At 44.9% G+C, this 72,089-nt stretch overlaps 1 protein-coding gene and 1 pseudogene across 1 annotated transcript; both read right to left on the reverse strand.

Annotated features, from left to right (window-relative positions):
• Positions 1 to 34,558: 34,558 nt before the first annotated feature.
• LOC148507913 (calcium homeostasis modulator protein 3-like) lies at positions 34,559 to 42,890 on the reverse strand. Its single transcript, XM_088445421.1, has 3 exons — positions 42,405 to 42,890; positions 39,745 to 40,000; positions 34,559 to 35,019 (listed from the first exon to the last, which is right to left on the reverse strand). Exons 1-3 carry the CDS (start codon positions 42,689 to 42,691, stop codon positions 34,591 to 34,593), a joined length of 972 nt encoding a protein of 323 aa, XP_088301547.1. The 5' UTR covers positions 42,692 to 42,890; the 3' UTR covers positions 34,559 to 34,590.
• Positions 42,891 to 48,766: 5,876 nt separating this feature from the next.
• Positions 48,767 to 59,866, reverse strand: LOC148507914 (calcium homeostasis modulator protein 3 pseudogene; annotated as a pseudogene).
• Positions 59,867 to 72,089: the final 12,223 nt, after the last annotated feature.

Here is a 72,089-nt window from a genome sequence, read left to right on the forward strand (position 1 = left end):
TGCATGCAGATCTGCTGCGAAAATATGCTAATGATTGCAATCGCAATGCTGTCGCACTGCCAGCATAGAGATGCCCACTGCCTCCCACTACCACTATCTCACATCCATAATACTTTGCAACTCCTCATAAACATCGGTAACATCGAGTACCATCGGTCCCTCATGCAGAATTACAACCGCCCTGACCTTACTTAAAAATTGCCAACTTCATTGCACGCAGTGAGTACTCAAGCTGCGTATGCAATCGCAATGGCTAATTTTTTCATGCCCATGCAACGGCGTTCAAATGGTCAGGCATGCCTGCGTTTTTCCAACCAGCCCCCATCACCACCCCCAAATGGTCACTGCCTGTCAATCACTCTGCAATAGCTCTGCGTGGTCTCTGTGATTGCAGTGATGATTTTGTGCACGTGCACTGCGATACATATGCATGCGCAGAACGCAACAGTCAACTGCGTACGCATTAGCAATAGCGATCTTTGCTGAATCAGGCCCATGGTCTTCAATGTTGGTCTGCAGAGTGATTCAGGGGGTGATTCAGCTACAGAAGCAAAGGCAGGGATCACGCAATTATCGGGAATCTGTGCATGCACCCGACCCGTATTGGGAATGTGCAGTATGGGTCTGCGATCCCGCATGCAGTCCGACGGAAGACTGTCAGTGATTGACAGTTTGTTGCCGCTTCTGGCTGGGAGGCGCGTCGTGCTGTTGGAGGGGAGTGGAGAGGCCAGAATCTCCATCGGCTTACGAAGATTTCCTGGCCTCTATTACTCCTTTGAGGCAGCTGGCTTGCATGATTCCATGGTCATTCAGCCGGCTGCAGGAATTGCAGATGATCCAATAGCTCGGATCAGTAATGCATTCAGGAGGTGTAACGCCTCCTGCTGTATTATCATATTACAGCTATCGCAGCTGCTAACATGATAGCAGCTGTGATAGCATATTCGTCCGCAGCTGAATTACCCCCTCTGTTCTGCAGACTGTAAGTGATTTTGGAAGCTACACTGATTTCTGCTCTGTAACTCAGTCTGCTCCTGATATATCACATTCTAAACAATATGAGAATATACCTGCCTCACTGTCATTTACTTCTAATTTGCACAGTTTTTCAGGTTATAGGCGAGGACAATGTAAAAAAAGGAAGGCTACAGATGTACTTCAGGGTCCAGTCTTCTACCCAGGCAACGCCGGGTATCACAGCTAGTTGTATATGTTTCTGGGCACATGTAAAGACAAAAACAGTCTCCTGTGTCTTTAAGAAGAGATAAAAGGACGTTTGTATATTCAATGACTCGAATAGACTAGAGCCAACTATGTTTCTACAGTAGTATGTATGCGGTTATATTACAAATGTAGAGCACCTGTAGAGAGCAGCCATTAATGTTATGGTGAGAGCTGGAAATGGTCGTACATTTAGTGGGACTGCATTAAAATAGCTTCCCTCTGAGAGAATATACAGTAGAATATACATTTCTGATTCTCTCTCATATTCCTTGGCCAAGTTTGCTTAAGCAGACACAGAATTGATTGTTTCAAAATGGTAAATAGCTGTGCATTGAACCCAAATAGAGCCAGGCTCCCTCATGTTAGTTATCAGTTAGGTATGGCTAGTATATAGATTGGAGTATGTCACTAACACACTACATAAGACATGAAATAGTTTCAAGAGTACTTGTCTCCCATGAGAATGCACTTTGATGCCCTTTCTACCACTCAACGCACATAGCTCATACCCCAGTATGATAAGGATGTCTTTTATATGTCAATTATATCAGGAACTTTACAGGGCCGTAACTAAGGCAGTGAGGCCGGTGCCTCCACGCAGAGCGCAGGATGACAGTCCGCCATTGCAATCTCCACTTGCCGGACACCCGCTGAACTGTTGTTACTAGCAGTGCGCCCAGCTCTTAGTCTTTCTCCCCTCACACAGCTCCAAAATCCTCCCAACATTTGCGGCACCCCTGAGCCCTACTCCACCCCAAAGGTTACCCTTTGCTGCTGTCTCTCCCCTTACACAGCTCCAAACTCCTCCCCCATTCATTGCACCCCTATCCCCGCCTCCCCCCTCACCTGTTTCCATCTCCTGCGCTATCTCCCCTCACACAGCTCCAAATCAGAGTTGCCAACGCTGAAATGAAAAACAAGCAACCCGATAAGTTAAAAATAAGCCCAAAACAAGCCCTACTGTCAGGACTGTGACTATTTCAGTACATAAAGATAGACTACTCTTGCCAAAGTTCCATTGTGGTCGTTGGAGGAGCTATCCTGCTTGCTGGCATGCTTCTCATTCAGGGGATAGAGTGTTAAAGAGATCATCTGTTTCCCAGGTGTCGTCAGGTTGTGGGATTCCTAGATTGCTCATTATTTCAAACCTGATTCCATTTGGGTCTTTGTCAGAAAGGATCTGCTTTCATCCAGGCAGTTAGTAGTGAATGGTTGGTGCTAGGGTTTGGCATATCTATGTTTGCATTTATATCAGGTATTATATATGCAGAAATCAGGAAATTAAACTTAAACACATTATTATATCAATTCTTATTTCATTATTATTTTGTGAAATAGGTGCACACATATGTACACCCATCAGGCATAACATTAAAACCACTGACAGGTGAAGTGAATAACACTGATTTTCCTGTTACAAAGGCACCTGCCAAGAGGTGGGATATATTAGACAGCAAGAAAACGCACACAGTTCTTGAAGTTGATGTGTTGGAAGCATGAAAAATGGGCAAGCGGAAGGATCTGAGCGACTTTGACAAAGGCCAAATTATGATGGCTAGATGGTTAGGTCAGTGCATCTCCAAAATGTCAGGTCTTGTGGGGTGTTTCCGGTATGCAGTGGTTAGTGCCTACCAGGGCATTTCAGAGCACAGTCCTGTGCTGTCCCAGCAACACTGGTCCAGAGGACGCTCCGAACAACACTGCACAAGTGATACTGGCTGCGGGGTGCCATTCCAGACAAAATGCTAGCCAGAAGCAAGTGGAGCATCGACGGTGCTACCCACAGAGCCCTTGCACTCCGTGTGGTGGCACCAGTTGTACACCCCTAGTTACGGCCCTGGTACCTACCAAAAGTGGTCCAAGGAAGGACAAATGTGTTTGGGGAGTGAAGGCTAGCTTGTCTGGTTCAATCCCACAGAATAACTACTGTAGCACAAATTGCTAAAAAGTTAATGCTGGGTATGATAGAAAGCTGTCAGAACAAAAAGTGCATAACAGCTTGCTGGCTGTGACAACCCTGTGTGTGTGCAGACTGCTCTCCTCCCCACACTGATTAATCACCTGGACTCTGCCCTGTGTGTGAGCATTGCTAGTCTTAATTGGAATCACAGGTGTGGTCCTGATTCTCAAGGGCTGCAGAGATGATTACTCCCTCTGCATGTTGTGCCTTGCTCCACTCTGAATGCCACTGCCAGACCACCTGTCTGTATCCACCAATCGCTGCCAGACTCTAGGTATATAGATCCTCCTCTAATAGCACTCAGTGCTTGAACATCTTGTTACGTCCTGTGGTGTACAACTTGTGCTATAGCTGTACCTCTGAGTACCAGTATGTCCCAGGCTCCTGCTGGTTCCTAGACCAGTGTTATCCGTAAGCCTGCTGCGTTAAGCTATCCACGCTACCAAGCCTCTCACCTACGGCTCCCAGGCCGCTCCAAGTAGCTTCCACACTACCAGTTTCTCCACATGGCTCCCAGGCCGCACCAAGTAGCTTCCATGCTACCATCTCTCACCTACGGATCCCAAGCCGCTCCAAGTAGCTTCCACACTACCAGCTTCTCCACACGGCTCCCAGGTCGCACCAAGTAGCTTCCACACTACCATCTCTCACCTACGTCTCCCAGGCCGCTCCAAGTAGCTTCCACGCTGCCAGCTTCTCCACACGGCTATCCTGCCGCTCCACCTAGCCACCCGGCTACCCACGGCTATCCAGACGCTCCACGTAGCCACCCAGCTACCAGCATCTACCCACGGCTATCCAGCCACTCCACGTAGCCACCCAGCTACCAGCATCTACCCACGGCTATCCAGCCGCTCCATGTAGCCACCCAGCTACCAGCGTCTACCCACGGCTATCCAGCCGCTCCGCGTAGCTACCCAGCTACCAGTGTCTACCCACGGCTTCCCAAGCCACAACAAGTAGCTTCCACGCTACCATCCATCTGCAAGCCCATCTACTAGTACCCCGACAAGCTCAGTCAGCCTACCGCCGGTCCCAGTCCGGTCTCACTCCAACGTTTCAAGTTTCCAGTTCCAGTCGCTCATCATCAAAGGCAGTTCTCACTGCTACCCAATTCCTATATTAAAAGAGCTATTCATGTTACCCATGGTTCCAGTCCAGCCGGCCTCCAGTGATTCCAGTTCATCACCTGAGACAGGTAACTCACTAGCACCAACTGTGACAGTTTTCTTGTGCTGGTGAGTGTGCTGTGGCATGTACCAACACGATTCGGCTATGTATAGCCTTTTTCAAGGGGGCTGCATTGCTGGAGCCGGTCAGTGTGCCCATGCTGATCCCTGTCCACTGCCGAAAGTGCCTACAATGGGCATGTGAGCATCAGAACTGGATCATGGAGCAATGGAAGAAGGTGGCCTGTTCTGATGAATCAGGTTTTTATTTTACATCATGTGGATGACCAGGTGCATGTGCATTGTTTACCTGGGGAAGAGATGGCACCAGGATGCATTATGGGAAGAGGGAAAGCCGGCACAGGCAGTGTGATGCTCTGGACAATGTTCTGCTGGGAAACCTTGGCTCCTGACATTCATGTGGATGTTACTTTGACACGTGCCACCTACTGTACCTAAGCATTGCTGCAGGCCAAGTACACCCCTTCATGGCAAACTGTATTCCCCAATGGCAGTGGCCTATTTCAACTGGATAATGCACCCTGCCACACTGCATAAATTGTTCAGGAATGGTTTGAGTAACATGACAATGAGTTTAAGGTGTTGACTTGGCCTCCAAATTTCCCAGATCTCAATCCAATTGAACATCTACAGCATGGGATGTGCTGGAAAAACAAATTCGAACCATGGTGGATTCACCTCGCATCTTACAGAACTTAAAGGTTCTCCTGTTAACGACTTGGTGCAGATACCACAGGATACCTTCTAGAGTCCATGGGCTAAATGGAATAGCCTCCGAACATCTGACGCTGTGGGGATTTATGCAAGTCTTCCCTTGTTTTGGAAGTGACAATCCTTTTAAAGGCTAAACCAAGCTGGTTTAGCCTTTAACAGGATTGTCACTTTAAAAATACAGGGAAAGATGCATAAATCCCTTTAGCATGGGAAGTTCGGAGGCTATTCCATTTATCCCTATACCTCGAATGGAAACCTACACGAAATTTGGCAGGTAGTTTTATTGTTATGGCTGATGGGTGTATATAGCCTTTCTGTCACCTTCTGAGCTACCAAAAGTGTGTATATAATTAACGGACGCTGCAAAATACACTGCCTACAAGCAATTACTGTATCTGCTCTCATATACATACTTATGGGCAATGATCAATTTAATGCATCTGAGGACACATATGTACCTACGTGCATGTCAGAGGAGGCCCACTCATAATTAGGGGTGTGCACCGGCCACTTTTCGTGTTTTGTGTTTTGGTTTTGGATCTGGATCTTTCTTCGTGTTTTGGATCTGGATTGGTTTTGCCAAAACCACCCTTCCGTGTTTTGGGTTCTGGGTTTTGTGTTTTGGATCTGTATTTTTTTGAAAAAAAGCATAAAAACAGCTAAAATCACAGAATTTGTAGGTTTTTCTGCTCCTATGCTATTATTAACCTCAATAACCTTAATTTCCACTCATTTCCAGTCTATTCTGAATACCTCACACCTCACAATAGTGTTTTTATGTCCAAAAGGTTGCACCGAGGTAGCTGGATGACTATGCTAAGCGACACGAGTGGGCGGCACAAACACGTGACCCATCTAGGCGTGAAACTGCAGTGGCAGACAGGATGGCATTGAAAAACTAGGCCCCAAACTGTACATAATGCAAAGAAAAAAAAGAGGTGCAAGATGGAATTGTCCTTGGGCCCTCCCACCCACCCTTATGTTGTATAAACAGGACATGCACACTTTAACAAACCAATCATTTCAGCGCCAGGGTCTGCCACACAACTGTGGCTGAAATGATTGGTTCGTTTGGGCCCCCACAAAACAAGCTGGCAATTAATCTGTCCCTGCACAAACTGGCTCTACGGAGGCAAGAAGTCGTCCTCATCCTCCTCATCCACAGATTCCTCACCCTCTTCAGTGTTATGTACATCCTCATCCTCACAGAGTATTAATTCGTCCCTGCTGGAACCACAGGTCCCTCTGTACGTTCTGGAGGCTGGTCTCCCTGGAAGAGTTGATCATTCATTTTATGAACATCATCTTCTCCACATTTTGTGGAAGCAACCTCCTACGCCTTTCGCTAACAAGGTTCCCGGCTGCACTAAACACTCTTTCGGAGTACACACTGGAGGGGGGGCAACTCAGGTAAAATAGAGCCAGTTTGTACAGGGACCTCCAAATTGCTTCTTTTTCCTGCCAGTACAGGTACGGACTGTCTGACATGCCTACTTGGATGCTGTCACCGATGTAATCCTTTAACAGACAGACGCACGCTTGTCGCTGCTGCTTTGAGGATTCAAGTGCGGCTACAGCCCACACAATTCACAAAGACAGAAAAAAAAAAAGAATATTTTTATTGTTTGTGGAGCACACTTTGAGGGTTACACCACCCTCTAACAGACAGACGCACGCTTGTCGCTGCTGCTTTGAGGATGCAAGTGCGGCTACAGCCCACACAATTCACAAAGACCGAAAAAAAAAGAACAATATTTTAATTGTTTGTGTAGCACACTTTGAGGGTGTCACCACCCTTTAACAGACAGACGCACGCTTGTCGCAGCTGCTTTAAGGATGCAGGTGCGGCTACAGCCCACACAATTCACAAAGACAGAAAAAAGAACAATATTTTAATTGTTTGTGTAGCACACTTTGAGGGTGTCACTACCCTTTAACAGACAGACGCACGCTTGTCGCTGCTGCTTTAAGGATGCAGGTGCGGCTACAGCCCACACAATTCACAAAGACAGAAAAAAGAAGAATATTTTTATTGTTTGTGTAGCACACTTTGAGGGTGTCACCACCCTTTAACAGACAGACGCACGCTTGTCGCTGCTGCTTTGAGGATGCAAGTGCGGCTACATCGCACACAAGTCACAAACACATTAAAAAAATAGTTTTTTATTTTTTGGAGCACTTCGTGAGTTACACCACCCTTTAACAGACAGACGCACGCTTGTCGCTGCTGCTTTAAGGATGCAGGTGCGGCTACAGCCCACACAATTCACAAAGACAGAAAAAAGAAGAAGAATATTTTTATTGTTTGCGTAGCACACTTTGAGGGTGTCACCACCCTTTAACAGACAGACGCACGCTTGTCGCTGCTGCTTTGAGGATGCAAGTGTGGCTACATCGCACACAAGTCACAAACACATTAAAAAAACATTTTTGATTTTTTTGGAGCACTTTGAGAGTTACAACACCCTTTAACAGACAGACGCACGCTTGTCGCTGCTGCTTTGAGGATGCAAGTGCGGCTACAGCCCACACAATTCACAAAGACAGAAAAAAAAAGAACAATATTTTAATTGTTTGTGTAGCACACTTTGAGGGTGTCACCACCCTTTAACAGACAGACGCACGCTTGTCACTGCTGCTTTAAGGATGCAGGTGCGGCTACAGCCCACACATTTCACAAAGACAGAAAAAAAAGAACAATATTTTAATTGTTTGTGTAGCACACTTTGAGGGTGTCACCACCCTTTAACAGACAGACGCACGCTTGTGGCTGCTGCTTTGAGGATGCAGGTGGAATCTAGACGGGATTTGGAACCGAGGACACACTACCTCCATCAATTGTCTAAATCCCACTGCACTAATGTCGGATACCGGACGCACGTCTAACACCAACATAGCAGTCAAGGCCTCAGTTATACGTTTTGCTTCAGGATGACTGCTGTCGTACTTCATCCTCATCGCTAGGGACTGTTGGAGGGTCAATTGTTTAGTAAAAGTAGTGATGTTCCTACTTCCTCTCTGGGATGATGAACAACTCCCAGCAGCAGCAACAGCACTAGTAGGAAGTGGTTCTTGATCTTTCCCTATTTTATTTTTATCAGAGAAAGTTTGGTCCTCCATTTATGTTATATTGATATATATACGTGCGGCTAAAGCGCACACAAACACAGAAAATATTTTTTTATTTTTGCTGGAGAGTAGTGCACTTTGTGGGTTACACCACCCTTTAAGAAATGAGCCAGCCGGCTCTTTACTTATGGGACACAGGCGCACGCTTGGCGCTGCTCCTTTGTTGATGCACGTGCAGCCACAGTGCACACAAGTCACAAACACAGAAAATATATATTTTTTTGGTTTGGAGTGTACTTTGGGGGTTACAGAACCCTTTAACGGTCAAGCCAGCCGGCCCTTTACTTATGACACAGGCGCACGCTTGGCACTACTTTGTTGATGCACGTGTGGCTACTGCACACACAATTCACAAACACAGAAAATAATTTTTTTTTTGGTTTGGACTGGAGTGTACTTTCGGGGGTTACAGCACCCTTTAACGGTCAAGCCAGCTGGCCCTTTACTTAAGACACAGGCGCACACTTGGCACTACTTTGTTGATGCACGTGCGGCTACTGCGCACACAATTCACAAACACAGAAAATAATTTTTTTTCGGTTTGGACTGGAGTGTACTTTGGGGGTTACAGCACCCTTTAACGGTCAAGCCAGCCGGCCCTTTACTTATGACACAGGCGCACGCTTGGCACTACTTTGTTGATGCACGTGCGGCTACTGCGCACACAATTCACAAACACAGAAAATAATTTTTTTTTTGGTTTGGACTGGAGTGTACTTTCGGGGGTTACAGCACCCTTTAACGGTCAAGCCAGCCGGCCCTTTACTTATGACACAGGCGCACACTTGGCACTACTTTGTTGATGCACGTGCGGCTACTGCGCACACAATTCACAAACACAGAAAATAATTTTTTTTCGGTTTGGACTGGAGTGTACTTTGGGGGTTACAGCACCCTTTAACGGTCAAGCCAGCCGGCCCTTTACTTATGACACAGGCGCACGCTTGGCACTACTTTGTTGATGCACGTGCGGCTACTGCGCACACAATTCACAAACACAGAAAATAATTTTTTTTTTGGTTTGGACTGGAGTGTACTTTCGGGGGTTACAGCACCCTTTAACGGTCAAGCCAGCCGGCCCTTTACTTATGACACAGGCGCACGCTTGGCACTACTTTGTTGATGCACGTGCGGCTACTGCGCACACAATTCACAAACACAGAAAATAATTTTTTTTTTGGTTTGGACTGGAGTGTACTTTGGGGGTTACAGCACCCTTTAACGGTCAAGCCAGCTGGCCCTTTACTTATGACACAGGCGCACGCTTGGCACTACTTTGTTGATGCACATGCGGCTACTGCGCACACAATTCACAAACACAGAAAATAATTTTTTTTTTGGTTTGGACTGGAGTGTACTTTGGGGGTTACAGCACCCTTTAATGGTCAAGCCAGCCGGCCCTTTACTTATGACACAGGCGCACGCTTGGCACTACTTTGTTGATGCACGTGCGGCTACTGCGCACACAATTCACAAACACAGAAAATAATTTTTTTTTTGGTTTGGACTGGAGTGTACTTTCGGGGGTTACAGCACCCTTAACGGTCAAGCCAGCCGGCCCTTTACTTATGACACAGGCGCACGCTTGGCACTACTTTGTTGATGCACGTGCGGCTACTGCGCACACAATTCACAAACACAGAAAATAATTTTTTTTTTGGTTTGGACTGGAGTGTACTTTCGGGGGTTACAGCACCCTTAACGGTCAAGCCAGCCGGCCCTTTACTTATGACACAGGCACACGCTTGGCACTACTTTGTTGATGCACGTGCGGCTACTGCGCACACAATTCACAAACACAGAAAATAATTTTTTTTTTGGTTTGGACTGGAGTGTACTTTCGGGGGTTACAGCACCCTTAACGGTCAAGCCAGCCGGCCCTTTACTTATGACACAGGCGCACGCTTGGCACTACTTTGTTGATGCACGTGCGGCTACTGCGCACACAATTCACAAACACAGAAAATAATTTTTTTTTTGGTTTGGACTGGAGTGTACTTTCGGGGGTTACAGCACCCTTAACGGTCAAGCCAGCCGGCCCTTTACTTATGACACAGGCGCACGCTTGGCACTACTTTGTTGATGCACGTGCGGCTACTGCGCACACAATTCACAAACACAGAAAATAATTTTTTTTTTGGTTTGGACTGGAGTGTACTTTCGGGGGTTACAGCACCCTTAACGGTCAAGCCAGCCGGCCCTTTACTTATGACACAGGCGCACGCTTGGCACTACTTTGTTGATGCACGTGCGGCTACTGCGCACACAATTCACAAACACAGAAAATAATTTTTTTTTGGTTTGGACTGGAGTGTACTTTCGGGGGTTACAGCACCCTTTAACGGTCAAGCCAGCCGGCCCTTTACTTATGACACAGGCGCACGCTTGGCACTACTTTGTTGATGCACGTGCGGCTACTGCGCACACAATTCACAAACACAGAAAATATATTATATTTTTAGCACTTGGGGGGAGCACCCCTGATGGACAGAGCACCCCCTGGACAACACTACAGCACCTCTTTAGGACTGGGACACTGCACAGGACTTTGGAGTGGACACAGCCCCTATGGAGAACTGACTGCACAACACAGTCCAGCCAGCCCCTATGGACTTTGAAGTAGTGGACACAGCCCCTATTAACAACAGCAGCACAGCACAACACAGCCAGCCCCTATGGACTTTGAAGTAGTGGACAACAGCAGCACTACACTACACTACACTACACAGCCCTAACTCCCACCCTCCCTCTTCACTGTCCACAGCCGAGTGAGAAAATGGCGCCGACGTGGGTACCTTATATAGGATCCAAAACCCGCGAGACTCGGAAGGCGGGAAGATGACGTTTTGCCTCGATTTCAGAATCCGAGTCAGGCGGGAAAAGTCGAGCCTGACTCGGATCGGACTCGGATCGGGGGGGCTCGGGGGGGTTCGGATTTCAGAAATCCGAACCCGCTCACCCCTAATATATATATATATATATATACTGTATATATATATATATATATATATATATATATATAATTAGTGTAGGTGGACTGGCACTTGCAACAAATGTAAATACTGGGTGCCTTCAGTGGAGAGGTGTACGCAGAGTAGAAAGAAACTTCAGCACTCCAAGGTTCAATATATAAATACAACTTGTATTGGCATATGTAGCCGATGTTTCTGGGCCCTCACAGCCATTTTCTCAAGGCGGCCAAATACAACATAGAAAATACAATTGTATTTTCTATGTTGTATTTGGCCGCCATGAGAAAAGGGCTGTGAGGACCCTTAACCTTGGAGTGCCGCAGTTTCTTTCTACTATATATATATATATATATATATATATGTATAATATATATGTATATATATATATATATAAACAGGTTGAGTCTCCGATATCTAAAATGCCTGGGACCAGGGGTATATTGGATATCGGAATATTCCCTATTTTGGAATATTTGCATACCATAATGAGATATCTTGGGAATGGAACCCAAATATACACACATCATGCATTTATGTACTATATAAACTCCTTATACACTCACCCTGCAGGTAATTTTATACAATATTTTCAATAATTTTGTGGCTCAAACAAAGTTTGTGTGCATACATGAAATTTATTTATGTTTCATATACACCTTATTTTATACACAGAGCCTGAAGGTAATTTTATAAAATATCTTTAATAATTTGTGCCTTACACAGAGTTTGTGTACAGTAAACCATCAAAAATCAAAGGATTCATTATCTCAGTCATGCCAAAAATATTCCGTATTTCAGAATATTTCGTATTTCGGAATATTTGGATATGGGAGACTCAACCTGTATATACAAAACTGCTGGCACTCCAAACTTTGAGAACAGCTGACCCTTGCCAGTGTTAAATCATACAGACAATATTCCAAATGCAAGACACAGCACTCCAGGGCACAACCCATCATATGAAGATGCAGGTGTATTCAAGTCTACGTTTCAGGGCATCAGCCCTTTCATCAGGACACATTCTATTGGAGTGTGTCCTGACGAAAAGACGGATGCCCTAAAAATGTAGACTTGAATACACCTGCATTTTCATATGATGGGTTGTGCCCTTGGAGTGCCGTGTCTTTCTTTTGGAATATTTTATATATATATAATCTCGGTACAGCAAAATGAACTAATCCTGTTATTCAAAGCTCAAAAAATAAACATTTCTAAGTTGAAGGGACGGGTTAAAGTAGAGACAGCAATATTATAATATGGAATCCCAACAAGGGAGTTAAGATAGGCATCGAAATCTTGACGCCTATCTTAATCTTGATGCCGGAATCCAGGAGGCCGCATGCCCGAACGATGGTAATCCGGGGCATAGTGGAGGGTTAGGTTTAGGTCAGTTAGCAGGGTTAGCATTAGGTTTTGAGGGGGGAAGGATAGGGTGAGGCACCCTTAGGGGGGAGGGTTAGGGTCAGGCACCACTGGCCCTAAGGGGGGAGGGTTAGGCAGGAAGGGGTGAGACTTAGGTTTAGGAACCAATGGGGAGGGTTAGGGTGTGGGGTGGGGAGGGTTAGGGTTCGGCTACAAGAAGGGAGGGTATGGGGAGAATGGGGGAGGGTAAGTGTACTTACCCAACCCTGTCGGGATACCAACCATCAGGATACCGCTGTTGGTATTGTGACAACAGGCATTACATACCGATTCCATACAGAACAATATGTTGCCTTGGAAATTCTACAAAACACATAGGAGAGCGGGTTGTAACTCAAGGAGAATGGGGACCTCGGAAGGAGATGAATGGCATTGACAGACACGTTTCACCTCTGGACTTTGGTGGTTGCAGCCCCTGTAGTTTTGCCCTTGTACATGGTACAACTCAGATTTATACGTAGACGGTAAGTACTAGCTTGCCTTGGACATGTTAGGAAGCGCCCCCATCACCAGTGACCAGGAGGAATCTGTTGTTAGGGTAAGACCTAAATATAAAGAAAACACTGAAGGCTTTATTCAGAGTCGGTCACAAGTCTGTAGCTGTAGCTCCCTCCCCTTCTGGTACCTGGGTCTGCTCCGGACGGAATATGACTGGAGGTATGGCTTCTTTTTGTAGATTGAAAACACTAACATACTCAGTACACAATGGGAACAGACTACAAAGTGCCTTGGTGCTCTGAAATGCAAATTGAAGCAGACACAAATAGAATATCTATTTTTCTAACAACAAATTCAAATATATGTGCAGTTTTCCTCTTACCCAACTAAATGTTCAATGCAGTGTAAAGTGACTTTTAAAACACAGTTGCTGTCATTTTCCTGCGTTTACATAAAAAGAGGTATTTTAAATGCGTGCGACCAATCAGGCACAGTCATCATCATCAACTTACACCGGAGTTAGAGCACCCGCAAGTCAAACTCCTCCTGCCAGCTGCGTTTGCAACTTTTCAACAGACATTTTATCCATAATCCACACCAACACCCTTACTGTACTGTGGCCACGTCGGCATACCCGCTCCATGCGCCCTTTCCAGCCCCACTCCTGGTCCTTTAGTTGTCTGCAGTTGCAAGTCTGGTCTATACAGTAACTGCAAAAAAGTTGTGAAAAGATCTGCTGGTGGGGAAAGTAAACAGAAGAAGCCAGGAAAAGGCCCAAAAGCATACTTACCTACCTTTCCTTTCTCCTCTCCAGGAGAAGGCCTAAGAGGAGATACAGCTGACAGGGCTGGGGGTCGGGCTAAAATTATGCAATTTACATCATTTTAACCCTGACTTCTCCCTACGGTGCCGAAGTTGCTGACATTATCTCCCCATCCTGCCCCATACTTATCGACTTTATAGACAACCATTCTGGGAGAAGCCCAGAGAGCTGCCACTAGAGACCGGTTCAGGGGCGGAGTCAGATTGATGATGCAATTAGGCCCTGCGCTTTTCCAGGAAAAGTTTGTTATTTACGGACTGATGAGGAGGGGGCCGTATAGTCACCCCCTCCTCACGGACACGCAAATTCTCCATTTAATCTCCCCATCCTGTCCGTTTCACTAGGAAGTGGACAGGATATGGAAGATCTGCCTACACTTCCGAGGCTGCGTGGGGCTACCCGAAAAATCGTGAGCCTCCCGCGACTTCCGGGAGTGTAGGCAAGTTTGTCCTGCCTTCTTTATTAGGAAGTGGGTTGGAGTTGCACCCACCCTTCCGGGGATGCGGAAAGAAAAAATCAGGAGTCTCCCGCACCTTTCGGGAGAGTGGACAAGTATGCTCAAAAATTGCACAAAAAAGAATACAGCTAACAAGCAAGAAAAAACCCTAAAACAGCCTAAAAAATGTAAACACAAAATCAATGAATAAACAGTGTAAAAAAAAACATAAATAATTAAGAGAGGAGTCAATAACAACAATACTTTTAGCTAAATGCTAGCTAACTAATTTGCTATTTGATAAATAGACTAATTAATAATAAATGAAAATTATATCTAACTATTGTGCTCTACACAGATGTGAAACAACCTAGTGACAACTGAGTTAAGTTACACAGAGCCCTATTTCTCAATATTATTTTTACTAGAAAAATGTGACAAAGGGTGTTTTCACACCATTTTCACATTATATTAGTATCACTTAAATGTATTAAAGGGTAAATGAGGTAGTTTTCATGAAAAACTACTCCAACCCCTTTAATTCACATATTTTTAGTATCCAGATTGCATTTCCCATGCTTGTAATGGATAGTGCAATCTACCTGATATTTATTGAAAATCAATTGTAAAAAAAATACAGGGGAAAGCCCTATGATAATAACGCCACCTTCAGATGGCATTATCAGGGCTTTCTTTGGTTCCCCAACTCCTGCTTCACTCTGACAGGCAGAGCAGAGCCGGGAGCTGGCCCCATTGATCAGCTTTGTGGTCTAAATAGACCACAGGCTGAACACCACCAGCGCCCACTGCCCCCAGCACCACCACCACTGCCACCATCAGCTGGTGGGGAAGCGGCGGTGGAGGCAGGGAAGGCACAGTGGGGACTGGAGAGGAGACAGGGACCTTTTCCAGACAGCTGGAGGAAAATAGGCAAAAGCAGGAGGGGCGCATTTGCAGAGACACTCTCACTGTATTTTTGTAAAAAGAGTATGGCAGGTGAGGCACTGCCTCCCCTGTCTACCTCTTTCGCACATCCCAGATCAAAACACACCAAATTTCCAGCACTGTATACTAGGGATGTGCGTCGGACCATTTGCTGGATTTGGATTTGGCTCTGATTCGTTGTCCAGCTTTGGATTTGGATTTGCCAAACCGCCGTGGTTGGTTTTGGATTTGGATTTTTTTACAAAAATTAATAATATTAACCTCAATAACAATAGTTTTCAGTCATTTACAGTGAATTTAGACCACATCACAATCTTGTTTTCACCATTATTGGCCAAAGGCTGCAGTGATCTGGCTGGTTACTAAGTGACAGAGCAGCGACACAGCACATCTATGAAACATTGTCACTCACTGCCACTCACTACTGAGTCACAGTACTTGTGTGTTATGGACACAAAGGGGGCTAAGGGCCTGATTCAGACCCGGACGCTATTTGCGGACGCTCGTTCTTAAAAAGGGTCCGGATATTTAAATCGAGCGCTCGCTCATTGCGGTGTGTTGATGCCTCTATGTCTGAGCGAGCGTCTGAAAGATGCGCTCGCTATTTTGTAAAGACGCCCCTTTGCCGTTCGCATCACACGTCATCTCCGTTATTTATTAGATTAATCCGGAACATCGAAAGGCATCTGAACTGCTCGCACTGCTTGTGGTAGGATTTACTTCCCGCTATCACTGCGAGCAGTTCAGGCTAAAAGACAACCAAGTGACGTAGTCGATGACGCTCCTTTACTAATTATACAATCCCATTAAACGCCGTTTTGACAGTTAGGTACGCCTGCGTTCGGATCTCCACTACCCCGTTTTCAAGCACCTTCCCCTGTTACCACCCACAAACGGTACAATCTGTCAATCAAATTAGCAGCCCCTCATTGTTTTACGAGTGCACGATTTACGACTGCAATGACTGGTTTGCGCATGCGCATTGCGAACCATACGCATGCGCAGTTGTGCGAACATCGCTCAGAGCAAACGAGCGGCCGCTTGCGAGCGGCTCTGAATCAGACCCTAAGGCCCAAGGAATCAAAGTGCTTGTATACACAGAGGGCTAAGGCCCATGGAGTCACGGTGCTTGCATACACAGAGGGCTAAGGTCCAAGGTGTTAGGGTGCTTGTATACACAGAGGTCTACGGCCCAAGGAGTCATGGTGCATGTATACACAGAGGGCTAAGGCCCAAGGAGTCACAGAGCTTGTATACAGTTACACAGAGGGCTACGGCACAAGGAGTCACGGTGCTCATATACACAGAGGGCTAAGGGCCAAGGAGTTATGGTGTTTGTATACACAGAGGGCTAAGGCCCAAGGAGTCATAGTGCTTGTATACAGTTACAGAGAGGGCTACGACACAAGGAGTTACGGTGTTTGTATACACAGAGGGCTAAGGCCCAAGGAATTATGGTGCTTGTATACACAGTGGGCTACAGCCCAAGGAGTTACGCTGCTTGTATACACAGAGGGCTAAGGAGCTCATTCAGACCCGGATGCTAAGCTGCGCTCTCACAGCTAAAAGGGGCTGGGTATGCAAATGCAGTGATCGAACTGTCTGGTGAATGGACGCCCTCTATGCCTTAGAGAGCGATGGCAGTAAGCACACGCCGGAGTATAAATACGCCCACTTTTCTCTCTTAACACACGTCATCTCCAGGAAGTGTATGAACAATTGGAACTATCGAGAGACATCGGAGCTGCACGCAGTGCTTGAGGTAGGCATTACCCCACCGCAAGCACTGCAATCACTGTAGTCTGAAAACAACCAAGTGACGTGTACAATGATGCATCTTTGCTAATTATGCACACCCATAAAACCCTGTTTGGACGGCCACACACGCTTGCATTCGCAGCACCACTCCCCCGTTCACAAGCACCTTCCCCCTTTGCCACCCACAAACGGCGCTATCTGTCACTCAAAGTAGCGTCCAGTCTGTGTACTACGAGCGCACAATTCCCGGCCGCAGTGACTGGTTCGCGCATGCACACTTTGACGCATACGCATGCGCAAATGTGCGATAATTGCCCACAGCGTGCGTCCGCAGTTTAGCGAACAGGTCTGAATCAGGCCCTAAGGCCCGAAGGAGTCACAGTGCTTGTATACACAGTGGGGTACAGCCTACAGAGTCATGGTGTTTGTATACACAGTGGGGTACAGCAGCAAAAGAAAAAACTATATATTTTTTAAAATTTTTAAACTTTTAACTTTCTTGAAAGTTTTTTTTACTTTTTAAACTTTTTTTTGTACACACAGCCACTTGTAAGTCTGGACACAGTCACTTTAATCAGCAGAGTATAGCGCAGCATACATCAGCATGCAGTGTGCCCCCTATGCACAGTCGCTTAACAGCACAGCCACTGGAGTCTGGACACAGGCTACTACAGCCACTTTAATAGCAGAGTAGTGCAGTATACATCAGCGTGCAGTGTGCCCCTACAGTAACTTAACAGCATCAGCCACTAGTCTGGAGTACACAGCCAACTTAATCCAGAGCATTGCGCAGCGTGCGTGCCAACTAACAAATGGTGCCGAGTCCCGGTAGCAGTGCCTTATACAGAACCAAGTCTCGCGAGAATCTGACAACGGGAGGATGACGTTCGGCCTCACAGTGGAATCCGAGTCAGACGGGAACACCCGAGCAGCTGGTCAGGTGGACTCGGATTCCACATGTTCAGAGCGGTTCGGATTCCACAGAATCTGAACCGCTCATCCCTACTATATACTGCTGCACCTTTGTATAATGCCCACATGAACCCTCGGGTTCATATATATATATATATTAGGTGAGCGGGTTCGGATTTCTGAAATCTGAACCCCCCCAAGCCCACCCGATCCAAGGCCAATCCGAGTCAGGCTCGACTTTTCCCGCCTGACTTGGATCTGAAATCGAGGCAAAACGTCATCATCCCGCCTTCCGGGTCTCGCGGGTTTTGGATCCTATATAAGGTACCCGCGTCGGTGCCATTTTCTTACTCGACTGTGGGCAGTGAAGAGGGAGGGTGGGAGATAGGGCTGGCTGGGCTGTATAGTGTAGTGTAGTGTAGTGCAGTGTAGTGTTGTGCTGTGCTGTGCTGCGCTGTGCTGCTGTTGTCCATAGGGGCTGTGTCCACTACTTCAAAGTCCATAGGGGCTGGCTGGACTGTGTTGTGCAGTCAGTTGTCCATAGGGGCTGTGTCCACTCCGAAGTCCTGTGCAGTGTCCCAGTTCTAAAGGGGTGCTGTAGTGTTGTCCAGGGGGTGCTCTGTCCATCAGGGGTGCTCCCCCCAAGTGCAAAAAAAAAATAATATTTTTTCTGTGTTTGTGAATTGTGTGCACTGTGGCTGCACGTGCATCAACAAAGGAGCAGCGCCAAGCGTGCGCCTGTGTCCCATAAGTAAAAGGACGGCTGGCTTGTCCGTTAAAGGGTGCTGTAACCCCCAAAGGGCACTCCAAACAAAATAAAAAAATATTTTTTTTTGTGTTTGTGAATTGTGTGCGCAGTAGCCGCACGTGCATCAACAAAGTAGTGCCAAGCATGCGCCTGTGTCCCATAAATAAAGGGCCGGCTGGATTGACCGCTAAAGGGTGCTGTAACCCCCATAGGGCACTCCAAACAAAATAAAAAAAAATTCTGTGATTGTGAATTGTGTGCACTGTGGCTGCACGTGCATCAACAAAGGAGCAGCGACAAGCGTGCGCCTGTGTCCCATAAGTAAAAGGCCGGATGGCTTGTCCGTTAAAGGGTGCTGTAACCCCCAAAGGCCACTCCAAACAAAATAAAAATATATATTTTTTTGTGTTTGTGAATTGTGTGCGCAGTAGCCGCACGTGCATCAACAAAGTAGTGCCAAGCGTGCGCCTGTGTCCCATAAATAAAGGGCCGGCTGGATTGACCGCTAAAGGGTGCTGTAACCCCCAAAGGGCACTCCAAACAAATAAAAAAAAAAATTTCTGTGATTGTGAATTGTGTGCACTGTGGCTGCACGTGCATCAACAAAGGAGCAGCGCCAAGCGTGCGCCTGTGTCCCATAAGTAAAAGGCCGGCTGGCTTGTCCGTTAAAGGGTGCTGTAACCCCCAAAGGCCACTCCAAACAAAATAAAAAAATATATTTTTTGTGTTTGTGAATTGTGTGCACAGTAGCCGCACGTGCATCAACAAAGTAGTGCCAAGCGTGCGCCTGTTTCCCATAAATAAAGGGCCGGCTGGATTGACCGCTAAAGGGTGCTGTAACCCCCAAAGGGCACTCCAAACAAAATAAACAAATTTTTTCTATGTTTGTGAATTGTGTTCACTGTGGCTGCACGTGCATCAACAAAGGAGCAGCGCCAAGCGTGCGCCTGTGTCCCATAAGTGAAAGGCCGGCTGGCTTGTCCTTTAAAGGGTGCTGTAACCCCCAAAGGGCACTCCAAACAAAATAAAAAAATATATTTTTTTGTGTTTGTGAATTGTGTGCGCAGTAGCCGCACGTACATCAACAAAGTAGTGCCAAGCATGCGCCTGTGTCCCATAAATAAAGGGCCGGCTGGATTGACCGCTAAAGGGTGCTGTAACCCCCAAAGGGCACTCCAAATAAAATAAAAAAATATTTTCTGTGTTTGTGAATTGTGTGGGCTGTAGCTGCACGTGCATCAACAAAGGAGCAGCGCCAAGCATGCGCCTGTGTCCCATAAGTAAAGGGCCGGCTGGCTCATTTCTTAAAGGGTGTTGTAACCCACAAAGTGCACTACTCTCCAGCAAAAATAAAAAAATATTTTCTGTGTTTGTGTGCGCCTTAGCCGCACGTATATATCAAATCAATATAACATAAATGGAGGACCAAACTTTCTCCGATAAAAATAAAATAGGGAAAGATCAAGAACCACTTCCTCCTAGTGCTGAAGCTGCTGCCACTAGTCATGACATAGACGATAACATGCCATCAACGTCATCTGCCAAGGCCGATGCCCAATGTCATAGTAGAGGGCACATACAATCCCAAATGACAAAGATCAGGAAAATGACCTTAAAAAAAACATTTAAATCATCTGAAGAGAAACGTAAACTTGCCAATATGCCATTTATGACACGGAGTGGCAAGGAACGGCTAAGGTCTTTCCCTATGTTCATGACTAGTGGTTCAGCTTCACATGATGATGGAAACCCTCCTCCCGCTAAAAAAATCAAATGAGTTAAGCTGGCAAAAGCACAGCGAAGAACTGTGCGTTCTAAGAAGATATCACAAATCCCCAAGGAGAGTCCAAGTGTGGTGGCGGTTGCGATGCCTGACCTTCCCAGCACTGGACGGGAAGAGGTGGCTCTTTCCACCATTTGCACGCCCCCTGCAAGTGCTGAAAGGAGCACCCACAATCCACTTGCTGATATGCAAATTGAAGATGTCACTGTTGAAGTACAACAGGATGAGGATACTGGTGTAGCTGGCGCTGAGGAGGAAGTTGGCGAGGAGGATTCTGATGGTGATGTGGTTTGTTTAAATCAGGCTCTGGGGGAGACAGTTGTTGTCCGTGGGATGAAAAAGCCCATCACGGTCATGCCTGGGCAGAAGACCAAACATTCCACCTCTTTGGTCTGGCAATATTTCTATCCAAATCCGGACAACTGCTGTCTTGCCATATGTACCATATGTAAAGGTGAAATAAGTAGGAGTAGGGACGTTAACCAATTACGAACATCCTCCCTTATACGGCACCTGCAGCGCGTTCATAAAAAGTTACTGTCAAGTTCAGAAACTTTGGCTAAGACCATAAGCAGTCCAGGGACACCTAAATCCCTTTTTCCTGTTTTATCCAAGGAATGGGTGGATGAGTAGGATGAGGACGACATCTTGCCTCCATAGAGCCAGTTTGTGCAGGGACACATTCATTGCCAGCTTGTTTTGTGGGGGCCCAAACGAACCAATCATTTCAGCCACAGTCATGTGGCAGACCCTGGCACTAAAATGATTGGTTTGTTAAAGTGTGCATGTCCTATTTATACAACCATAAGGGTGGGTGGGAGGGCCCAAGGACAATTCCATCTTGCACCTCTTTTTTTTCGTGGCAGTATGTACTGTTTGGGGCCTAGTTTGTCAAACTGCCATCCTGTCTGCCACTGCAGTGTCACTCCTAGATGGGCCACGTGTTTGTGCCGCCCACTTGTGTCGCTTAGCATAGTCATCCAGCTACCTTGGTGCAACCTTTTGGCCATAAAAACAATATTGTGAGGTGTTCAGAATAGACTGGAAATGAGTGGAAATTAAGGTTATTGAGGTTAATAATTGAATAGGAGCATAAAAACCCACAAATTCTGTGATTTTAGCTGTTTTTATGCTTTTTTTAAAAAAAATACAGATCCAAAACACAAAACCCAGAACCCAAAACACGGAAGGGTGGTTTTGGCAAAACCAATCCAGATCCAAAACACGAAGAAAGATCCAGATCCAAAACCAAAACACGAAAAGTGGCCGGTGCACACCCCTAATATATATATATATATTTATATACAGTATATATACATCTGTAAATCTGGATCTGATACTTGCCAGTGGCTCCCCAGCCATTTGCCTTACCATCTACGTCACTGAACTACAGTATACAGTCTCTCCTGTGTTTCCTTTGTAAGAGAAATAAGAGACTCCTCATCCCTTTATCATATTGTAAAGATATGACATGTTAGAATTAAGCATATGAAGTAAACATGTTTGGGTGCTCCAATCTGACCCCTGAGCTGAGTTTTGCATTCATCTCTATGCAGCAAAACGTGACATACTGTACAGAGAATGCAAATAGACCATGCAAATGTCCTTGCGGATGGGAGATCTCTATTAGAGCTAAGACCAGGAGGAAAATGAAGCCTTTGCATATTGTCTAGGGTGGTACTAAAGTCTCTCAGATGTCTGGCCTTTTGCATAAAGCACCATTTTTGAAAGATACAAGCAGATCACAAAGGGCAAAGATAAATTCCACGCTAAAAATATTACTATATTAATCATGTTGAGAGTACCATGAATTTCAGTATGAAATGTTTAGCACATTGGGAAATATGTATCAATAATCACTATAAATTGGCTTTACTTAATGAGGGAGATGTACTAAGCTCTGGAAAGTGATAAGTTGGAAAATGATAAACTACCAGCCACTCAGCTCCTAACTGTCACTCTCAGGCTGTGTTTGATAAATGACAGGAACTGATTGGTTGGTAGCTCATCACTATCCAATTTATCACTTTCCAGAGCTTAGTACATCTGCCCCAATGTTTGGTATCACAGCTGATAGGTACAACATTGCAATTAGCATCACTGCAAGGTGTTATAGTTCTAGACACGGAACAGCTCCTCCAGTAACTTGCTGTCCCGGTGCAGGAAGTTAGACGTGGCCAAAAAGATCTCAAAGGTTACATGTCTTTACAGAGATACGCTGGTAAGGCGTGCTCAAAAACAGAAGGACCAATGTCCATACCTATATGTCTAATTACCTGCATTTACTATGTGATACCCCAAAGTTTTGGGTCTCCCATTTATTATTAGGATCTCCTTTGCCCCTTTGAACCAATTGTTTTTTTTTAAAAGCAGTGTTAGATTGACTCCTGGATAGGAACGATAGGCTGCTGAACTTTGGCTGACCTCACTCTCCTTAGTCCCTTCTGGGTATGTGCAACCCAAGGGGAGAGTTTAGCCTCCGGCCAGCAACCCCTTTGTGTGGGAAAATGTCCTTTCTTTTATTGGTGGCCTGGGTGTCAGGGTAGAGGAGCCCAGGGGCGGTGTGTTACCGGGGCTCTCAGAGAAGTCGGGACAGACCCAGGAAGGTGGGCAGAGTAGTGTAGGGAGATGATAAAACGCTCCCCCGGAGGGGAGGAGTAGAGTACTCAGATGGAGAGGAGCTGTGCAGCAGTGCTGCCATGTAGCAGGGAAGAGTGTTACGCTATACCCACAGGGAGAGCAGTGGAGGGGTGTCACAGGCAGAAGATATGTGGAGCAGGACCCGGGGAGTCCTTGTGTGCATGGATCAGGGAGGAAGAATGCCGGTCAGTCCCTGCGTGGGCCGTGGAATGGAATCCGGCCAGGGGATCACCGTGCTGGAGCCTAGAGCCCGTCCTCTGCATTAGTTGCCACTGTGGATCACTAAGGGGATGCTGCTGTTGCTGCTGTTGGATTAAAGCAAAAGTGCTGCCAGATAGGAGAGAGGATTCCCCCCTGAGAAGCACCCACCTGCCTGTGACGAGGTCACTGCCGGGGAGATCGGTGCCAGGACCGCGGAAGCCTGGGAGAGGGCTGCGCTGCCAGCTGTTTAGGGGAGTGCCTGCTGCATGGACCCCTGCTACCCCTGGATTATAATTACCGGACTCCGAAACAACCCAGAAAACTGCCTACCCAAGGATTGCCTCCCCGTACCTGCCTCAAAGATCCCTTTATATGCCGCCAAATGGAAGTGAGGGTACTTTTTGGACCCTCTGCTACTTGGATGATTATTGCTGGACCCTGCACCGGCAAGAGGACCCTAACTGGATTGTCCACCAGAGACCCCTGTGAGTGCCAACTATAGACTGTTATTTACTTGCAACTGACCATATCCGGAGTTGACTATCTGGTCCTGACCTGCTGCCCGGAATAGACATATATCATCCTGTTGACTGTCGCCTGCCGCCTGGTGTCCAGTACCCACGGTCACAGAGAAGACAGCCACAAGGGTTGCTCGGGAGAATTGAAGGCGCCCGGGAGAAGACCTCCCCACCTGTCGCTGGATGCTGGAGGAGTGCCCGCGTACCAGCAGACCAGCACTGAGGGGCTGACTGCATGCTGGAATCAGAGAAAAGGGGCCCGCACCGTGACTTGGCCACCGCCGCTAACCGGAGGGACGCCCACCTGGAGGAAGGCTGTGCTGGGAGGACCTGTCGGACAGCGGGCAAAGGAAAGGACAGCCCCAAAGGAAAGGATGCAAGGACCCCTCAGCTGCAGCATTTCCCCTGCCGGACAGTGCCCCGGAGAAAACGAAAGGGGGACCTAGGATTGCCTCCCCTAACCCCAACATAGGGTAGAAGAGAGCTGCTGAACGGAACCCCCGGGAGGGGGAAAACTTACTCCATTGTATGATAGTGGAGTGCCTGCCTAAGGACCGCTAATTGGAGCTCTGGGGCTGTGCTTAGCATCCCGGAGCTCTGCTGGATGTCGAATGGGGCTGAACTGCCACAGCTTGCGGTGAGACAGAATACCCCCTATTTTAGCACTTGTACCTCTGCCCTCCTCTGGTTCTCTCCTGCCACTAGTCAGGTCCATTATACTGCTGCTTTTCCCTGCTTATATCCTGGGTCCAGAGTTAGTGTGGGGTCCAGACTCACCATGTAGATAGCCCCAATTAGGCTGGAGATAGGGTTTGTCTGCTAGATTCAGCGGTTTGTGTAGTAAGTTAGGGATAGATTGCCACTCTCCTTCTATAGTTCTGTGATGTCTCATTAAGGTCCCTACTCTGCTCTGTTGTTACCCACCAGCTCATGCTGGGAGTGGTGTGTGATGGCTATTGCGCCAGCTCATGTCTGAGATGTTTAAATGCTTTGTTTTTCTTGCTATAAAAGGTAGTCATTTGCTAATGTTATGTCAATGCTTAATTCTTGCCATGGAAGGTATTGTCATTTTGCTAATGTTATTTCCATGCTCTGTGCGCCCCAAAAGCCTGCATAAACTACGCAACTGTTGTACTGTGCTGGACTGTTATTTGCTACAAGTAAAACTGCACACTATCCAGGCCTGCAGGTGTTTCTCGTCATTGATATTATTGTGTGCTGTATAGACTGCCGTAATACCAGCTTACCTGCTTTCTCTGCTATATTCTCTGTACATCCCAAAAGCTTGCAGTAACCACGCATTTGTTGAACTGTGCTGAACTGTTTTTTGCTACAAGTAAATTTGCATTTGCTGAGGTTATTTAATATCTAAAAGTAAGTTGAGTGTATTTAAATTTGCTTGTGCTTAAAATCATTATGACTTGTGTGACCTTTTATCCAATATAATAAGACTGTAAAGTGTATTGTAACTGTATTTATTCGAAAGGGGTCCTAGACTGCACACCCTGACTATATATAATGGGAGGTGTTACCTGATGAGACTATTAATGCAGGCACAGAAAAATACAAATCACAAGTGCACAAATCCAAATTACTGATTATATATAAATACATAATGGAATAAAATTTTGCAATAAATAGAGGTTTTTAGCATAATCATGGCCAAGGTTATGGGCCTACCCACCATATCCAGGTAACCTCTGTAGGGTAGGTCCTTAACATACTAGGGTTCAAATCCAGAGCGCAGGACCCCCCAAACCAACTCAGCCGACCCACCCCAGGGCACCGCTCTAATGAGAAAGGTGAAGTGTAAAGTCAGATAGGTAAGAGCAGCTACGGCTGCATATATAGGATGGAGAAATAAAAATACAAATATAATAAACAAACAGTAAAAGTGTTAAAATGTGCCCAAATGGAAAAATGTGTTATAATGCGATGCCCTGAAGCAGACCAACCAAAGCAATCCAGGGGACCCACGCCCCAAAAATCAACCCAAAGTTGCACTACAGTATATAATTTGTAGGACTTACCTAAATTGTGTCTATTAGATCTTCACACTGGATCTTGAAATCTTATTGACATCTTCGGGAAGATGGCACTGTGCAGTGACAGCAAAGACTCTGGCACTGTGCCTTTGCTCTCTAGTGCACATGCTTCATCTTCCCGAAAGATGTCACTGGGAAGATGGCACCTTGGAGGAGGAGGAGGGACCCGCTTGCTGGAGTAAGGTAAGATTCCTGGGGGCAGGGGGAGCCCATTGCTCAGATGAGTATGTCCGCTGCCCACTGGCATTAAGATGCCCTTGTGAGGGGTATGTTTAACTGTGGACTTAAGCTATGTGCCCCATAGTACAGGTGATTGATAAATCCACCACAAAGGAGGGGATCGTTAGTTAGTGATGTTTTCAGAAAATTTATAAAAATATCCTGTCCAATCTCTTGTGGGACCGAAACCAATAGTTTTGTGTATGAGATCAATGGGGAATCTCCTTACTGCAAGTGAGGTGTTCAGTGTGTGGCTGGTCACAATGAGTTAGGAATGGGGTTGGTATAAAAGATATACAGTAAAAAGATCGACAATCACTAGATAGACACCAAATGGTAGACAGGAACAAGAGGTCGACAGGTACAAAAGGTCGACATGGATGAAGATATACAGGTACAAAAGGTCAACATGGTGAAAAGGTCGACACATTAAATGGTCGATGCAAAAAATGGTCGACTTTTTATTTTATTTTTTTTTCTAACCCTAATCTTCACCCTAACCATAACCCTCCCTCCTGGTGCTTAACCCTAACCATCCCTCCTAGTGCCTAACCATAACAATTACTCCTAGTGCTTAATCCTAACCATTGTTGTAAGTGACTAACCTAACCTCCTTCCTAGAGTCTAACCCAAAAGCTGGGTACACACTATACAGATATATCTGCAGATGATGGTTGTTCGTACACACTGAACCACCATCGTCTGTGCCTGCCCGCAGGTGCCGGTGACCAGGGGGCGTGTTCCGGTGAGTGGGGGGCGTGTCCCACACCCCTCCTCGCGGCCGCCGCTGTGTGTGTACGGGCGGTCTACAGACATATCTGTTCATCGGCTGTGCAGCACAGCCAATGCGATATGTCGATGAATGCCGACGTTCACCGACATATCGCGGGTACACACTGCCCGACGGCCAGCATATACATTAGCCGATCAATCGATCGGCCAATATATCTGTCAGTGTGTACCCAGCTTAACCCTCATTTCAATGTCGGCCTTTTGACCCTGTCGACCTTTTGTACCTGTCTATCTTCATCCTTGTTGACCTTTTGTGTGTTGACCTTTTGTGCCTGCCTACCTATTGACTGTCTAGACATTGTCAAACTGTTTACTGTAGATCTATTGATTGGAAGCCGATAAGAATGGCAAACCTGTACAATGATGAGACTCAGCGCTGCACGCAACATTTATGTAGTTAAGTGTTTCTTTGCTTCTGCTGGTGCACAAAAATCCCTAAAAACTTCTACAGCACATGCTTACATAGAGCGTATGCACAAAGGCGCTGTCTTGAAAAAGTTAAGGGCTTTTCTGGGCAGAGACTGGGAGGTGGCTTAGTCACGTACAGAGATGGTCTGTCTTATGGGTGTATCAGAGGCATGTTGGTGAAAGTGGCTGCATAAAGAAACGCTCAACTGCTGACATAGGAGGCCATACTCGGAAGGAGAAACTGCCCCTGCCATAAGGCTGGTGCAAGTTTCAAAGATGCTACCACCATCATCTATGGACGCTGACAGTGGGCGTCTCAGTCCCTGCACATTCAGATCAACAGATGTACACAAGAGAAGGATTTTAAAAAGGCTTTTGCATATCGTACACGTAGACAGGCGACCGCCAATAGACGCAGATGCGGGAGCTTGTGGCTCCACCTCTGAATCAGCTCCAAGATGTTTTGGAGACAGCAACCTCTTACCCAGAGGATCTCATTTAGAAATAGGTGCAAATCCATTTTATTGATAAAAATGAGCATCTAGACAAACCCTGTTTTAAGGGGTGCAAATGTATTTTGTTTTTTTTGTATGCAATGAAATTGTGGCCTGCTTGTGCATATACAGTAGCACACAACCACTGGGCAGCTTTGTTTGTGCATTGTGATTCAGACTCCTGTAGGGAACTGCCCCTTACCTACTCTAAAGCTGCATACACACACAACGATGTTAGTAACCAACGATTTTAGTGAACGATTTTCGTCCAGATTGTCCCTTGAAAAAGTTAACGAAAATCGTTTATAAAAATCGTTGGTTACTAAATTAATGAACGATTCTCATGAACGATGAACGTTTTTTTAATCATGCATTACAGTAAATGGACATTGTTCATCATACATCGTTCATTCTGTACAACATGAACGATTTTCTGAATGAAAATCATTTGTTGGACAGTCAGAATGAACTACAAACTACAAACGTAAACGCGCATGAACGATTATCGTTCATCTTTCACCTTAAAAGATGAACGATTTTATAAACGATTTAACGATAACGATGTCATTATAGTTAAATCGTTCAAAAAATCGTTATGTGTGTACACACCTTAAATCTGTCCACACATTGGGGCTGACTCATATCCACTCGCAAGCGCTATGCGCTCGCAAGCGGGTCGATGTTTGCCCCTGCGCATGCGCCGCCTCCAGAGTGTGCATGCGCGAAACCCGGCCAGCGACGGGTGCTCTGTCGCTACAGGTCTCGCACCAAAACAGGGCGGCTGTCGATTGTGATTGACAGCTTGCCCCGTTTTTGAGGCAAGCAGGGGGGGTGGCTACACAAACTGAGGCGTTGTCAGTGGTGAGCTTCCTCTATTTAGAGCAGGAAGCTCACTGGGGCTTGCGAGAACGAGACTCTACCACAAGGGTCTCGTCGCAAGCCGCGATGGTCACGACCATCGCGACCATCACCTGGCCGCTCGCAAAAGCTGTGGGTGGTCACCCACAGCTTAGCGAATGGCCAGGAGGCCGGCTCCATAAGAAAAAAAATGCCCTGATTCAGAGTGAGCGCTCTGAAAGAGCGTCCGGCTCTGAATCAGGGCCATTGTACATTTGCTCTCATCTCCTGCCCCACAGCACAACATGGTTTTGCCATGGTGCAAACTTGCACCTTTCAAGATCGATTAACTTCTAACTCCAAATAAAGCACAGAATGTGTAATACTTTCCAGCTACTGAATGCAAATACAGGTACAGTAGGTGTAGATATGTATTATATGGAAATTCACGTGTTAATGTGTTACATTCCGCTGTGTATAACATGAATCATCACTGAAAAGGTTGTCCTGGAGCGACAGCAGGAAAGCACAAAAATGGACTGAAACCCCCTTACTCATGGTAAGGGGAAAAGTATTTTAGGTTATGTATTTTGTTTTCTTAAAAATGTCATGCCTGAATTAATATTGTAGCAATTAATGCTAAAGGTCTGACTTTCTGCTTGTGGATGACTGATGCAAGTGAAACCAGTTTGGCAGCTCAGCTAATCATTTTCTGGTGTATGAGAATGGTGTCACTACTAGAGTGACATTTCCACATATTTTTGCTACACATATCCATAAATAATATACATTCTTTGTTTTAAATAAAAGTTGTAACATTCTGTATTTCTGTGTTTTCCACCAGCAAAGACAGTAATAAAATGCTGAATAGGCATCAAATGTTAAATAAACAAGTGAAAAATCCCCAAATCCTTTTTTTTTTAATCTTGTAGCCCCTGCAACGGACACAAATCCACTGCAAACTGATGTGGTACACTATCTTTTCATAGCCGGTGGGTGACGCTGCCATACTGTATGTGATTGCTGTTAATAATCATGGACTATAGTCCGAAAGCAAAACCTAAGCCATTTATAGCCAGCTAAAGCTCACATTCATGCTGCCTTGGTACTCTGCAGCTGAGCTCCACATACTGCCTTAATAATACCCCTTATTAGCAGTAAAAAGGGCTATTAGACCCTATAGAATAAGTCCTTTCTATATAAGCACATGCACATAGATGCTAGATGGACCATGCTCACAGCATGCAGTAATTCTTGTGTCCGTGTTCATGTATTTTTTTGTGGGCTTTAAGTTAATATCAGGCAAATTGTACCACTAGCTCATGAATACAATGTGTGATCCTACGGGATTATGAATAATTGGTATCACATTGTATAGCTTTCCATTCCTTTCTTAACAATGTAGGAAGATATTAGCATATTACTCCTTGTATTGGCAAAAGGCCACATTACCTAAAGCCTGGAGTCTATGCCCAACCAGTCCTCAGCTACAGAGTTCCAATGAAGAGGAATGAATAGAATGTAACAGTCGGGTTTGAGCTGCAGGGCTGTTGCAGTGGAAATGAGCGAGGTGCTGTGAGGTCCTGCTAGCCTCAGGAGCTCATTCAGACCCAGACGCTAAGCTGCGCTCTCACGCAGCTAAAAGGGGCAGGGTACGCAAATGCCGCGATCGCACTTTCTGATGTAAGGACGCCCTCCTTAGAGAGCGACGGCAGAGCGAATGCACGCCGGAGTATAAAGCCGCCCACCTTTCTATCTTAGCACACGTCATCTCCAGGAAGTGTTTGATTAATCGGATACATCGAGAGCCATCGGATCTGCATGCAGCGCAAGAGGTAGACCCTACCCAACCGCAAGCACTGCGATCACTGCTGGCTAAAATACAACCAAGTGACATGTACAATGACACTTCTTTGCTAATTATGCACACCCCTAAAACGCCATTTAGACGCCCAGACACGCCTGTGTTCGCACATCCACTCCCACGTTCTCAAGCACCTTCCCCTGTTCCCACCCACAAACACCGCTATCTGTCACTCAAAGAAGTGCCCAGTCTGTGTCCTATGAGCGCACAATTCCCGACCGCAATGAGTGACTCACGCATGGGCATTTTGATACATACCCATGCGCAAACGTGCGATAATCGCCCATAGCGTGCGTATGCAGCTTAGCGAAAGGGTCTGAATCAGGCCCTCAGGTCACAGCATTATACAGTGCAACAGTGGCAATTATGGCAAAGTGAGTGAGAATGAGACAGACTGATGTGAGGAAGTGAGCTGGGGTGGTAAAACCTGAGGAACATGATCTACTGAAGCTTGTAATTGATTGTGCAGTGCAGTTACACTATGGGGCAGAATGGTTGCATCTTCAGGGCAAGTCCTAGTCAGCAAAGGTCGAGACGACTGTAGTAATGACGCAAGTCAGTATGAAAAAAAATACCCAAGTATTATTTTCACAATGCAAAGTTTTAATATAGTTGCTTATTTTATTGTTGTGCATTCCATTGTACCATTTACAGTAAGAGCTTGGGTGCAAATTGCTAATATAAAACTGAAATGAAAGTGATCTGTAATATCACATTCTGTATGAACTGACCAGGCTGTATAGACATTAACCATAGCTGACAAAAGCATGGTAATTATGTATTGCCTGATGCTTAGTTTCATGCATATTGGATGTCATTTCGGCTAAAAAAGAGTTGCACATTAAAATAGCATATTTACACTCATATGCTGAGACGTACATGCATGCTAAGTACATCATACGAGCAAAATGTATGTCAGGAACATGCAGGGCTATATAGAGCCGGGCCGGGCAATGACAAAGGGGGCGTGGCCCCACTCTGGTACAAAAATAAATAAAAAATATAGGCCCCCATTTAACTAACGAGTTTTATCACCAAAACGAGTGATGAATGTCACTGTATATGATAAATGGTGCTCCAGCCAATCAGCTCCCAACTGTCATTTTTCTAATAGTGGACAGTTGGGAGCTGATTGGCTGGAGCACCATTATTTATTTATTTATTAACAGTTTCTTATATAGCGCAGCATATTCCGTTGGAAACATAAACAGAACAAAACTGGGTAATAACAGACAGATATATAGGTAGGAAGGCCCTGCTCGCAAGCTTACAATCTATCATACACAGTGAAATTTATCACTCGTTTTGGGGATAGAACCCATTAGTAAATGAGGCCCATAGTATCTACGGAGCCGAGAAGCGACGTTGTATGCTCCACAGTGGGGTTCCGTTGTGCCTCGCAGCCAGGGGCAGAACCAGGTGTGATTGCTCTTCCTGATTGTGCTCAGCGGCAGCAGTATTCTCCCTGTACTCACTGCAGCCCAGCACATGGCAATGTATGCTGGGCACTGCTGCCGCTGACAGGAATATGAGAGGGTAGGGGGGTGGGAGCTGTGGACCCGGCCCCTCTAGCAAGCCCTCTAGCAAGCCCTCTAGTAATCAGTACCTGCTTCCTCCTCTCGGTGTCTCTAGGCATATGTTACAGTTCCATACACATACAACCAGGGCCGGCCCACCCAGGGCCGGCGTAGAGCGCCAGTCGGCAAAGGGCGCTGCGAACTGCAAAGCCGCCGGGCCGCAATTTTAGAGAGATGATGAACCCTGGGTTCATCTCTCTACTGTATGTGGCAAAACTCAGGGGTGGTCCGGACTGCCGATCCGCGATAATACCTAATTAATGTCCGCCCGGTCAGACTTGGCAATAGATTTACTGACCGGGAGGACTAAAGCTGGCCACACACTAGACCAACTTACATCCAACCAGCCAACTTGTTGATTGGTTGGAATGAAAATCTGGTAAGGAATGGGAGTAAATGATGATCAGCAATTTGCTCCTAAATGCCAGAAAACAGATGAAAATGGTCGTTCAGACAAGTTTGAACAAATTGTTTAGATCAAACATTTAACAAACAACAGTTTTTGTTCATTTTCTGGCATTTGGGAGCAAAGTGCTGATTGTCATTTGCTTTCATTCCTTACCAGATTTTCATTCCAACCAATCAACAAGTTGGCTGGTTGGATGTAAGTTGGTCTAGTGTGTGGTGAGCTTAAGGCTGCCTTGTATCTAACTCAGTCAGCAGCTCCACCTCCTCTGGTTCCGCAGCGCGGCGTGATGACGTCACGCCCGGCGCCGCACACCTGCTCGCTGCCTTGTACTTCAGTGCTGTGCCAGTGATGAGGAGTTGCATGCAAACGCTCCTCTTAGGACACCCACATGGTCATTAGAAGTGAAGGTGAGCAGCGATACTGATTACCCACCTGTCAGGCTGCTTGTCACAGCTGTTGCAGCCTTGGGGGAGGGGGGAAGGAGGAGGATGGAGGGTGCATTATATAAGTATACATAATTCACAATTGGGAATTTATATATATCTATATATCTTATAACTATTATCTTTTGTTTAAACTCAGCAAATTAAATTAAAACACTAATATATATATTTATTAGTGTTTTAATTTAATTTGCTGATTTTAAACAAAGGACAATAGTTGTAAGATATAGATAGATAGATAGATAGATAGATAGATAGATAGATAGATAGATAGATAGATAGGTTAGCTGGTGTGCGGCCTCTTTTGACTGCATACAGGTAATTACCACTCAATGTATACTTCCACACTGTGTAGCAGGGCAATGTATAATCCAGTGTTCTAAAAATAGTACCAGTGTCCCAATAAATTCCAGACAGCTGCTCTCCTTGAATATCCCAAATCCCATGAGTGAAATAGCTATTAAAGAAAGACAAAAAGGGGGTACTCCATAGTGCTTAAAAAGTTTTCATTCACAAACCCATCTAAAAACAGTGCGTCTGAGGTATGGTGTACTCGTACCAAAATTTAAACAGTGTTGGCTGATTACCACATGGTTTAAAAGGTTATACTCCACCGACAAGCTGGAACATCACCATCACTGGGTTTCAACTTTTTCCACGAAAACACGCCCATTTTTTCGGCTCGTGACTTGCACGCACAAAGTCCAACAAGGGGCGCTGAAATCTATCTTCGCTTACCAAATAATTAAGGCTCGGGCCGGCCCTGCATACAACCCTATTTTTAACAATTTGTTTTGCTTGTGAAGTACGCATTTGCGATCTTAATACAATTTCTAAATAAAACACTCTAGTATAGTAGGTACAGCTCTCATCTTCAAGCACACACATAAAAACATAATAGAAGCACAAGCAATGACGAAATCACCTGTCATCTTCAGAGATTAAGGGGTCTATTTGCTAAGCAGTGTTAGGAGAGAGAGTGAAAAGTGATAAGGTACCAGCCAATCAGCTCCTAACTGCCATCTCACAGGCTGTATTTGAAACATGACAGTTGGGAGCTGAGTGGCTGGCACCTTATCACTTTTCACTCTGTCTCCTAACACTGCTTAGTAACTAGACCCCTAATTCACAATCACACAATCAGGAGTGGTTGTAGTAGAGTGCTGGTGATGTCATTATCATCAGCACATATCAGCACCACCAGCACTTGGCCACCTATCAAATGCTATGGCTTGGAGGGGTATGGTGTAATAGATTGACAATTTAGATTCACAGACAATAGGTAGACAACAGATGGTTGACAGGTAATAGGTTGACATGGTCAAAAGGTCAAAAAGTCGACTGTTAAATGGTCAACAGAGCAAAAGGACGATGATTAAAAATTCAACAGGTTCAAATGGTCGATACACAAATGGTCAACACATTTTATTTATTTATTTAACCCTTATCCTAACCCCACCTAGTGTCTATCCCTAACACTGGTTCCCAGCCCTCACCCTAGTGCCAAATCCTAACCCTCTCCCTGGTGCCTAAATCTAGCCCTAGCCTAACCCTAACCGTCCCCCCTGGCAGCCTAACCCTCCCCCTTGTGTCCATCCCTAACTTCCCCACTAGTGCCCAAACCTAGTCCTAGCCTAACTCTAACCTTCACCCCTGGCAGCCCTAACCCTCCCCCGGATGGCATTGTATTTATACATCAGTCTGTTTGTCACTATGATTTTCAAAGCAGCAGCCATTGCTTTTCCCTTTAACGTGTTGCCGTTGAGTTGGGTGATTGACTGAAAGTGGGGGTTTGCTTTGGTACCAAGATTTTAGGAGTTTGTTGACATGCTCCTGATCAGTAATCCCATGCAGGTGATCTTCTTCCTTCTCCGTCTTCTTGGTCAGACGAGCCCCCTTCATCTCCTTGTGCATGCTCTGGAAGAAATGAAGGATGCATTTGTGAGCAAAGTCCCGTGCGTGCTCACAACAAGTCTCGTCAAAGATCTTCTGCTCGATGTCAATGTAGTTGCTCCAGTAGCGGGTCTGCAGAAAGGCTGTCTGGTCAAAGCAAGGCTTAAGGGAACGGGCCAGGAACGCCAGGATGATGAGACACAGGAGGATGCTCCATCCTAAAGCCTGGATTCAAAGTACATTGAAATACAGAATGAAACAATCTGAGCAGGCAAAGAGTATAGGCATTAGTATTCCAGTATCCAGTTATTTATATAATCACCTTTCATATTCTCTCAATCAGTTTCTCAGGAGGGAGAATGTGACAGAGGCAGTTGGGGGGTGAGGTTTGAATTAAAGAATTAAATTACGTGGGAGGGTGGTTCAAAATCAAATAGAGTGGAGGAGGAAACAGGCGAAGGAGAAATTAATTACAAGGGAGGGGTGAAATGATTTACAAGGGATGGCAACGGGGTAAACATATTGCAAATGACATATGTTCATACATGTATACAGTATATGTACATGTTACAGCTAATGTCATAAATTTACATTATCAGGCTAATATCAGCAATAGTTGCATTCTGACATTCGCTAATGTACCGTAATACACCTAAATATAATATACAGTAGAGTGAGACATTTGCAGTCAATGGAAAATATAATGTTTACATTATGGCAGACAAAATATTCCTTTTGTAGACTGCAGTGCAGAGGTCCCCAAACTCAGTCCTCAAGGACCCCTAACAGTCTAGGTATTAAGTACAGTATATCCATGCCTGAGCACCGGTAGTTTAATTAGTACTTCAGTAGATTTCATATACCATGGATATCCTTAAATCCTGGACTGTTAGGGTGCCTTGAGGACCGAGTTTGGGAGTCACTGTTGTAGTGTAAATGTGCCTGACATAACTTAGAGGACACCACAAACAAATATTTAATGTCTTAAAAATTGTTGTACATTTAGAGGTATATTTACTAAAGTGTTGGTTTTTAGAAGTGGAGTTGTTGCCCATACCAACCAATCAGATTCTACTTATAATTTTTCTGGAATCTGATTGGTTGCTATGGGCAACATCTCCACTTCAAAAAGCCCACACTTTAGTAAATATGGGGTCTATGTACTAAGCCTTGGAGAGAGAGAAAGTGGTACCGTACCAACCATTGAGCTCAGAGTCCTAACTGTCATTTTTCACAGCCTGTAACATGGCAGTTAGGAGCTGATTGTCTGGTATTTTATCTCCATTCACTTTATCTCCATCCAAGGCTTAGTAAATAGACCCCTATGCCCCTTAGGCTCCTGTAGTCCTACCCTAAACACATTTGTGCACTAAGGATGTTTGAACCAGCTACATCCCCTTGTGGATACACTCCTGTCATTGGTTAAGTGGCGCTGGTCCGTGATGCTCACCCTCTTATATAAATGTGCTTATTCTCATTGTGGGGTGAATCTGAATATGAGTCAGACGCAGACATACACCATGACATACACCATGTAGCGCTAGTCGCACTGTGCCATGGCATATTGAGCCGCATCGTAACATACTGAAGCACAGGAAAAGTGCCAGAGAGTGTAATACAACTTTCTGTCCACCAGATGTCGCTTTTCCTAAACTTCACTGCGCATGCATAAAAAAAAGACAATGCAATGTCTGTAATACCATCGCTGATTGTCTGACTGAACCTGTCCTTAGGTATGAGAGCTGTAATTGAGTGTGTAATAAAGTATTAAATCATTCGGTGTGCGATTCCTGAGTACACTTTTGAAAAACAATTTATAATTGTGTTCTGCCATCATTATTACAGCATATTATGCTAGATACAGGTATCAGCAAGATACATTTTAGAAAAGTCAGTGCCAGTCCGTGCGACATTGTTCTGCAGTGATGTGTGGCACTCACACAGTGATAACATGCCTTAGAAATGAACCTTTGGGCTTGAAGGACACTGTATAAAACCATCACTGAACTACAAGTCTCAGCCCAGAAAGAGGTGTCTCTGGATTACAAACTGACTGTGCATTTTATGTCGCACACTCGTGGCAATGTCGGCACTGCTGTGCCACTAGCAGCTTGTACAACATGTCGCTAATCTGTACACAGCAGTAAGTGCCTTCACTGCGGCACTGCAGAAAGTGGTGTGGGGCACTCACACAGTGATGGCATGTCTTAGAATTTAGTAATGGGGTATGAGCAGTAGTGTATGAAATTGTCACTGAACTACAAGTCTCAGCCCGGAAATAGATGTCTCTGGATTACAAACTGACTGTGCTTTTCATACCGCACACTTGCGAAAATGTTGGCACTGCTATGCCACTAGGAGCTTGTACAAAACGATTTCAAAGTGCCACAGTGACCGTAACTTACTGCTGTGTACCAATTAGCAACATGTTGTACAAGCTCTTAGTGGCACAGCAGTGCCGACATTGCCGCAAGTGTGCGGAATGAAACGCATAGTCAGTTTGTAATCTAGAGACACTTCTTTCTGAGATGAGACTTGTAGCTCAGTGATGGTTTTATACACCACTGCACAGACCGCACTACTAATTTCTAAAGCATGCCACCACGGTCTACATTGCCAAGGTCACTGGCACTTACTGATGTGTACCGATTAGCAATATGTTGTACAAACTCCTAGCGGCAAAGCAGTTTTCCTAGCAGCTGGGGGATGGTGTCCTAGCAATGGTCACCATTCCTTTCATTTTCAGGGCACAAGTACTGTGATTGCAAGGGCAGACCTTGAGCTGACTGCTTAAATGGCTAAGAAAGCGTCCTTTATTATGTTAATGAAAGGCTCTTGCTTGCTTTGGGGGAAGCGACTTAGAGGGCACACCTAATTAGTAATGTGATCACACCACCCACTCCAAAGATTTCAAACAGTACAGTAGCCCGCCCCCTCAACAACTACCACCATGCATTCTTAAAGAATACTATTATATAATAATTTTTTTTTAAATGTACTTTGGTGTGTTTCATGTCAGAATTTGCAGCTAGCACTAAATGATAAATTAACAAAAAAACCTCTAATATTATGTACTGTATGTGTCCCCTTACAACCTTATTCACCATATAAAACACTATACAGCAAGCCACGCACAAACTGATCATTGACCCATACTGTAGTCTCATCAGCACAAGTCTGCAACACAGGCACTTGCTGCAAGTGTCCGACATAAAACGCACAATCAGTTTGTAATCCAGAGACACCTCTTTCTGGGCTGAGACTTGTAGTTTAGTGATGGTTTTATACACCGCTGCTCAGACCCCAGTACTAAATTCTAAGACATGCCATCACTGTGTGAGCGCCGCATACCAATTTCTACAGTGCCACAGTGACCAGCACTTACTGCTGTGTACCAATTAGCAAAATGTTGTACAAGCTCGTAGTGGCACAGCAGTGCCGACATTGCCGCATGTGTTCGGCATAAAATGCACAGTCAGTTTGTAATCCAGAGACACCTCTTTTTGGGCTGAGACTTGTAGTTTAGTGATGGTTCTATACAGCCCTACTCAGACATCATTGCTAGTTTCTAAGACATGCCATCACTGTGTGACGCTGCACACCACTTTCTATAATGAAAAGTGAACATCACTTACTGATGTGTAACGATTGGTGTCAAGCTCACCGGAAGACCGGCACCATTGAAGATCCCAATGGGTAAGTAAACTAACTATACCTAACTCTCCCGCCCCTAACCCTCCCTTAGGGGTGCCTAACCTCCCCCCCTAGTGCCTAACCCTAACCCCTCCTAAGTGCCTAAACCTAACCTCCATCCCTGCAGCCTAAACCCCCAGGGGTGCCTAACCCTAACACCCCCTTCCCCTAGCCTAACCCTCCTGGGGGGGTGCCTAACCCTATATCCCCCCGGGAGCCCCTATGCTAACCCTCCCCTCCACAGCTATCCGCACCCGCCGCCCGGCTTACCTTCAGTCAGTATGCCGGGTCTCGGGCTCCTGGCATAGGGATAATGATAGGCATCTGAATTTTGATGCCTATCATTAGTCCACTGTTGGGATTGCTCAGTCGGGAAGCCGGCGGTCGGCATTTCGACCATCAGCTTCCTGACTGCATACCAGTCAGTTTGTAATCTAAAGACACCTCTTTCTGGGCTGAGATTTGTGCTTCATTGATGATTTCATACAGCGCTGATAAAACCCCACTACTAATTTCTGAGGCATGCCATCACTGTGTAAGTGTTGCACATCACTGCCGAAAATAGCCTTCCATGCAGAATTACTTCAGTATTGTACTGTATTCAAGACACTATTTACACTCTGCAATACTGTACAGTATGTGATTGGTCCGCCTGTCAGGGCTTACTGTTCTATTGTATTCTGTAGTGCCATACTGTATCCATCCACTGCTGTATTATTCACCACTTATTCACATTTACTCACTGGAGCACTGGCCACCCAATGGTGAAGCTGTGTATTGCATGCCATGGATTTTGTCAAGTCTCACTGCGCCTTACCGCGCTATATTCTCATGTCGTTACTTAGAAGCCTTTATGGCGCTATGAGCAAAGATGTAGCACGACACATCTGTATGTGACCATCGGCATTGTGCCCACCTCTGAATCAGGCCCAGAGTATTTCATTGCATTATTTCTCCAATTTTTAATTGTTTTAAGCTTGAAACTAAAAGGTGCCACATGTAATCTCCTCACCAGGGCTGTAGAGACCGCGGATGGCCCTGGGTACTGGAGGGGGCATGGCCAAATAGTGGAGGAGTATGAACCATCTGTTCATATTTTTCCTATCTACTTTAGTTTCAGGAAGCCCTTGTGGAGAATGGAGTATATTCATGCATCCGGAAGTGCGCTGAGCTAACCATTACTTACACTAACTAGATTGGGCAAAATGATTTAAGATAAAGTTATTACAGCACAAGGGTTATGGATGTGGGATTCACCTGTGACCAGCATTTCAGGTATCTGGAAACAGCTTTCCTTGAGGTATTGTTCCTGATCATGACGTCCTCCTTACAAGGCACCTTGTACAGCAGGAACTGCATGTCTGGTGAAGTGTTGTTTGCAAAGCCTGGGAATTTGTCTGGGTCCACAGAGCCACTAAATGCACAGACAAAACAATTCCCATCCAGGAGTGTAGTCAAAATCCAGACCACTGGAGCAACCATGGCCCGTGTGAGCACTGAGGTGCACATATACCTGCAGTTATAGAACAATATAAAATTAATGACTACAGTATGTTTCTCTGCATCACTCACATTTTAGTGTTCTTGACATGATCACTTTGAAACTGAAAAACCACAGTGAGTACAAATCCTCTTACTGTACATTGTTCTTTTATTGTTTTCTTGTCTAAAGAAAGATACGTCCATTATTTTTTAACATAGCATACAACCAACCACATACCAAATACAGCATACACACAAGCACATAACCAAACCAAGTAAACACACAACCAAACACAGCATATACACAACCACATAACCAAACAGCATACACTCAACGACATAACACCAAACAGCATACACATAAACACACAACCAAACACAGTATACACACAACCAAACACAGCATACAAACAGCCACATAACCATGTAAACACACAACCACATAACCAAACACAGCATATACACAACCGCATAACCAAACAGCATACACTCAACCACATAACGTCAAACAGCATACACATAAACACACAACCAAACACAGCATACACACAACTACATACTAAACACAGCATACAAACAAGCACATATAAAAACACTGCATACACACAACCACATAACCAAACACAGCATACACACAGCCACATAACCAAACAGCATACACACAACCACATAGCCAAACACAGGATACACACAACCACATACCAAACACAGCATACACACAACCACATAACCAAGCACAGCATACAAACAAGCACATAACCAAACACTGCATACACACAACCACATAACCAAACACAGCATACACACAGCCACATAACCAAACAGCATACACACAACCACATAATCAAACACAGGATTCACACAACTACATACCAAACACAGCATACACACAACCACATAACCAAACACAGGATACACACAACCAGGGGCAGAACTATGGGAGACAATGGAGGCCCCTGCCGCCGGGCTCCTGCATTGAAGGGGCACCTCATCCATTGTCCACAACATATTCACCCCACTTAGGGCTGTAACTATGGGCCTGATTCTGACCCGCTTGCGAGCGCTGAGCGCTCGCAAGCGGGTCGATGGAGGCGGCTCCATCGTGCGCATACGTGAGACCCGAATAACGATGGCCAAGCCGTCGTTATGGGTCTCGCACCAAAGGGGGCGTGCTGTCGATGTTGATTGACAGCACGCCCCCTTTGGTGGGCGTGCCAGGGGCATGGCTGCCCAGATGGAGGCGTTCCCATGGGAACACCTACCGTCTGGGTCCAGCCCCACTGACATCACTAGTGATGTCAGTGGGAGTGCTTTTGGCTCTGATAGAGCCAAAAGCACTCCTGGGCTTGCGGCAGCGAGACCCTATCGCAGGGTCTCGTCGCAAGCACGATGGTCGGGATGGTCTTGACCATCGCGACCATCATTTTGGCCGCTCACTATAGCTGTGGGTGGTCACCCACAGCTATGCGAGCAGCCAGGAGGCCGCTCCAAAAAGGAGAAGGGACGGCCCTGATTCAGAGCGAGCGCTCTGTCAGAGCGTCCGGCTCTGAATCAGGGCCCATGTACCCGGAGTGTACCGTCATGGCTGCCCAATACAGGGCACCCCTTCCCGGCACCTGAGAAGCCACCATACACTATTGTAGAGCTCCATGTCAGACCATCAGCTGCCACCTTCTTCTATCTATAGCCTGTCTGCATGCACATTGGTACATTACAGTGTCAGCGGCTGTGACAGGGGGGGGGGCAACAAATTATAACTTGCCTCCGGGTGTCTGGGATGAACTTACGCCACTGCACACAACCACATACCAAACACAGCATACACACAACCACATATGCAAACACTCAACCACACAACATACACACAACCACATACCAAACACAGCATACACACAACAATACAACTAAACATAGCATACAAAAAACCACATAACCAAACACAACATACATAAACTGAAACTAGCCACACAGATCCGAAAAACTGCCTGTGCTTTTATGTATATATCTATCTATCTTTATTATTATCCTTTATTTATATGGCGCCACAGCGCCTTACCAGTACAAAAACACAAACAGTATGAACAGAAAACACATAAACTCAAGTGACATACAATACAGAACATTGCCACTGTTTATAAACATTGCTGCATCAATAGAGAGATAGCTAGACAGGTAGGTATGTAGGTAGATATATAATAGGTAGGTAGATATATAATAGATAGGTAGACAAGACGGTAGATATATAGTAGATAGATAGGCAGACAGATAGGTAGATAGATATATAATAGATAGTAAGACAGATAGGTAGGTAGATATATAATAGATAGACAGACAGGTAGGTAGATAGATATATAATAGATAGATAGATAGATAGATATGAGATGGATAGATAGATAGATAGATAGATAGATAGATAGATAGATAGATAGACATACCTTACAATTGCCAGGTCTTTCTTTCTCATGCCGGTGGGTCTCTGCCATTCCTCTATCATTATGACTGATTGCCTATTAACAATTAGACCACAGAGGAAAAGAGCAATGGGAGGCACAAACATAATCCCCATGCCATATACCATGTTATATCTGGGAAGACAAGGGCAATTAAAATCTAATGCACTGTAGATTTTAACACTTGCAAGGGCTAAAAGTCCACAAATCCCATTCATCACCGACTCCGAGTTTGACTGGAAGTACTGAAAAATCATCTTAAACCGATCCATGGTGCTGCCTGTTCCTAAATACTCTATACAGACTACAAAGAAAAATAAATAAAATGCAGTTCGCTTTAAGTATTGATGCCTATAATATATTCAGGTCCTAGGCTTTTCCCTGTATAGAAATGTATATTTAGTTCTTGTTTGCGAATGGCAACTGCAAGCTTTGTTGGCTAGCTGTGAAGATATATTCCCTTGCAGTGTTCCCCTCTGTGCAGACTGTTCAACAAGCTGAGATTGGAGAGGACTTTCTCTCGCTGGCTGTGATGTACATAAACTACAGTGGCTGTGTCCGGCTGGTGCAGGGAAATGAGTTAGTCAAATATTGTAAGCAAAGCAGCAGTGGTATCAAACAAGTGTGTCAGAACATAAAATCCAACCTTGTGTTCTAGGAAAATGATGATGAAACAAAACATGTTGTTAAAATGTCTTACTTTTTTGGGGTTTATTATTATTATTATCATCATTATTACTATTGTTATACACATAATACTGTATAATATATAAAATAACAAGTTAGCTCTCTTTGGGGGGAAATGTATTGGAGAGAGATAAAGTTGCCCAAAGCAACCAATCAACTTCTAGCTGTCATTAATCTAACAGTCTTTGAGATCATATATTTATTATCACCAGTTATTTATATAGCGCACACATATTCCGCAGCGCTTTACAGAGAATAATTGGCCATTCACATCAGTCCCTGCCCCAGTGGAGCTTACAATCCATATTCCCTACCATATACACATACAGTACACACTATGGTCAGTGGCGTCATTATGGGGGTGCGGGGGGTGTGGGCCGCACCGGGTGTCTCCCTCGGAGGGGGTGACACCAAAATTCCAGCTCCTCCTCAGTGACAGGAGCCGGGTGCTGCAGTGTTACATTCTCCCGCAGCACTTGGCTCCTGTCACAGAAGAGGAGCCAACAGTCTCCGGGGGACAGCCCAGCATCTCCGGGGACACAGGACACGCCCCCAGAGTGACGCAATAGGGAGTCCCATGAGGCCACACCCTTTTATTATAGACCACGCCCCCTTTTTGGGCGTGCGTGGGAGAGGATTTCACTAGACCCGATGATGCCTCTGACTAGGGTTAATATTTTATTGAGAGCCAATTAATCCTACTGTACCAGTATAATGTGTGTGTGTGAGGAAACCGGAACACACAGATAAAACCCACGCAAGTACGGGGAGAATATACAAACTCCACACAGTTGGGGACGTGGTGGGGGATGAACGCAAGACCCCTGTGAGGCAGAACCATTACACCATCCACGCTGCCCAAAAGACAGAAGCAGATTGGTTGCTTTGGCATCTACTGTACTTCACTTTATCTGTCTCCAAGGCTTGATACATCTCCCCTTTTCACTTTGTGAAGCACTATTTCAGGGGTCACAAGCAACAGTTAATATTAAACTGAAACACGAGCCCCTGTATTAGAAGGAATTTAAATAGTTAGAAAGAAACGGGTCACAATCCATTTGTTTTGTTTGTCAAGGTTTTATTAATGCATTTTCTAAAATACAAAAATGTTATACAAACAAAAGTTGAAGGAAGTGTCCGGGTACTCTGATTAGTATTGCAATTGTAAGTGAGATTTTCATTTTTATTTTTTGCTTTATTACTGTGATTTTTACCTTGTGATACTGTGTTTTTAAATTAGTTTTACATTTGTATTTTGAATTTTTCCTTCAAGCATTGTTGTCTACAAAACTATTTTGTTGATCTATGACAATAGTAAGTTGTATTATGATGCCATTAATCTTACTAATACATCATTTGATTATTGATTAGCAATTATTTGTTGGGTCATCCCTTATTTGCCAATTTCAGCCCATATTTCATATTCGGGTAAGAGGGTGTTTGACCACTGATATCTAAAGTGCTGATACTACCTGTAACAGTCCTATATTGCTCGGCTCCCATTTATGGAGAATAAAGAACTAGTTTTGCATAGCTGAAGTGTCACAATGAAGTATTGATCTATAAAGCACCTTTCCCAGGATACTCGCCTGTTTTAAATTTTATTTCCTTGGGTTAAGTTGGGAAACCCACTAGTTCATCTTAGGTCAAAGATTTTGGGCACCCATTGGCGCAACCACTTCATTCATTTTTACATAGGTTCTCCATTTAAAACAATTGATTTATGTGCATAAAACATTTGGGCCACATTTAAAGATCTATTAATCAATGTAGGGAGGAACTCTCCCACAATCCCCCAAACATTAGGTGAGACCAGCATGGGATGTCCAGACCATGTGGAAAACTATACCAGTTTTTTCAAGCCCACAATAAGAGCATGTGTCAATTGATGATCTTTCCATATGGTATAATCAAGTAGCATTAAAATAAGTCATATATAAGACACTGAGGGGGAGATGTACTAAGCGCAATAAAGTTATACATTAGAAAATGATAAACTACCAGCCATCAGCTCCTAGCTGTCACCTTACAAGTATTGTTTGAAAAATGACAGGAACTGAATGGTTGAAAGTTTATCACACTCCAATTTATCACTTCCCAGAGCTTAGTACTGCACATCTGCCCCTGAATTGTGTAAGTATGTCACTAGAGCTTATAATAGTGTCCAAGATCAAAGTACACCTTTGTAGTAGTACACATAATGATGTGGGATCTCCCAGCCAATTTGTATAGTATATATTTAATGGTTTTACAGTGACCAGGAAAGTCTGTTTGAATATCTGTTACCAAGCACTTGAAATGAGCCTTAAGAGTATTTATGAATTTTACTTATTTAAAAATATAGGATGGAGAAGGTTTTAATGAGACTTGTGTACTTACAGGGATTTAGCCAGCGCACATATTTTTCCACCCCTAAGGACTGCCTGTATATATTATGCTTCTCTATATGTACCCAGCAAGACATTCTGCAGATCTCAGAAAAGAGGTTACTTTCAAAAGAAGAATGTATGTACATGTGGCACTCAATCTACTCCACTCTTGCAATATGTTTCCAAAAACTATATGGTCCCCTAGGTCTGCAGGTAGGCAGAAATATCTAAAGAGGTGCATTTTGGACAAGTACACCTCTTAATATCTTTGAACTTTGATATTACACTGGAAATATGTAACTTTGATTGAAAGTATAACATCAAAATCCAACCTCTTAACACTTTAGAATATCCAGTTTCATTAAATTACACTTCACAGTGCTTTTCCTAAAAGACTGGTCAAAGTGCACATCCGAGTTTCTGTACCTCTGCCACTGATGTGCAATCCCGAGTTCCTGGAACTCTGCAATGTGCAAGTTTGAGCCCCTGTGCCTCTAATACATGTGTGCAATACTGTGTGCCTTTCACTCTTCTACCAGCATGCAACCCCCAGTTCTTGTGCCTCTGCTACCAGTGTGCTATACAGTGTTCTTGGCACTCTGCTACCAGTGTGCTTTCCCATGTTCCTGACACCCTGGTACCAGTGTGATATCCTAAGTTTCTGAAATTTTGTTACTAGCAGGATATACTAAACCTGACATCCTGCTACCAGTGCTATCCTGAGTTCCCCTCACCCTGCTACTAAAGTGTTGGGCAGATTTCATGACACAATGCTACCAATGTGCTATTCTAAGATCCTGATATACTGATACTAGTGTGATTTGCTCAGTTTTTGACACAATGCTACCAGTGTTTTATCCTGCATTCTTAACATCATGCTCAATGCCATAACAAGGAGTGTGTGAAGGTGCCACCTCACAGAGTGCAAAGCACTGGTTGGCACCATCGCTGCCCCATGGTTCCTGCATCTGGCTAGCAGGATGCCTGGAATGTCTGAAGCATCCTTTGGATGACAGATAGTTGGATGAAGTGGCTGAATAAAATTTGTCATTTAAATAGCTGTCAAAGAAAACCCTGATGCTGGCATAAACCACTGTATGTGTGTGTGTGGGGGGACAGCATTGTTATCTCTCATAGCAAAATTGGGAGGGGGCTGGCAATTTTGGTCGGTCATCCTTAGGTTCTCAGCATGCAGGGACTGGTGCTTCACCATGCAAGCCCCAGCCTTGCTCATGCTTGGAAAAGAGCTATGCTCATCTGTTCTGAGCATGTATGAGGGCTTTGGAATGTGCATGTTCAGTAGAGTTTGGGGCCTAGGAAGCATGCGAGGACACAGAGGGTGGACGGAATGTATACACAGTACCCAGAGCAGGTCATGTCTGGGGTGTGGCAATGACTCATTCTATGAACAACTTCTTTAGAGGGCCTTGATATTCAGCACACAGTTGGCTATGACCCCTCTCTAGTGCTAGTGTCTGGACAATCTTTTGGTTGAGGATTGATATTCCTGATCTCCTACACCTCCGGGCCCTCTAATGGCCCTGGTGATGCATAAAGCAGCTTTTTCTTTGATAACATGTTTCCTTTTGAATGTTATGTTTAATAAAGAAATGTTATTTAAATATATATATATATATATATATATATATATATAATAAGATATATTACGGAAGCTTTAGAGGGCAATGTTAGGCCCAATATCCATTAGTTGGAAAGCCGTGACAGATATTTGGATGATGTGGCTGACATTATAGTTTCATCAGTTGCTGGGTTAATGATAGTCAACTTTTAGAAGATTCAAAGCCTGATTTAGAGGTGGACACAGGGCCTGATTCAGACCCAGACGCTAAGAAGTGTTCACTCGTAGTTGCCGATGGTTCGCATTGCGCGCATGCGTATGCATCGCAGTGAGCCTGCACGAGCCAGTCACTGTGATCAGGAATTGTGCTCTCATAGCACAAAGACTGAGCGCTACCTTGAGTGACAGATAGTGCCGTTTGTGGGTGGTAACAGGGGAAGGTGCTTGTGAACGGGGGACTGGTGTTGCGAACGCAGGCATGTCTGGGCATCAAAACAGCATTTAAAGGGCATGCACAATTAGCATGGAGGCGTCATTGTACACGTCACCTGGTTGTATTTCAGTTAGCACTGATCACAGTGATTGCGGCAGGGTAGGGTCTACCTCAAGCACTGCGTGCAGCTCCGATGGCTCTCGATGTTACCGATTAATCATACACTTCCTGGAGATGATGTGTGTTAAGAAAGGAAAGTGGGCATCTTTAGACACCTGCATTTGCTCACTGCCGTCGCTCTCTAAGACACAGAGGGCAATCCTTACGCCACACAATGCGATTGTGGAATTTGGATACCCGGGCCCTTTTGGCAGCGACCGATTGTGGCTTAGCGTCTGGGTCTGAATCAGGCCCACAGTGCCGATGCTTGCACAGTTGAGTGATTATTTGCTACTGCACATGCGCATTCATCACCCTGAGTCTATGACTCCGTATGTTACTGCATATGGAATCTCCAGTGATGTGCGGTGAGGTGAGGAAGAGTCTTTCCTGTCATACATAGGTATATTCCAGAGTTTTGACTATACAAATGATAAGAAAAAATGAAATTATAAATATCTTATTTGCATTATTCTAATAATTTTTATAGTCAAAACTTTGGAGTATAAAGTGTATGGGAGGTGAGGCACTGCCTCCCCTGCCTATCTTTTCCGCTCATCCCTGATCAAAACTCACCATATTTCCAGCACTATATACTGCTGCACCTCTGTATAATACCCATATGAACCCTCGGGTTCATATATGTATCTGTAAATCTGGCTCTGATACTAGCTAGTGCTCCTCCAACCATTTACCTCACCGCACATCACTGGGAATCGCATGCATTGGAGCTGACAGGCACTCCTTGGCGGCTTCTGGGAGCTGACAAAAAAAGGCCATCCCATGGATATGTAATGGGAGTGTCATGGCCATGTCAGTGATTTCAGCAGCTTCTCAAACGCAAATCCACAACCACAGAGGATTTTCAGAAGAAGAAACTACGTCAGTAAATGGTAAAAGTGATGGTGCACCAATGGTGGAGTGTTTACAACCGTCAGTGGAGTTGCACTGTCTACGAGCTTTAAAAATGATGTCTCAGAGTTTGCACAGTCCGTTGTACAAGGGGTAGACTGAAACTAGCATTTGCATATTACCGCCGCGGCAACTCCACAAAAATATGCAGCCGCGCATGAATTAGCATCCACCTCTGAATCATGGCCTCAGTTTCTTCAGAGAATAATCAATGCCGATGGTCTGGAAAATTTGCCCCAGATATTGGTGGCCGAGAGTTGTACCACTTGTCCACATACATCAGTGTCTCCACTGCAGAATTGATCGTTCCTTCTGTATCTCCATGTGTTTCCTCATCACTGTCAACTCTTCTGTTTTCAAAGTAACGCTTTATAGACCTCTCTGCAAGTTTATGATTATATTCTTTGCACATAACCTCAAAACATGTCTCCTCCACTTCTGAGTACCTGCTCCAGTAGCGGAGTTGCAGTGTTGCAACCCTGTTGAAAAAAGAGGACATAATTCGTGCTACAGCACCAAGCACAATAAATGTCACCACTGACATACAACCAATGCCCTGAAAAAGAAGAGACAATTAAGGTCACATAGTAACCGGGCTCACACAAATAGCTTTACTGCACTGGTAACATTAGAATGACCAAAGTATTCAATATATGCTCAGTTACCAATTCCAATATATCTGAGTGTTGCTACCCTGGACCATTAACAATTGTTTAGTATGCAAACTGTAGTAAGGAATGAAATTCTCAGCGATGTTCGTATGCAATGTTTGGCTGCGCACATTTCAGATAATCACGGTAACCCAACATCACTCATTTTCCTAATCACTTCCCTGGGGTGCTAGGAAAATTTGTGGTGTTAGTGTCCACAAGGTGCGGCTGTTCTAATTATTGTTACTGTCAGTTGTTAAGGTAGTCCTATAGAAGTGGTGGAACTCACCACCCACCCTCAGTGCTTTATCAATAATGGAACAGAGCGTGCCGATGGTGCACAATGAAAATGGGACGTTGTCTCAAAAGAAAGGGGCGTGGTATTCCCAATTCAAATTATGCCACACAGTAGCACAATCTTGATTCAAATTACACCACATAGTAGTGTCCCTTATTCATGTATGACACACAGCAGTGCCCCATTTACACAATGCCTACAGCAGTTGTGCCCCTTACACATAATGCCCACTGTAGTGGTGCCCCTTATGCAGTGCCCACTGTAATGGTGCCCTTATGCAGAGCCCTCAGTAGTGGTGCCATTTATGCAGCACCCCCAGTAGCAGTAGTGCCCCTTATGCAATGCCCACTGTAATTTTGCCCCTTATGCAGTGCCCTCAGTAGTGGTTCCCCTTATGCACTGCCCCCAGTAGTGGTAGTGCCCCTTATGCAGAGCCCACAGTAGTGGTACTGCTCCTTATGCAGTGCCCTCAGTAGTGGTGCCCCTTATGCAGTGACCCCAGTAGTAGTAGTGCCCCTTATTCAGTGCCCATAGTGGTAGTGCCCCTTATGCAGTGCCCACAGTAGTGGTGCCCCTTATGCAGTGCTCCCTATGCAATGCCCCTATTAGCAATTCCCCTGTAATAGTGAGCACAATAGTAGTGCCCCTAGTAGTAATGCCCCTGTAGTAGTGCCCCCAATAGTAGTGCTGCCTGAGTAATGCCCCCAATAGTAATGCCCCCAGTAGTAGTGCCCCCAATAGTAATGCCCCCAATAGTAATGTCCCCTGAGTTATGCCCCCTGAGTAATGCCCCCTGTAGTAGTGCCCCTTAAGTAATGCCCCCGTAGTAGTGCCCCCTGAGTAAGGCTCCAAGTAATGCCCCTATAGTGAAACTGCTTACACAAAAAAAAAAAAACTAATACTTACCCGCTCCCGTGTCCGTCCTGCCATCTGATCTGCCTGGCTGCTCCTCTGAACACTGCGGGAGCCGGAAGCCGGAGCTCAGGGATGGAGCTGGTTACAAAATCTCAGCGGGTGCCTGACAAATGGAGCCTCCCTGCATCACCGGGCTCAGGTGAGTCGGAGGAGGCGGAACTGGTTCCGTCTCCAAATAGAAGTGACGGAACGCAGTTCTGCCCCACTTTAACCATTTGCCACTGTGTTCTAGAGGCACTTTGTGGACATCATTGAGAATTTAATTCCTCCTATGAATATCAGTGTCTTATTTTGACTACAGATAGCCACTGAAACTAGCTGTAGGCAGAATCATGTCTCCAGTGATCACCATAGTGGATGGAGTAGGATGGAACTGTGGGTGGAGCTACTGACGGTAGAGTTACAGAAAAACAATTTTATATATATATATATATACTGTATACATGTCCCATTTATTTATTTTATAAATGGGGTCATCGAGGCTCTTTCTCGCACAGGGCACCAAAATGACTAGTTACGGCTCAGCTGGGGACATGCACAGCGCTTCTCCAGCTGCTGGGCTGCCCACAATCTTGCATGTGCAGTAGGTAAGAGTGTTGTCTCCATTCTGTTCCCTCTCTGGACACTACGGCCCAGGGGTGGGACGGCAGAACAGTTCCCATAAAGTGGGGTTGTCCTGCCAAAACTGGGATGGTTGGTGGGTTATGCATACATACAACAGTCACAAACATATAGACTAACATACAGGTACACACATAGACACATGCACACATACATACATAGTCACACATATACACATAACATATTTAGGGTGGGATGTATCAAAGTTAATATTACTGTACACCTGCAATTCTCTCAGGTTTACTGCAATACATATAGATCCCCATCAGCCCTCCCCTGATCTCTGCCTCTCTCTTCTCACCCGTATCTCAGCTGTCTTTCTGCTATTTCCTCGTGGCTGTCCCACGCTTTCCTAAACTTAACTTGTCCAAGACTGAGATGATAATCTTCCCACCCTCAGTTTCCTGATTTTAAAACCTACAATAATGAAGTGCATCTGAGGAGGATACTGGACTAGACATGCCAGGTGAGGGGGAACATAGGCAAACGCAGGGGGGGTTTCGGTCTGCCTGGAATCTCCCCTCCCCAGCCCACACCATTTCCACAATAGAAATAGTAAAATAATAGAATTTTACTAGTGTTACATGTTCTTGGAATGGTGCCCATATCTAAAATAAAAACATTCAGCTCAGGCAGGATGGACCCATTGCCGCACCTAATGGCTTACTGTGATCGCTGGTCCTGTATATGCTGGAAGTATGACACACAATACACTTTGTACCACGCATATTAAAGCTGGTTAAGTGCTAATTGTACCCTCTTCATGGACTGGCCACATTCACTCTAAAATTGAGCATTTGGAAACCCCCCTCTAGAAATCCTGCGTTTGCCACTGGGGAAGGGGGGGTTTCAGAGATTTGAAGCAATAGACTGCCATAGATGAGAACTATATACATTTAATAAAGTTGCTGATCAGATGAGAGTGTGGACATGCCACTACAAGTGACATGGTGGAATGAATTTGAGCATATATGCTACTCTCCCGGAAGTCGCAGGAGGCTCCCGATTTTTCGGGTAACCCCCCCGCACCCCGGTAGAGTAGGCATTTCTCCTGCTTTCTGCCCACTTCCTAGTAGTGGGTGGGGCTTAATGGCCAGTGCGGGGGCGGGGCTTAATGGCACAATTCTTCAATAATTGTGTCATTTAGCCCCACCCCTATTTAAATTTGCGTCAATTTACCGTGAAGGGGGCGCCCCCGTCGCAACCCACCTGCTTCTCCTCCCCGGGCTTCTCCCGGGAGGAGAAAAAAAAAGTAGACCAGTATGAATTTGAGGCCAAATTAATTCCAGTTCTTACAGTTAGAAATGTGCGAAAAGCCTTAGACCAATATTCATTTGTTTGTGTTTTGTATTGAAAGTGTAAGTCCCAACCCCCTCCCACTGGTCTTTTACCTGTGATAAAAATTTAAGGAACCTGGCTATTGCTTTCCTGGTGGAGGACCAGCGGAGTAGCTCAAAGTTCTTGCAGGGCACTTTAGCCAGTAGGAGCGCTAGGTCATACTCAGAGTAATCAGCAAAGCCCCCAAACTGCTCTGGATCCACGGTCTCACTGAATGCACAAACAAATAGCTTCCCATCTAGCAAACACACGAGGATCCACAAAACGGGTGCCACCAATGCTCTCATCATCATCGCTGTGAACAGCTGCCTGAAATAAGAAAATACACTCAGAACAGCAAAATACAGAGACAGGTTTATTACTTCTTTCCAGAACAGGTCATATATCCATGTTTACTCTCTGTGCTAACACAATCATAAGGCATTTATCATAGAAGCTGTATAATTTTATAGAATGTGCTAAATTATTTACTATGGGAAACATCTCATACGCCCTCCCTTAGAAGGTTTAATAAATCTGAGAGTCTTAGAGGGTTCCAGATGGGGAGGTTATATAATAAAATATCAGGGGTTCCAGACTTTATGAAAGGAATGTACTGTGTAATGTAATAAGCTAGAAATACATTCCATTGAGTCTCCGCATTTTGTTGATAACTGCAGGGGGGCCGGAGGGATAGACTTCTTTCTCTAGCCAGTTGGGTTTTGGCAGCGCTGCAAATATGTTGAATGGGTTTGTCTGAAAGCTTATTAATATTTGGATTACTGTATCTGTTAGTTAGCATCATCAGGCTTGGCCTGCCACTATAGCCTGCATCTTAAGCATGTCATCTGAAGCATGGAGTTTGAACTGGATTTGTACTACTTTCTAACCCAAAATGAAACAATTTCTCAAACACTGCAGCACAGGAATGCTACCACTCAGTGGCGTAAGTTCATCCCAGACGTCCGGAGGCAAGTTATAATTTGGTGACCCTCCCCCTAAAAAAAAGGGGGGGGGGTGGGAATGGTGCATATCTGTCTTTCTATCTATACATATACACAAAAATATGAATATAGAATATGTGAATTTGTTTCTATTGAGCCTATTTACTAAAGTAAATTTGCAGGATATCCCCTTACCCCCTTTTTAAAGTATATACAGCTATGCATTTGTCACAGATAAGATAGTGACCTGTATAGTGCAATTAGCATGAGGCTCAGAGTCCTCATGATGGAGGAAAAAGCCATCTAATGTGGGTGGGGAGCCCTCCTGATACCCCAGATAGAGGGAAAACCACCTGATGTGGGGGCTTTGAGGACTGAGTTTGAGTCATTATACTGTAAGACTGCTACTGTGGTGTAACTACAAATCACAAAAATGCCTAGTCTACTGCCGACTGCTTCACATGCTGAGAAGTTGCTCCACCAAAGACGTGCCCCCAGACTCAGTCGCTGGTGCCACCCATGTCCGCTTAACCGCAGCTTCATCTGGTTCATCCTGGAAGATCTGCAGCTGCGTTTATGCTCGGGCCCACCGCACAGGTCCGTGGCAAGAGCTGCCACCAGGGAGGAGTGGGATGTGGAGTCGTTGGTGAGGAGGGGCATCAGAGTCACTTTGGCATTGTAAGCTGCTGAGGAGCAGCGACATCAGTGAGCGGGGACAGACTATATACAGACGGAAGTGGCATCTGATGGTGTGACACGGAGCCCTCCACTAGTATATGATTATGATAGTTTTCTCAGGTGCCATGTATTGGGCGGCCATGACGGTACACTCAGGGTACATTTTTACAGCCCTAAGTGGGGTGAATAAATTGTGGGCAATGGAGGAGGTGCCCCTTCAGTGCTGGCGCCCGCTGGAAGGTGCCTCCATTGTCTCCCATAGTTCTGCCCACGCTACCACTCCACCTTCAATGCTACCTTCAACTTCCCTTCAGGGGCTGTCTCATGCTGCAGCCAACCCGCACTCCACAAACTGCTGGATGCGACAAGACCACACACTCGAGTCATGTGGCTTTTTGCAGATCACTCCATTATTTTAAATTTCTGATTAACTTTAACATGTTTTTTTACTTAATAATGCCGTCACCATATTGTTTTTTTCATACGGCCTTTTATACCTTTGTATTCAGCTTTTCATTTATTTTTTTTTCTCTCCAGCTGGACGTTATACTTCCACTACTTGCACACCCTGCCCCGACCCTTTTGCGTGTGACGTCAAGATGTCGCGCACAAAGGGACAGGGCTGCCGGCAACTGAATCTCAAGCAGTGCCCGGAGCGTCTTCAAGAAGCGCCGGGCAGCTGTAATTATGGCAGGGTGCCTGCCTGTAGCGTCCGTGGGACGCTACAGGCAGCACTGCTGCAGTGATGCTGGCTGCAGGGCGCTGTTACAGGCACCCTGCAGTCAGAAGCAGTGCCGTGGGATGTCGACGGTGCCACCCTGCCGATTCCTGCTGAACACCCACTCTGATCTCATGAGATGCCTGTGCTATCCAACTGTGAGCTAATGTGTGCGGAACAGCAGAAAAATCACCAGAGGTCCACTGTGCAAATGTGGAACTGCCACATCCCTGGAAATGCACTTTTCAAACAAAGGGCTGCATTAAGGTATAAAATGGGTCCCTTTAAATGTGTTGGAGGAAACTCTGAGATAAACAAAATTGAAATCCATTTGCAGAGTGCCCCTCTGTACAGCAAAGAACATTGCTAAAGATACAACTTCTCCACCACTGTATCTCAGTTAAGTAATCTTACTCTAAAGAAAATTTAGTATCAGGGCTGTTCTGCAAAATGAGGTGCTCTGGCATGCTTATACTTTACTTTACTCCTACACTCCACCCAACCTCTGCCTCTGCAACATTCTGCTTTTCTGCAAATGCTACTAAGCCGCTCACTAAAACCCATTGTTAGAAGTCGCCAGCACGCCTTGTTACTTACCCGTGCTCCGGGTGTCTATACCTCTCCGGGTCGCCAGCCACACTCCTGGAATGCTGCTCCTGGACAATGCACACGCCATACTGGGACAGCACCTAGGAGACAGGAACGCCGCTCTGCAGCACATGATACTGGATGATGTTTCCTCCTCACCTGTCGATTCCTTTAATTGTTTGCCTTGTATACATTGGTTCAGCACCTTTCTTAAGCCTGCTGATTCATTGCCGGCTATAGCGTGTCTGTACGTGTCCTTCCGGTTCCTGACAGTCATGTTCCTGCTTGTCTGCCCCTGTTCTGCCTTTGCCTCGAGGACTCTTGGTCTAAAACTCTCATTCCTCCATCTAGAGTTCTCATATACTGCTGTCTACGGAGTTCTCTGGGTCGTGCTGTGCTCGCGGCCTCTCCGCCCATTAGGCCATTAGTTATCATCTCTCTCACAGAACATCCCAGCTGTAATAGCCAGACCCCGGCCCTCAAGGCCGCATCACAGCCTGTTAGCACCTCAGCTCTCAAAGCCGCATCCCGGCTGTAATAGCCTCACCCCGGCCCTCAAAGCCATATCACAGCCTGTAAACACGGCGGCTCTCAAAGCCGCATCTCAGTTGCAAGGCCGCATCTCAGTCTAAATATCTAGCGGCTCATTAGTTGCACCTCGGCCCTTAAGGCCGCACCTTGGCCCTCAAGGCCATACCTCGGCCCTCAAGGCCGCATCTCAGCTGTCCAAGCCGCATCTCAGGCCTCAAGGCTGCACCTCGGCCTTCAAGGCTGCATCTCACCACATATATTCCTATTGGCTTTCCAGCCTCACCTCGACTCTCATAGCTGCACCTCAACTTCTTCAAGCATAACCTTGAATACTTTTTTGAAGATACCTCACCTAGTCCAGTCCATTGCCATTCCCATGACATCCTGTGGCCTTAGGATAACCGTGTAATCACCTACTATCACGAGTTTTAAGACCAGGGGAAAGTGCCGTGTTCTAAAGGAACAGCGGGTGGATGCTATTGACAGAAGACCTCGCCTGAGTGGTTCTAGGGGTCTTACACGGTGATTCCTAAGAGACCGTAACACCTATGCACATTGGCAGAAATCCAGGCACATAAGCACAAATCAAAACATTTCTATTATAGTATGTACAGTAGTATATGTGTCCCAAAACTGGAAATATTCTACTAGATACACTGATTGTGTGCAATTTAAGAAAAAAAATAAATAAAGATTCAGATATTGATATTAAGAAATATGATGTGTCCACAATGTCTCCCTTACAACAACTAGGTAATGCACAGGGGAGGATGACCCTGCAGCAAATATAATCCAAAAGTTGAGATGCACTAAGTAGGTTGAATTAAATTATATATATATTGATATTGAGCAATCCCACTATAATGCAGTCATGCCCCTGGTATGCCTTGATCACGTCCCCATCTCGAATTACCAATGTTGGGATGTATGGTTAACATTTGATCGTAATGATGCTTTTTTGTGCTCTTTGGTGGATTTTGTGCTGAAATTGATGTATTATTATTATTAATGGAACTAGTATTAAGTATGGCTACAGAAATAAACTTGTTTTATTGTAATTGGCAGCCACCAGTACGATGCAAAGGCACTTATGATGGTGGCCAATCACTCACAAAGATGCAGTTAATACAGCAGGACATAATACACTTTTGTTTCTGTTTTGAAGACGCATTGCCTTTGAAGTCATGTTAAATTGAGCCTTGTGTGTGAACAGCTGTGCAATAGTAATTGATGATAATATGGGTACATGACAAGCACATCCCGTGAATAGCTATCACTGTGGCTCCTGCATGAGTACACGATATCGCTTTATTATAATAGATATATAGTCAGTTCCTGGGTAGATATTATTCTTTATACTTTATATGTAATCACACTAAACAAACACAAAGTAAACTAATTGATGTCCCAACCCTTGATCTTTACAGATGTAAAACAGAACTGTAGCACTTACAAAAATGTTTTATTAATGGTTTATCTAAAACTGCGTTAATTGTAATCTAGTTTGCAACCCCACAAAAGTTAAGACAGCGTTCCCCCTGTATCCCAGCACCACATGAGGTCCTAATATCCATCCAATATTCAATATATCTAATTATATCATCAAACCATTACATACTAGATGTTATTACATGTCTCTCTCTCTCTCTCTATCTCTATCTCTCTCTCTCTCAGATGTATCAAACCTTCTAAAGAGTGATGAAGTGTACAGGTATATGGTATTCAAAACCCGCGCTGTGTTAAAAAGCAGCTCAAGTAAAAGTATATAAAGAGTGTAATAAGATACGAGTTCTATGTATAGTGTAACATGAACCATAGCAATAACATATGAACATAAACTGCAATAGATATCAAAACAGAACTGATTTTGGTATATTTTTCGGGAGTGTCTTTGCTTTCGTAATGAGGTGATATGTGATGATAGTTGGTATTTTCCTGTATTTCCGGGAGAACTCCTCAACATTGTGGGAGAGTAGGCGAGTATGAGCACCAGCCTGGATCTGATTTCCACTATGTCAGGGGGAGACCACATACACATATCAGTGACGTGCAGTGAGGCTGGGGAGGCAGACTTGAAGATGGAGATGGGTCTGAGTGCTGGGACCCTGTCTCACCACCTACTCACTGTAACTCTCCCCTCACTACATTAAGCTTCAGTGTCCATTGATTCTCCTACCTGCATCACTGTGTCTTCTTTTGCTGCTGCTGACTGAGCGCCAATCTCTAAACATTGCAGTGCACTTCCTGGTCACATGACATGTCCAAGGTGTCCATCAGTGCTAAAGGCATGCTCCCCATACTCAGAGGCATGCCTCTATTAGCTCTCTTTCTATGCAGCTTACTTCCCGTTGTGTGGCCCCACCCCCAGCTCTGCAAGCAGTGTCTGACCTGACTGTACAGAAGCGAGGCTGAGCTGTTGCCTCATCTCTTGTCTTTCTGCAGTCCCAGAGAACTCCATAAAGCTGGTGAGTGGTAACTATAAAAATGATTACAATAAACCAGGAAGACGGTTATAAGTTATAAATATCTTCTTTGTATTATTCCAATAATTTTTATATCAAATTATGACAGGGGAGGCTTTCCCTGCCTACCCTGACTGCACATCCCTGGCATATATCCCAGCTGTCCTGCTATTGGAGGGACTGTACCACTGTCCCTAGGTTTGTTTTTGATTCGCGGGAGGGTTAGGAGGTGCTGTTTTGCAGCACACTGTGGAGTCATGTGTCTACACAGCATTCAGCAGAAACTGTTGAGACAACGTTTGGAGGCATGCTCCTGGTGTCTCTTTTGTAGTGGAGACTAGTCCATGTTGTCCAGTGCTGAGTCCGCTGCCTGTTTCTTTGTCTATTTTTTCAACATTAAACAGCACAGTGATTGACTTTTGTGGTGGCAGCAAATTGGTGTGTTATACCATTACACGTCACTTAAGCTATGCGTCAAAATACAGACGCCTATCTTAATCCTGACGCCGGAATACAGACACCAGCTCAAACGAGGTAAGTCGGGGGTGCATTAGCTGTTAGCCATGGGGTGTGTGTTAGGTTTAGGTAGCATAGCGAGTAGGTAAGGGTTAGGCACCCCTAGGGCACTAATGGGGAGGGTTAGGGTGCGGGGTGGGTAGGTTTAGGGTTAGGCTACAAGAAGGGATGGTTAGGGTTTGGGGGAGAAGGGGGGAGTTTATTTACCTGACCCCATGGGCGCCGAGAGGAGGGGGAGCAGGTACAGTTTACCCGGGCCCGGGCTTGCTAGAGGGGCCCGGCTTGTGCTGAGCTGCTGTGTGAGACTTGTGAGACTGTTCGCGGCTGCTGCAGCAGCCGGAGTAGTCTCCTAAGGCTGTGGGGGGGAGCGATCACACTGATTACACCCCTCCCCCCCACTTAGCGCCGGGCTGGGGGGCTTGCAGATAATTTTTATCTTTTTTTTTCAAGGGGGTGTGGCCACGCCTCCCACGATTAGGCCACGCCCCCTCCATTACCCGGGCCCGGCTAGGCTCTCAACAGCCCTGCCCAACCTCTGTCGGGATACCAACCATCAGGATGCTGCTGTCTGTATTTTGACTGGAGGCATCCCGACAGCCGGCATTACATAACCGATTCCTATACCGGGTGCGACTGAAACAGGTCCTTTGCGGAAAATTCAAATGTTTTGTGTCCCAGTTTCCTGTGTCTGGAGCTCTGTGATAGGTCCAAACATTTATTTATGCGGCAGCCATTTATCAGTTTAGAGATAATAATCAGAGTAAAAGTGCATCAGGAAGCTTTGTGACGTACCTTAAAACCTTCTTGTTTTTCTCTCTGTTGCCATCAGGCCGAGAGTATTCTATTGTCAGTGAAGCACAGTACTGGCTGATAATAATCCCAACAAAGAAGAAGATCAAAGGGGGGACAATCAAGACTATTAATCCATAAGGTTTATTGTATCCTGGTAAACATGGGCACTTAAATTCATATGCCTTGTAAATTACCATGCTTGTTAGGACAAGCAGTCCACAAACGATGTTCACCTTGGCATCTGTGCCTGACCTGACGTATTTTATAACTCGCTCCATGTAGACGTCTAGAAAATAAATATCAAAATATCAAAAAATACTTTACTGTTGTTTACATTAAGCACAGATCAGCATATAATCTATGTTCTATTGGTATATGCATAAAATGTACAAAAAACAAACTGTGCATATCGGCCCTGATTCAGAGCCGCACGCAGCGCCAATGTTCTTGTAATTCAGCGAGTTTTTTGCTACTACGTGTGCGCAAAGATCCCTAATAACTCCCACAGTGCATGCGTTACACAGAGTGTACACACAGAGGCGCTGTTGCAGTATCAGAAATGCATTGGGAAAGTGTTTGGCGGTGACCAGGAGGTGGCTTAGCGCATGCATGGAGATGATCCGTTTTACGGGCATGTTTTGGGAGTGCCGTGAGCGTGTTGCTAAAGTGTTTGCATACACAGACACTCTGTCATTCATTTTGAAGGCCTACACAGATGGAAAAGTTCCACCTGCCATGGGGCTGGTGCAAGTTTTGGTGCAACCAATGTTGGCAACTCAAGAGACGCGCCAGGTGGCATTACAGCGTCTACAGATGCTGAAAGTGGGCGTCTCAGTCCTTCCACATTCATACGCACGGATGTACACCAGGGAAGGAGTTTGTAGGGGCATTTCCTGATAAAGTCGCAGACGGGCGATCGCCAGGTGTCATATGATAGGTTGACAATTATCATGTCGATCTGCATCAGAATGCTGCATACAATCTCGCCATGGTCAAAATGTCGCCATGCAGCATTAATGACATGCATAACATTTCCACAATGACAGTGACCAGGTCAACATAATGTCTATTTAATGTTATTGCAGTTGCCTGTCTGCGACTTTATGCAAATGCCGCTCATTTACATAAAGTCGCAGACAGGCGACCGCCAAAAGACACCTCTGAATCAGGCCCATACTGTAGTCTACATTACTAGCAATTCTGCCTGAATGCAGTAGTGTGCACAGACAGGATAACAGAAACACATGCTGGGTGTACAAACAAACAAGACAGATAAGCAAATGATAATAAATAAGCACATTTATTATAAACAAAAGAAAACATCAGAAATAAAAACACATTATAGTAATAATAAAAATAATGAAAAAAGGTATTTTTTTAATCCCTATGGTGCAGTCTATCGGAACACTGATTCCCCGCTACCCATTAGGAGTGTCCACTCTCCCCCTTTTTTCTTGTTACCTTTTTTCATTATTTTTATTATAATTGGGTTTTTATTTCTGATGTTTTCTTTTGTTTATAATAAATGTGCTTATCTATTATCATGAGTTTTTGACCTTAATTACTGAGGAATTGGTGCACTGTTTATATATTTGTTTGCTTTGTTTTCTTCTGAAGGGTATTGCACAACCTCTCCTATTAAACAGCTGCACCAGTTCCTTTTAGTGCTTTGATTAGCGCCAGATTTGGTTTAGATTTCTGATTCTAGATAAGCAAATGACAGCAACAAGACAGCTGAAAGTTGCAGTAATGACCTGCGGCACTGTTATTGCAGTGGGAAGATCTCATCTTCCAGCAGAATTTACAAACATATCTGTTAATGATCTGATCAGTTTTGATAGAATCATTATCAGTATTTTGGAGCCACACACGATAATTCTGAATCAATTGATTGATATCACCTGCAACATTAAATGTGCGTGGCCAGCATAATGCCCTGAGGCTTAGGGATTGTAGATTATTATTATAACTGGTTAGCAGCCCACCAAAATGACGGGACATTGTCGCGGTCATGAATAACGTATAAACGAGTCAGTTTTCAGTCATTTTTGCTCGCCACCGGGGACCTGGGATCAGAACTGTCAGCGCTGGCGGTTGAGCTGTGAGTAGAAATGTTGCATACCCTCCAACATTTCACAGTAAAATCCAGCACAGGGCGCATGGCCACAGGTAAAGGGGGTGTGACCACAGGTAAAGGGGCGTGGCCATGGGGGACTGCACACTGGGGACTGGAGACAGCTGGCGCGGGGTTGGTTACTGTTGTACTGTTAGTGTGCACTGCACTGTAGCATTACGTGCAGCACTTAGCTCCTGACACAGTGAGGTATCTGGTGATGCCTAAAATGGGGGTTCGGGCCACCCATGAGACCACGCCCCCTTTTACCGGCGCGCACTACTGTCCTCTCTGAAGTCCGCACCCGGTGTCACCAATGTGAGTGAGGCCACTGGGAGGAGGGAGCCGTCTGTCAGTGTCAATGAGCAGCGCTGCTGGAGTCCGTGTCCCCGCAGTGCTGCTGAGAAAACCAGAACCCAGTACAAACTGTTACAGTGCTGTTTGCCGGTATAGACCGTAAAAAAAATGGTACTGTAACGGCTAAAACATTATAGCGAATAGCACACATTTGAACAGGGGGCCATGTCAAATTATGCGATTATTGTAGAATCGTATCATTAGGCCTCGCCCCCTCCTCATGGACCGCGGATTCCCTGCAAGATTCTCCCAATTCTGCCAACTTCACTAGGAATGAGAAGTGCCTATGCTTCTGGGGGTGCAGGGGGGGGGGGTCTACCCGAAAAATCAGGAGCCTCCTGCAGGTTTCGGGAGAGTAGGCGAATATACCCGGGGATGCTTACATTTTGATATCCAACAAAAACGGTCAATATTACAATAACAGTGTTATATAAACTTCATGGTGGCTGGTAATTAACAAATAGTAATTATCTCCAGCATATAAAGTGCACTGTGTCACTCTGAATCCTGATAAGTACAATGCAGACCTACTAAATAACAGGACTATAGTGACATAACATAATTGGTAATAAAATGGAAGTGTCACTTTCATCACATTATGACGGGTTAATTATAGGTCCTATTATTGTGCTATTGAGAATACAGGATTACTAGTGCTGCTGAAAAGTACAGTAACGTTCAACATACCTCAAGTGCAGAAATTCGTGGTTGATTCGGGTCTGACCACCCTCCTTTAAGAATAGATCTTAGTTATTTGAATTTTCTCTCGGTGAAAACAATTATTTTCATTATTTTAAATCCTGCTGTAATAAGTTGCACTGAACTTGCTTGGAAGATAAGACATAGACGAAACATTTGAGGACATCAGATGTCACACCTTCTAAGGTTACTGGTTTAACTGGTTTTAAGACTGAGCAATGCTAAAAATGAAATAAATTGGGAAAAGTACAAGGGTCAATTGTCTTCTGTCCCCTACCAGCATTTGTCTTATATTTCTCAATAATTGATTGGAGCAATAAAATGTGATTTGTTTTGTTTTTACGCTCTGCATTTTCTAAGCACATTTCTACCCACATTGTGGGTATATTGAGTACTGCATTCAATTCAATTTGAGGCGAAAAGCGGTTTTAGCGTGTTTTTGGCAGAAACTTTTCACCGATTACGTCATTTCGCCAGGCGGAAAAGTATCGCCTTATTCAATTTGAAAGACTTTCCGCCTAGGCGGAAAGTCAATGCAAAGTAGTAGGCGAAAAAGTTTCGCCTATGAGTAGCAGGCGGAAAAAAGTGCAGAATTGGGGTTTTGGGGTGCAACTTTGCGGGAACCCCTGTGCAGCCTTCAGACAGTCCCCCAAAGGTAAACTGTGTCAAAAAATCTTTAAAAAACACTTAAGAACACCCCAAAAAAATCACTTTGATTTTGGGGGCGAAAAAAAAAATGTTGGGGGACAAAGTTAAAAACTAGCAAACTTGACTCTGGGGGGGGTCTCCAAGTATGCTCCAGGTGTTTTTTTCATTGTAGGGCTTTACAGCAGGTGGATTTTTCTAATTTTTTTAAACTTAACTTTAGCAATTTTAAAATATGCTGGCCCCCATTTTCAAGTACCCCCAAAATATCTGGGATAAGTTATTTAATATGTGAAAAGGAAAAGAATAAACAACTAAAAGTAACTTTTCAATTAACAATTTTATAAATGTATCTTAGTTAGTATGTGCAGCAGGCGCCCTCTAGTGGTTTGTTACTGTTAAAGCTACATGACTATTAAACAGTCCAAAGACAAATAAGGAGACTAGGGGCCTGATTCAGAGCCGGACGCTATTTGCGCTTGCTCGTTCAGAAAATAGGGGTGGCTATTCAAATGAACCGTTCGCTCTTTGCGGTCTGTTGACGCCTCTAGTTCTGAACGAGCGAACAAAACTTGCGGTCGTTTTTTGGAAAACTACGCCCCCTGCCCGCTCGCATCCTACGTCATGTCCGCTATTTATTAGATTAATCGAGTACATCGACCAGCGTATGAACTGCTCGCTATTCTTGTGGTTGGTTTTTCCTACCGCAATCATGCGAGCAGTTCTGACTATAAAATAACCCAGTGACGTGGTCAATGACGCTGCTGTATTAATTATGCACACCCATAAAATGCCCGTTTTTACCTTTAAGCACGCCTGCGTTCGGATCTCCACTCCCCGTTTTCAAGCACCTTCCCCTGTTACCACCCACATACGCCTCATCCTGTCACTCAAATTAGCAGGCATTCGCTATTTAGCGAACAAACGATTTTCGGCCGCACTGAGTGGTTCGCGCATGCGTATTACGATCCGTACGCATGTGCAGTTGGGCAAACATCGATCGGAACAAACGAGCAGCCGCTTACGAGCGGCTCTGAATCAGGCCCTAGGGCTCATCTTTGTGCTCATGGTACCTGTAATGGCAAAACATATTATACTAAACATTAGGAATGGTTTAGGGTATATTTACAGAAGCTTACACTCACATTTGGGACCTGAGCACCATCAGGACTAGTTAATGCATCACACACAGGGCCTGATTCAGAGCCGGACGCAAATGGCCGATTGTACGTTCGGCGTACGTGCTGAAATATGTAAATTTAAGCGCTCGCACGTAATTTTGAACGCACCTAAAATTCCACCCCAAAGACTACTGACACCTCCTCTACCTAACGAGCGAGCCAAATAGCGAGCGTACATCCCCAATGTGGCTTGCAGGGAACGCACGCACAAGTACAAACCGGAAGTGGACCTGTCAGATTCCGATTACCTGCTCGTTTATTCTGCCTACCTCCCTCAATCGTATCATGCCAATCAATATATCAATTAGCTTAATTGCTCTTCACATGTTTTTTTTTTGAACTGCAATAAACTTTACTCTTGTCCGTGTTTGTGTTTACCCGCAGAATACGTACGGTTTAAACCTTAGCTTTCATTTGTCAAAATACATGTTTGAGCCAATTATCCATTTGTTTTCTGTGTTTTTACCCACGCATATTTTAATGGGTTCATTTCTTTATTTAAATTAGCTTACGCATGTCACTGCATCAAGCCTATCATAACTCTCAATATATTTTTGGCCCTGTCGAACACATGACTCATACACTAACCAATAGAATGGTTCCTGTTAATTTCCCAAATACATTAGCCAATCAAAATTATTTTCTGGTCTTTATTAAAACTGTTTTAGTAAAAATACACTATTGCCATGATGAGAGCCTCTGCATTCACCAAGCGCGAGCTCCTGGTTTTAACAGAGGTGATGGACAGGCGGATCACCAGCCAGCCTCCCCCATCACCAATCGTGAAAAGCGTTCGCATATGCGGAGGTTCGTGGACGCCTGCGTTCCTTCGGCTCACGCCGCCAGATCGGCCAGCTGGAGCGCAGGTGGTCCGACCTTCAACATGCGGATAGCGGAAAGTAAGTTTTTTTGACTTTGGTTTTCATGTTTATCTTTGTGGCCCTAACTGCGTGTGAATGTTTTCTTGTATGGCCTGTTTATTCTTTGTACTCATATCTGCATGTGCATGTTTTCTTGTATGGTCTGTTTATTCTTTGTACTCATATCTCCATGTGCATGTTTTCTTGTATGGCCTGTTTATTCTTTGTACTCATATCTGCATGTGCTTGTTTTCTTGTATGGCCTGTTTATTCTTTGGACTCATATCTGCATGTGCATGTTTTCTTGTATGGCCTGTTTATTCTTTGTACTCATATCTGCGTGTGCATGTTTGTTTGTTTTTTGGGTTAAACAATTAGCGTTTAACAAGGTGATGTTCTAAACTAACCTCAATTTGTTTTCCATTATTTAGGGGCAGAGTGAAGACTACGGCGTCATCGCCGTCAAAGACGGCGCTCTCGTCCCCTCTCCCCAACCCCCAGCCAAACCTCCTCTACCCAAAATACCCCAAATTCCCCCTCCTCCCCAGCCTGCCCAGACCCTGTCGCCCATCCCTCTGTGCTAGTTCCCCTCCATCCCAATTCCCCCTCCCCTCAACCCACCCCTCTCTTGACCACCCCATCGCCGGAATCGGTGATCACCCCTCCCACCTCCTTGGGAAATTTGTCCACCTCCGAGGAGGACGAGGGAGTTGTTTCGGGGCCAGCCGTCATTCATAACGGTATGTTTCCTTTTTTGTTGTTGAAAATGTGTTGATCTAATCCTTTGTCTGTGCCTTTTCCTTTTTTTGGTTTGCCAAAAGTTTTGTTATATATCTGTTGGTATTTACATTTCACTGCTGATTTCCCCATACACATATCCCACATGGCAAAACAGTCAAACTTGTCTGTCTGGCTTCCGTTTTGTTTTTTTTTATGGTTTTTTGTTTGTCCATTTTTGGGGGCTTCTGGGTTTTGGTTAAAATGTGCTTTTTGCCACACTATTGTCACTTTTTGATAACTCTCTTTTGCTTGTGTTTTTTTGGAGATTCTTAAATTATGGATTCATTGTAGTAAGCACCACAATTTTCTAACCCACAGAGGACCAGAGGCGTTTGGCGGACCTAGCCGGGTGCGTCCAAGTTATGCGGGGACACGTGATCGGCCTGCTGGTGGTCCTAGATCGTATGGCAGGGATCCTGCGTCCCTAATTTTTTTATTTTATCCTCAAATTATTTTTCATAATTAAAAAGTTACATTTTGAGTTTAGTCTCATTCCTTGTCTCAAAATCTTAGATTGTTTAAACTTACATAAGTAGACTCTTGCAGCAAGTATTTGCAACTAATGTCACTAAGATTGTGTTATGTTGTTTTTTTTAAAGCAGGCACATGAAACAGCTAACAGTAACAATCAGTTTTGCGAGTTTTCATTTTTTTCTTTTTTCACTTTAAATATTTTACATGTTCCAATTTTGGGGGAAACCTGCTTAGGCCGAGATTCCAAAGCATACTGATTCTACATAATACCTTTAGGTGCTGGTTTGGACCCACAAAGCATAGTTAAATAATGTGCAAATTGCGACATTACAGGATTAACCCTTAAGCAAATTTAACGTGGGTGAACCTGCTTACACTTGGTTGTAATGTACAAGAAAATTTTTGGAATTACAAAAGCAAAAAATGTATTCACCACATAAACAAAAAACAAAAGTGTTGGTTCACAAACAATACACACAGTGATAACAAAATGTAAAAACCAGCAAACACCATAAGAAAAATTAAAAGAAAAATCAAGAACTGGTTGACGAATGAGCATGCCAACATGATTCAACAAATGTTGCGTTTCAAATTTGGGTCCAGAATATATATCCAATGTGTCCCCATGAAGTTATTTTTGGGTAGCAGGAAGTAGTCATCATTTCAGTCCAAAAGATTATAAAATAAAACACAAGATGGGAAATAATAAACCAATTAATTTGATGGTCTCAAAAAATCCTTACGACATTGTGTCAAAGAACTTCTTTTGTGCCAATAATTACCTAAAATATCTGGCCACCACATCATCACGTATGGCCCCCCCACATACTGACCTCCGACCAACCACGGGTGGGCCATCCTCAGGCAAGGCATCCTCTGGCTGCATTGGGACACCACTCCTTATGGCGATGTTGTGAAATATCCCACACAGGACCACAATTTTCGAAACCATATCCGGCAAATACATGAGTTCGCCACCAGAGCAGTGGAGGCATCTGAATCGGCCTTTTAAAAGGCCGATACAGCGCTCCACCACTTGCCTGGTGGCTGTAAGTGTGGAATTAAAATTACTTTGTGGCCCTGGTGTGGGAGCCAAATAAGGAGTGAGCAGCCAGGGCGTGCAAGGGTAGCCACTGTCTCCTGTGAAAAAGAAGTGACAACATCAGGAACACTGTGTATCAAGCTTAGCATTGGTATGTACTAAAGGTCTCCACTTACCCAGAAGCCACGCATCACCAGCTTGTAGGTTGTCTAATATTTGCCATATCCCTGATTGCCGGATGACGAATGAGTCATGTGCACTCCCGGGTAATTTTGCATTCAGGGACAGGATCTGGAGGGAGGCATCACATACCACCATTACATTCAGTGAGTGATAGTGTTTGCGGTTCCTAAAAATGGCCTCCAGCCGTGCTGGAGGCTGAAGTGGTATGTGAGTACCATCCACAACCCCTATGATGTGTAGGAAGCCAGCTATTTGGTAAAAATTGGCCTTGGCCACACTAAGGGCACCCATATCCAAAGGCATTTTAATAAAATGATGGAGGTGCTTGAAAAGGGCCTCCATCACTGCCCTCAGAATCCTTGAAAAGGAGGATTGGGATATTCCCGCAACTATTCCCACCGTGGTTTTAAAGGATCCTGAGGCACAGAAATGTAACACCGCCATAAATTGCGTAAGTGGTGGTATTGCTGTAGGACTGTCAATTTGCCGCTCAAGATCACTCTCTATTAATGAGAGAGTGTCTATGATGATTTGGGGCGGAAGACGGTAGCGTCTTAACACCTCATCATCGGGCATTCCAAAAAGGGTGACACGTGTTTGATATATCTGGGGCCTTGCACGCCTATGATGCCTACGCCTGGGACGAGATTGAGGTTGGTCGGCTTCCGGGAGCATGGCCAGAACAATCCGACCAAGATCAACCTGAAATGGCAAGAAATGAATGTAAGGTTTGTTTGCCCCCCCAAAAAATGAAAAATACTTATCTTTACGATACAATCCAATGATGCTTACATGCCGGGGTATTGTCATGATTTACAAAGCCTAAAAAACAAAATACCCGAACAAGGTAAAAATGTTTGGTGGCCATTTAGGATTCTTAATTTGGTAAAAGACAAAACATAAAAGGGGATAAACACACATTTCTCCAAAAAGCAAACCGACAGTGCACAGATTTCCACAATTTGGGGCCCAAAAAACAACCAAGATTGCTAACGGTAAATATCACCCAATTTAACTACAGAAAATAAGCAGACAAAAATGCGCTAATTAGTTCGCAATTTAACTACAGAAAATAAGCAGACAAAAATGCGCTAATTAGTTCGCAATTTAACTACACAAAATAAGCAGACAAAAATGCGCTAATTAGTTCGCAATTTAACTACAGAAAATAAGCAGACAAAAATGCGCTAATTAGTTCACAATTTAACTACAGAAAATAAGCAGACAAAAATGCGCTAATTAGTTCGCAATTTAACTACAGAAAATAAGCAGACAAAAATGCACTAATTAGTTCGCAATTTAACTACAGAAAATAAGCAGACAAAAATGCGCTAATTAGTTCGCAATTTAACTACAGAAAATAAGCAGACAAAAATGCGCTAATTACTTCAGACATTTCGGAAACACAAAACCAAAGGAAAAAACTGTAAGGTGCACAAAAGTTGCATAAAAAATGACATGAACATTTAACAAACAAGTGAAAATCCAAACTTACCAATACAGGATATATAAGTCACCGGACAAAAAGGTCGTTGGGGCAGAGCCAAAAGAAACCTACAAAAGGATAATTTTGAAAAATTTAGAGAGCAAAAAAAAAGGATATCCAAATTGAACAAAAGGAAGACGTCAAAAAACTTACCAAAAAAATACACCACAACTAAAAGAACCACACCAAAAAAGCGAACGGAAAGATAACTCCAAAAAAACGCACAGAAAAAAACGCCAAACACCGCCAAATACAATTCCCGCCAACAATCCACTCCGACCAACGTAACCTCCAACAACCAACACCCGCCACCTAGACTCGAGACGGCCAAAGCCATAAATAGTGTTTCTTTTCCCACTCAAATTAAGGAGGGATCATAGGAACGCACAATCAATGATGCGGCCGAATAATAAGGACGCATGTATAAATACGTTACGAGCAAAAAAAAACGGTCTGGTGTATTTCTTGGTTTGGAATAAGAAATGGCTACAGACCAGCCAAACAATGGCCAAGAGGCGGCCGGTAAGTTTTTCAGGCATTTCCAAACAAGGATTATTTTGAGACAAAATATAGTGAAAGTTTGCAAGCTAAAATTTCACAATTTTATTGAAAATAGGTGTGGAGGATGACATGGAAGAGGCTGCTGGGCCCAGTATTCCGGGAAAAGCAGGGAAAAAGAAAAGGCAGCCACAATTCACAAGAAAGGAGATGGAGGTTTTGGTTCAGAAGTGTGTGGACATCCTGCCACAGGCAGACAGGAATATGGGTGCAAGCCAGAAGTGGAGAATGTGGGAGGAGATAGCCAGTGCTGTCAATAGGGTGGGTGATTATGTCCGTCTAGCCCGGGATGTCAAACGGCGGTAAGTAAAAACTTGACCCCCCCAAAAAAACAGATTGAAATAATGCAGGAATAATGCCTACTTTTTCACCCACAGATGGCAAGACTTCAAATATCGCCTGAAACAAAAAATGACTGACAGGGCTAGGCATGCAAGGGGGACAGGTGGGGGTCCCACCCCTGTGTCATTGGAGTTTAATGATTTGGAAGAGCTGGCACAGGGGTGTGTGCAGGATGTGGAGGTGTTTGGCGTGTCCAACATGGATACGGACATGCCAGACTTTGCGGCTCCTCATGTTGTCCCAGGTAAATGTTGTGATGTAACCAACTCTGAAATGTTAATGTGACAATATGTAGATTGTAATGTTCCTATTTTCTCTTTTTTCTCACAGAGACACAGGCGGATGAGTCTGCTCCAGAGGGGAGCCTTGGCCGCAGAATTTCTGCTGGCTCTGCAGGGGAGGAACCAGTACATCCAGCTGAGGACCCTGCAGAAGCCAGTCCTGGGCAATCCCCCTCGCAGGCAGTGGCACTCCTCACAGAACGCAATTTTAAATCGGATTCCCATACAGAGATTCTGCAGAGGATGGACGCCAGTCTGCTACGGGTGGCTGAGGCCCTGGAGCAAAATGCGGCGGCCTACGTGACCATTGGTCAGGCCCTGGCTGAAAATACCAGGGCCAACATCTGAATTGCCAATGCCCTGGAGCAGCTCGTTCGCCAGCACATGGTGGAGCCGACCTCCCTTCCTGCCGGAACATCAGGATCCTCCACCTCTGGCACAACAACAGCCATTCCTCCAAATGTGCCTAGCCCTGTGCCTAGTCCAGAGGCCACAACATCTGCCTCTGGACAGGCCAGCCAGAGGACATCCCGGAGCCGGTCTGGCGCCCACCCTACCCCAGCCAAACGGGGAAAGAAACGATGACAGCTTTGGCTACTTTGCCCACACTCCGTCTGTGCTTGCCCCATATTCCTTTCTGGCCAAAACTTCCCTCTCCTTTCTTGTGAATTGTTTTTATTAATTTTGTTGTTTTTGTGCCAAAAATATAATTTAAACAAAAAATATGTGTCAAATATTAGTGGGTAACAAGGACCCCAAAAATGTACGTGACAATGCACATGATTTGTTTAAAAATGTGTTTTGCAAATAAAACCTACAAATTGTTCTCAACTGTATTGTGACATTAATTGACAATTGTTATATAGTTAATTCTGTCCCACAAGGGAAAAACAAAGGCCCTCATTCAGAGCCGCACGTTAACAACAGTACGCTCGTTGCGTTCCGATGTTGACTAACCGCGCATGCGTCGGTGTTACACCGCGCATGTGCGTACGGCAGATTGCGAGCTTTTTTTCTCTCGTTCCTAAAATAGCGTACAGGAAGTGACATGTCAAATGTGATTGACAGAACAGGGCGTTTTTGGGTGTTGACGGGGGTGGAGATGAAAAAACGCAGGCGTGGCGAGGCGTTTTTGGGGCGTACATACATTAGCAGATGCGAACGTCAAATGTGTTCGGACCGTCTCATACGTCACTGAAACATCCGCTTTCCCTTCAAAATGCTCGCACAGCTTAGGGTCAGGATTACTCGACCACATTGGCGATGGCCTTCTCCTCCGTCCCGGGACTCCACGATGGTGCAGCGATTAATCGTGGCTGGTCAGTAAAGTAATTAGTGTTGGATTGAAATCCGGCTTGGTATGTGTTTGGAAAGCAGTTTATTGGGATAGCACAAAAGCGTACGCAGGTGGAAATCAGAGCTGCTAATGTCATGATTACATAATCAATTAGCGTACATTTTTGGGCTTTTATTTTGGCCACAATTTGGTGGTTATGGCCT

This window comes from Taudactylus pleione, unplaced genomic scaffold, assembly GCF_031769625.1.
Source record: "Taudactylus pleione unplaced genomic scaffold, aTauple2 ptg000380l, whole genome shotgun sequence".
In the NCBI taxonomy this organism is placed as follows: Eukaryota; Metazoa; Chordata; class Amphibia; order Anura; family Myobatrachidae; genus Taudactylus; species Taudactylus pleione.

Bases quoted from the DNA above. Each gene is read 5' to 3' on its own strand.
- LOC148507913 (XM_088445421.1), bottom strand. From the start codon at position 42,691: ATGGATCGGTTTAAGATGATTTTTCAGTACTTCCAGTCAAACTCGGAG. The intron at 40,001-42,404 runs GTATGTCTATCT...CTATAACTGCAG, and splicing joins AAAGACCTGGCAATTGTAAG to GTATATGTGCACCTCAGTGC. The intron at 35,020-39,744 runs GTGAATCCCACA...CTTTGAATCCAG, and splicing joins ACCTGAAATGCTGGTCACAG to GCTTTAGGATGGAGCATCCT.